This window comes from Ichthyophthirius multifiliis, assembly GCF_000220395.1.
Source record: "Ichthyophthirius multifiliis unplaced genomic scaffold scaff_1120509251432, whole genome shotgun sequence".
Lineage (NCBI taxonomy): Eukaryota > Ciliophora > Oligohymenophorea > Hymenostomatida > Ichthyophthirius > Ichthyophthirius multifiliis.
Genome location: NW_004085879.1, coordinates 1 through 69151, shown reverse-complemented (window position 1 = coordinate 69151; position 69151 = coordinate 1). Strand labels below are relative to the sequence as shown.

The 69151-nt window shown below is 17.2% G+C and overlaps 13 protein-coding genes across 13 annotated transcripts, besides 83 other annotated features; 5 read left to right on the top strand and 8 right to left on the bottom strand. All coding sequences in view use genetic code 6, as the record gives it.

Moving 5' to 3' along the window:
* Positions 1-86: 86 nt before the first annotated feature.
* Positions 87-128: a microsatellite.
* A 94-nt stretch (positions 129-222) lies between these two features.
* Positions 223-269: a microsatellite.
* Positions 270-1118: 849 nt separating this feature from the next.
* Positions 1119-1164: a microsatellite.
* Positions 1120-1164: a microsatellite.
* Positions 1165-1170: 6 nt separating this feature from the next.
* Positions 1171-1207: a microsatellite.
* A 184-nt stretch (positions 1208-1391) lies between these two features.
* Positions 1392-1440: a microsatellite.
* A 109-nt stretch (positions 1441-1549) lies between these two features.
* Positions 1550-1589: a microsatellite.
* Positions 1550-1594: a microsatellite.
* Positions 1595-1819: 225 nt separating this feature from the next.
* Positions 1820-1895: a microsatellite.
* Positions 1830-1921: a microsatellite.
* Positions 1835-1921: a microsatellite.
* Positions 1867-1913: a microsatellite.
* Positions 1922-3082: 1161 nt separating the features above from the next.
* IMG5_203430 (leucine carboxyl methyltransferase family protein, putative) lies at positions 3083-4389 on the top strand (the record flags this gene model as incomplete). Its single annotated transcript, XM_004023838.1, has 6 exons — positions 3083-3144; positions 3204-3489; positions 3578-3638; positions 3702-3807; positions 3878-4046; positions 4084-4389. 6 exons carry the CDS (start codon positions 3083-3085, stop codon positions 4387-4389), a joined length of 990 nt encoding a protein of 329 aa, XP_004023887.1.
* Positions 4390-5364: 975 nt separating this feature from the next.
* Positions 5365-5418: a microsatellite.
* Positions 5366-5404: a microsatellite.
* Positions 5419-6678: 1260 nt separating the features above from the next.
* Positions 6679-6752: a microsatellite.
* Positions 6753-8349: 1597 nt separating this feature from the next.
* Positions 8350-8411: a microsatellite.
* A 419-nt stretch (positions 8412-8830) lies between these two features.
* Positions 8831-8885: a microsatellite.
* A 62-nt stretch (positions 8886-8947) lies between these two features.
* Positions 8948-9101: a microsatellite.
* Positions 8951-9118: a microsatellite.
* Positions 9069-9116: a microsatellite.
* Positions 9119-9308: 190 nt separating the features above from the next.
* Positions 9309-9364: a microsatellite.
* Positions 9365-11789: 2425 nt separating this feature from the next.
* Positions 11790-11828: a microsatellite.
* A 562-nt stretch (positions 11829-12390) lies between these two features.
* Positions 12391-12434: a microsatellite.
* Positions 12435-13185: 751 nt separating this feature from the next.
* Positions 13186-13237: a microsatellite.
* A 525-nt stretch (positions 13238-13762) lies between these two features.
* Positions 13763-13800: a microsatellite.
* A 144-nt stretch (positions 13801-13944) lies between these two features.
* Positions 13945-14013: a microsatellite.
* Positions 13968-14020: a microsatellite.
* A 710-nt stretch (positions 14021-14730) lies between these two features.
* Positions 14731-14780: a microsatellite.
* A 52-nt stretch (positions 14781-14832) lies between these two features.
* Positions 14833-14864: a microsatellite.
* A 629-nt stretch (positions 14865-15493) lies between these two features.
* Positions 15494-15542: a microsatellite.
* Positions 15543-15682: 140 nt separating this feature from the next.
* Positions 15683-15756: a microsatellite.
* Positions 15727-15774: a microsatellite.
* Positions 15729-15787: a microsatellite.
* Positions 15736-15782: a microsatellite.
* Positions 15788-15882: 95 nt separating the features above from the next.
* Positions 15883-15929: a microsatellite.
* Positions 15930-17546: 1617 nt separating this feature from the next.
* Positions 17547-17629: a microsatellite.
* A 156-nt stretch (positions 17630-17785) lies between these two features.
* Positions 17786-19260, bottom strand: IMG5_203420 (hypothetical protein; the record flags this gene model as incomplete). Its single annotated transcript, XM_004023837.1, has 2 exons — positions 17786-18689; positions 18737-19260. 2 exons carry the CDS (start codon positions 19258-19260, stop codon positions 17786-17788), a joined length of 1428 nt encoding a protein of 475 aa, XP_004023886.1.
* Positions 18201-18252: a microsatellite.
* Positions 19261-20271: 1011 nt separating the features above from the next.
* IMG5_203410 (maintenance of killer 16 protein, putative) lies at positions 20272-21392 on the bottom strand (the record flags this gene model as incomplete). Its single annotated transcript, XM_004023836.1, has 3 exons — positions 20272-20832; positions 20887-21261; positions 21331-21392. The coding sequence occupies 3 exons, from the start codon at positions 21390-21392 to the stop codon at positions 20343-20345; spliced, it is 927 nt and encodes a 308-aa protein (XP_004023885.1). The 3' UTR covers positions 20272-20342.
* Positions 20720-20749: a microsatellite.
* A 133-nt stretch (positions 21393-21525) lies between the features above and the next one.
* Positions 21526-21553: a microsatellite.
* Positions 21554-23105: 1552 nt separating this feature from the next.
* Positions 23106-23136: a microsatellite.
* A 669-nt stretch (positions 23137-23805) lies between these two features.
* Positions 23806-24786, bottom strand: IMG5_203400 (hypothetical protein; the record flags this gene model as incomplete). Its single annotated transcript, XM_004023835.1, has 1 exon — positions 23806-24786. The coding sequence occupies one exon, from the start codon at positions 24784-24786 to the stop codon at positions 23806-23808; it is 981 nt and encodes a 326-aa protein (XP_004023884.1).
* A 1432-nt stretch (positions 24787-26218) lies between these two features.
* Positions 26219-28464, top strand: IMG5_203390 (vacuolar sorting protein, putative; the record flags this gene model as incomplete). Its single annotated transcript, XM_004023834.1, has 5 exons — positions 26219-26370; positions 26421-26679; positions 26724-27770; positions 27824-28120; positions 28165-28464. The coding sequence occupies 5 exons, from the start codon at positions 26219-26221 to the stop codon at positions 28462-28464; spliced, it is 2055 nt and encodes a 684-aa protein (XP_004023883.1).
* Positions 28083-28163: a microsatellite.
* A 63-nt stretch (positions 28465-28527) lies between the features above and the next one.
* Positions 28528-28605: a microsatellite.
* Positions 28536-28605: a microsatellite.
* Positions 28606-29481: 876 nt separating this feature from the next.
* Positions 29482-29560: a microsatellite.
* Positions 29483-29561: a microsatellite.
* A 771-nt stretch (positions 29562-30332) lies between these two features.
* IMG5_203380 (hypothetical protein) lies at positions 30333-30857 on the top strand (the record flags this gene model as incomplete). Its single annotated transcript, XM_004023833.1, has 1 exon — positions 30333-30857. One exon carries the CDS (start codon positions 30333-30335, stop codon positions 30855-30857), a length of 525 nt encoding a protein of 174 aa, XP_004023882.1.
* Positions 30858-33332: 2475 nt separating this feature from the next.
* Positions 33333-33386: a microsatellite.
* A 4793-nt stretch (positions 33387-38179) lies between these two features.
* Positions 38180-38210: a microsatellite.
* A 687-nt stretch (positions 38211-38897) lies between these two features.
* On the top strand, positions 38898-43329 carry IMG5_203370 (hypothetical protein; the record flags this gene model as incomplete). Its single annotated transcript, XM_004023832.1, has 9 exons — positions 38898-39188; positions 40867-41067; positions 41141-41228; positions 41279-41396; positions 41455-41616; positions 41672-41810; positions 41855-41962; positions 42019-42131; positions 42175-43329. The coding sequence occupies 9 exons, from the start codon at positions 38898-38900 to the stop codon at positions 42938-42940; spliced, it is 1986 nt and encodes a 661-aa protein (XP_004023881.1). The 3' UTR covers positions 42941-43329.
* Positions 40741-40767: a microsatellite.
* Positions 41016-41075: a microsatellite.
* Positions 41091-41137: a microsatellite.
* Positions 41093-41127: a microsatellite.
* Positions 43330-48300: 4971 nt separating the features above from the next.
* Positions 48301-49949, top strand: IMG5_203360 (hypothetical protein; the record flags this gene model as incomplete). The annotated part of the gene is made up of 5 exons (XM_004023831.1): positions 48301-48372; positions 48419-48432; positions 48886-49430; positions 49487-49560; positions 49624-49949. 5 exons carry the CDS (start codon positions 48301-48303, stop codon positions 49801-49803), a joined length of 885 nt encoding a protein of 294 aa, XP_004023880.1. The 3' UTR covers positions 49804-49949.
* Positions 48582-48624: a microsatellite.
* A 190-nt stretch (positions 49950-50139) lies between the features above and the next one.
* Positions 50140-50197: a microsatellite.
* Positions 50153-50196: a microsatellite.
* Positions 50154-50200: a microsatellite.
* Positions 50157-50207: a microsatellite.
* Positions 50208-52539: 2332 nt separating this feature from the next.
* Positions 52540-52614: a microsatellite.
* Positions 52544-52598: a microsatellite.
* Positions 52615-52657: 43 nt separating the features above from the next.
* Positions 52658-53190, bottom strand: IMG5_203350 (hypothetical protein; the record flags this gene model as incomplete). The annotated part of the gene is made up of 2 exons (XM_004023830.1): positions 52658-52940; positions 53138-53190. 2 exons carry the CDS (start codon positions 53188-53190, stop codon positions 52658-52660), a joined length of 336 nt encoding a protein of 111 aa, XP_004023879.1.
* Positions 53191-53400: 210 nt separating this feature from the next.
* On the bottom strand, positions 53401-56637 carry IMG5_203340 (hypothetical protein; the record flags this gene model as incomplete). Its single annotated transcript, XM_004023829.1, has 1 exon — positions 53401-56637. The coding sequence occupies one exon, from the start codon at positions 56635-56637 to the stop codon at positions 53401-53403; it is 3237 nt and encodes a 1078-aa protein (XP_004023878.1).
* A 92-nt stretch (positions 56638-56729) lies between these two features.
* On the bottom strand, positions 56730-57395 carry IMG5_203330 (hypothetical protein; the record flags this gene model as incomplete). The annotated part of the gene is made up of 1 exon (XM_004023828.1): positions 56730-57395. The coding sequence occupies one exon, from the start codon at positions 57393-57395 to the stop codon at positions 56730-56732; it is 666 nt and encodes a 221-aa protein (XP_004023877.1).
* Positions 57112-57165: a microsatellite.
* Positions 57389-57446: a microsatellite.
* Positions 57394-57448: a microsatellite.
* Positions 57431-57481: a microsatellite.
* A 785-nt stretch (positions 57482-58266) lies between these two features.
* Positions 58267-58305: a microsatellite.
* A 1074-nt stretch (positions 58306-59379) lies between these two features.
* Positions 59380-59418: a microsatellite.
* Positions 59406-59464: a microsatellite.
* An 810-nt stretch (positions 59465-60274) lies between these two features.
* Positions 60275-60309: a microsatellite.
* Positions 60275-60315: a microsatellite.
* Positions 60290-60331: a microsatellite.
* Positions 60309-60378: a microsatellite.
* Positions 60379-60424: a microsatellite.
* Positions 60425-60428: 4 nt separating this feature from the next.
* On the bottom strand, positions 60429-60872 carry IMG5_203320 (hypothetical protein; the record flags this gene model as incomplete). Its single annotated transcript, XM_004023827.1, has 1 exon — positions 60429-60872. One exon carries the CDS (start codon positions 60870-60872, stop codon positions 60429-60431), a length of 444 nt encoding a protein of 147 aa, XP_004023876.1.
* A 1377-nt stretch (positions 60873-62249) lies between these two features.
* On the bottom strand, positions 62250-64364 carry IMG5_203310 (hypothetical protein; the record flags this gene model as incomplete). Its single annotated transcript, XM_004023826.1, has 2 exons — positions 62250-63147; positions 63206-64364. The coding sequence occupies 2 exons, from the start codon at positions 64362-64364 to the stop codon at positions 62276-62278; spliced, it is 2031 nt and encodes a 676-aa protein (XP_004023875.1). The 3' UTR covers positions 62250-62275.
* A 196-nt stretch (positions 64365-64560) lies between these two features.
* Positions 64561-64607: a microsatellite.
* Positions 64608-64776: 169 nt separating this feature from the next.
* Positions 64777-64838: a microsatellite.
* Positions 64839-65459: 621 nt separating this feature from the next.
* Positions 65460-65491: a microsatellite.
* A 1242-nt stretch (positions 65492-66733) lies between these two features.
* Positions 66734-66771: a microsatellite.
* Positions 66759-66814: a microsatellite.
* Positions 66815-67055: 241 nt separating this feature from the next.
* Positions 67056-67094: a microsatellite.
* Positions 67057-67090: a microsatellite.
* Positions 67094-67132: a microsatellite.
* A 196-nt stretch (positions 67133-67328) lies between these two features.
* Positions 67329-67391: a microsatellite.
* Positions 67392-67764: 373 nt separating this feature from the next.
* Positions 67765-67818: a microsatellite.
* Positions 67767-67814: a microsatellite.
* A 410-nt stretch (positions 67819-68228) lies between the features above and the next one.
* Positions 68229-68291: a microsatellite.
* A 613-nt stretch (positions 68292-68904) lies between these two features.
* Positions 68905-68951: a microsatellite.
* Between the last annotated feature and the right edge of the window lie 200 nt (positions 68952-69151).

The following is a 69151-nucleotide window of genomic DNA, read 5'->3' as shown; positions in this document are numbered from 1 at the left end:
AATAAAGATTATAGTATATTTATTTTTTTATTCTGTTTAAGAATATATAAAAAATAACTAGATAAATAAAATAAAATAAATATATTTTTAATTTAATTTAATTAATTAATTAATTAATTTAATTTAATATATATATATATATATATATATTTTATATAATTTTAATATTTAATTTTTCATTTAAAATTTAATTTAATTTATTAATATATATTGATATAAATTTAAATTATTTTTAAAATATATAAATTTATTAATATATAAATATTTTTTTATTAAAAAAAGTTTTCATTTATCAAGTTTAAAAAATAAATTTAAACTAATTAAAAATAGCAATGATTACAAATATTTATTATAATTTATTATTAAATTTGATAAATAAATAAATTTAATTAAAAAAAACATCATCAAAATATAAAAAATGTATAATTGTTATTTTACTTTTAAAAATAAAAGCATTATTTATTAAAATAAATATAAATAATACTATTAACAAAAAAAATAAATAAATTAAAAAGAAATTATAAAAAAAATTAATATTATTTACTAATTAAATAAAATTTTATATATATAAATATTACTTGTATTGTTTTGTTTAAAAGTATAAAAATATTTAGAATACTTATATTTAGGCAATAAATACATTTATTAATAAGTTATCTAATTTAATTATAAAACTATAAAAATATAATATAATACTAAATTTATTGATAAATAATTAAATAAATATATAAAAAAAAATCATTTATAATTTACTGAAATTGTATATTAAAAAATTTAAAGGAATAATTAATTATATTAAATTTTTAATCCTTATAAATTATAAAATTTATACTTAAAAAAAAATTATCTTAAATTCTTAATTAACTTTATATATTATTAAGTTTTGAATTTTAAAAAATGATTAATAGCACCCTTAATATGATAAAAGTTAAATTATATTAATTAAAACCTTAATTAGTATATAAATATTTAAATTTTATAAAATTATATAAAAAACAATATAGTTTTTTTTCAAAAATATAATTAATGAGGGACTTTTTTATAATAGTTATCAACACTTATAAAAATCTTAAAAAAAATATAATGAATTTTTTTTTAATAATTAAAATAATTAATTTTAAAAAACTAAATATTTTAATAAAAAAAAAAAAATTTATAATAAAAGGAATTTATAAAAATATAGATATATATAAATATATATATATATTATATAAATTTTTTAAAAATATTATTTTAAAGTTAGAATAAAATATAATAATAAAATTAATGTATAATTAAATAAAGATTAGATAGTGAATATTATTAAAGAATAAAAAAAAGGAATGTATTCTAATTAAAACATGTTTTTATTAATATTAATTTTTAAAGTAATAAATATATTTTACAAAATGAATAATAAAATAAATAAAAAAATTAATAACATAAAATTAGAAAATAATATATGACTTGATATTGCAATGAAATTATAACAAAAAATTTTTTTAAAGTTAATGTTACAAAAAAAAAAATAGCTATTAAGAATTAAATATATTCAAAGGTATAAAGGTTTAATATATAATTATATAAATATATAAATATATAAATATATATTATAATATTTTAAATTAATTTATTATATAATTAAAAGTTATTTTTATTTAATATCTAATATACAATAATTTTTTAAATTAAAAATTAATTGTATTATAATTCATATTATTATTTTATTATTTTAAACTTATTTTTAATATAAAAAATATATTTAAATTTTTTTTAATAGATTTACATTTTTATAATAATAATAATATATGAATTATTCTTATATTTTTAATATAATTAAAATTGAAAATTATTCTTTAAGAATAATAATTAAAATAATTTTTAAGAATATTTATTTAAATATTTTAAGAAAAATATTTATTTAAATATATTTAAAATATTTTAATTTTTTAGTTTAAAAATATATATATTTAAGAATAATTTATTAAGTTAATTATTTTTAATCATTTTTTTGTTTATTTAATTAAAAATATTTAAATATATTATTTAAGTTAATTTTTATTATATATTAGTTTAATAATAGAAAATTATTTAATTCTTACTTTTTATTTATTCATTAAAAAAAAAAATTATTTCACTTTAAAATTTGTTTCCTAATTTTTATTAAATAAAATAATATTTATAAAAAAAATCTCAAATTTCATTATAAAAACCATATTAAAAGATTAAAAATATATAATTTAATTAAATAAAATGTCTGAAAATAATAATATTGTATTTACACGAATATTATATGAAAATATGCAAGAATATATAAATAGACCAGTGACAATTTTAGGAAAAGTTTAAAAAATATAATAATATTTTACATAAATAAATACATCTACTAATGAATAATGTAATTAAAAATAAAAAAAGTTAATTAAATATAATATTTAAAGAAAACATAATTATAGAAAACTTAAGATAAGACATGATTTCGCCAAGCTGTTAATTTATTGAAGTAAGAGGAATAGTAAAAAATTTAAAAACTATTACATTTGACTCCTATATAGAAATTACAAGTGAAAAAGAAATTGGTATACATATTTATTTTATAAATAAATAATATTTGAAAAAAACTATATTTTTAGATTTTGAAATTTATGAGAAAATGGTAAAACATACATTATAAAATTTTAAATACTTATTTTAAAATTAATGAGAATTTATTAATTGTCTTTTTTAATTATTATTAATAAATGAAAGCAAATTATTAATGTATTGATTTTTTTTGTAAATTTATATATATTATTTACATACATATAAATAAAATTTGCTATTATTATTAATAAATTAAATTATTATATTTATTTATATCTAATAAAATAACTATTTTTTTTATTTTATATTTAGAAATTGTTTTTTATGCTTTTCTTACTTATTTATTTTTATTATTATCATTATTTATATTAATTATAATAATATTTTTCAACTATTTTTCTTTAAAGTATATATGATGATATTATTTCTTTATTTATATATATTCAATATAAAAAAATCTTTTATATAATTTTAATTAAATTAATAAAAATTAAAAACTTTTAAATTTTAAATAAAAAAAATGGATAAATAAGAAATTTATACAGTTGAAGATACAAATGCGGACGCTATGGCTTCAAAGCTGTTAAAAAAAATTATTTAAATTAAAAAATAATATTTTATTTTTATTAAATTTAAAATAGATCAGCTGTTAATAAAGGGTATTTGGAAGACGATTTTGCTAAAGAGTTTGTTTAAGAATAAGAAAGGAAAGATATTATTATACATAGAGGGTATTGGGGTAGAGTTAACATTTTTTAATTACTTTTAGAAAGATTTTTATTAAATTCGTCTAATATTAAAAAACAAATAATATCTTTAGGATGTGGATATGATACAAATTATTATATGTTAAAAAAAAATCCATAATTTTAAAATTTAGATTTCCTTTATGTAGAGTTGGATTTAGAAAATGTAGTCAAAAATAAGGTAATTTAATTTAACTTTTTTGTTTTTGTTTTAAAAAATATTTAAAACTGGTTATAATATAATTTTTATTTGATTATTTAAATAATAGATTAAAAAAATTGAAAAATCAACCATAATATAATAAGTTATTGGTGAACATAAATTAAATGGTATATATTAAATACTAAATATTAATTTTTTAATTTCAATAATTATTTTATTATAAATAAAAGAGAAAAAAACAGAGCTTAATTCAAAAAATTATTGTTTATATCCATAAAATTTAATATAATAAGATAATTTTATTCAAAATTTAAAAAATGCAGGTGTTGATTTATCGTAAGAAAATATATATTTAATTTTTTTTTATGTTTTAGACTTTAAAAAAAAAAAAAACTAACAAATTAAGAATACCAACGTTTTTTTTTGCAGAATGTGTATTTACATATATAGAAACAAAACATGTAGATTCTTTAATAAAATTAATATAAGATTCATTTGAGGTAGTTTATTTAGCAAGTTATGAAATGATGAACCCTCATGATTAATTTGGTAAAATGATGGTCAAAAATTTTGAAGTACAAATATACATTTAAATTTTTATATTTTTTTAAGAGAAAAGGATGTCCTTTAGTAGGAATATTTGATTACCCTGATATTAAAAGTTAATAATAAAGGCTTTATAATTTAGGATTTTAAAATGTAGAAGTTTATTCAATGCTTGATGTTTATAATCATTATACTGACTAAAAAGAGAAAAAAAGAATTGAGAAAATAGAAATGATGGATGAGTTTGAAGAATGGAACATTATGCAAAAGCATTATTTTGTTAGTTTAACTTCTAAATATTCTTAAAGTGCTCAAAACAATAATGAATTTTAATAACTTTTTCATAATTTAAAAATTAATTAAAATTAATGATTAAATATTTTTAATATATATATATATATTATTTTTTTTTAATATATCTTTTATAAAATTTTAATTTTCATTATTTATTTAAAACTTATAAATATATATTTATTATTTTATCTTAATTAATATGTATTTTATTGTAATATTAAATTAATTTTGTTTTTAAATTGTGAAATATTATAGAAAAAAAAAAAAAATATATAAATATGTAATAATATATTCAGAAAGTTAAATCTTAATTAACGCCTCCTGGCTTATTAGAGCATAAAACAGTTTAAGTTTTATTTTCATCTTTATATACATTTTCATTTTCTAAATTATCTTAATCAGGTGGAGTAAGATATAACTTATCTATTTCAATTCTTTTTTTAGATGACGCTTTAATTCCCCAAACCAGACTTTCTATTTTGAAATTCAAAAAGCTATTAACCTTTAATATTTACAAATAAAAAATGATTTTACTAATAAAAAAATTACTTATGGAAATTTAATAATATGAAGAACTCCATTGAAATCAGAAAATTGATTGCTTTCAAATAAAGGCTATAATTTTATAACTAAATCAAAATTCATATAAAAAAGAGACTTATAAATATCAGAAAAGTTAGAAGGAATAGTTAAAACACATAAAATATGAGATGCTCTAACAATAGTCTTTAATGCATATAAAAATTTAACTAATTCTTATTTAGTATATTTTATTTTGCAAAAATTTCCAAATAAATTAGTAATGCAAAGTTTTTTCAATTAAGTATCTTTTTCCGAACATAAACTATTTTATATATTCTAAACTATATCTTCTAATAGTTATTTAAGACTGTGAAATTCATTAAGGTTCACACTTTATACATATTAATTTATTTTGTCCTTTTCTTATACGTTTCTACTTAAATCAAGCTTTGGTATATCGTTATTTAAACTTTCTTATTTTAATTTTATCACTTATGTATCATATCTCCATGCTATTTTCGAATTTTCAGATTATTATCTTTTTTTATTTTATATTATTTTTATTTTTTATTTTTGTTTACTTTTCTAATTTTTCTTAATCTCTTTTTTCTTCTCTTGTGCTTTTTACAGGTATCATATCCTGCCATCTTTAGTAAAAAACATCATATATAAATGATTTTTATTCCATGTGAAATGCAGAACCTATAAAATATCTGTTGAGCGAAGTATGCATAGATGTAGGAAAATCTTCCTCAATTAATATGGTTGTTCCTTTTTTTAAAGAATTTTAAAATATTGCATCAAATTCAGAATGACCAAAAAAACATTTATTTATGTCTTCTTTTTATTTAGTTTTATCGTTTTTTTTAAATGAGCTTTTCATTTGTATATTTTTTAAGAATTATTATATAATAATTAGGATTTTTTTGATAAATTTATTTATTAATATTTTTAATATATATTAAAAAAAAAATATATATTATATTTTAATTATTGCACATTTTTTATATTATTAATATTCAAAAACAATCTATATATTTTAATCAAACTTTATTACATATATAAATATTTTGATTTATCTGGACTATTAATTATACTTAACTATCAGTTTTTTTTTTAACAGATTGATTATTTATAATAAATGTTTTATTTTAATAAATATTATACTTTTTTAATAATTTAAAAATGGAAATATTAATTTAAAAATTAAATGATTTAAAAACAAGTGATTAATTAAATTAGGAAATTAATAATTTATTAGATTTATTAGATAAATTTGAATAAAATTTGATATAAAGAGAATAAAACTTAAAAAAAGTATAAATGAAGTAAACATATGATATTGATTAAAATAACTTAAGTAAAACAATTAAATAGATTATTAAAAATATAATGAAATGTTATTAAAAAAATAAATTATATAGGAAATCAAAGATTTGTAAATATAAAATTAAAACAAATAATAAAAAATTGAAGAATTGAATTTTAATATTTGTAGTTAATAACACGCTTTAGAAAAAAAGTTTGAATCCTTAACAGTAATGAGGTCCTAATAATCATATAAAAAATAATTAGATGAAATGTAAAATATATTAAGTTAAAAAGAAAATAAACTAAGATAATTAGAATTAAAATTAAATAAATAAAATAAAGATTTTTGATAACTAAAAATATAATAATTTTTATTATTTGTTTATTCATAATATTTTAATTATAAGTTTAACTTTCAAGTATTAGTTTTTAAAAAAAAAAAAATTATGTATTTTTAATTTTATATAATGTAAGTATTAAAATTACTTATGAATCGTTTAAAAGATTATATTAATTATTTTATAAATAAAAATAATATATATATATACATATACATATATATATATATATATATATATATATATATATAGATATATGTATATATATATTAATAAAATATATATTTATTTATAATTTTAACAAAGCTATTTAAAATAAAATTTTAAATATGTATTAGTATATCAATATAGATTGCATAATAATAATAATTAATTAAAATTAAAATTTTTATACTTAAAAATATTATTAAAGCGAAATATTATTATCAATATTTTATATTTCAATAAAAATATTAGAAATTTTTTTTATTTTTTTATAATCAATTAAAACTAAAATTATAATATTTTTTTAATGATTGTATCTTTCTGTTGTATCAAAATTTGATAAAATTAGCTTTTTTATAACCTTAAAATTTATAATTACACTAATATAATTATAATTAGTATATAAAGTTTAATGTGAGAAATATTTTATTACATATTCGAAAAATGGAAGAGTATACGAATTAAATATTAAAAATTATATAATTTAATTTAATTTTATATTACAAATTAAATAATTTAAAAAAAAATACAAATATAAGTATACGTTTGTATTCTATATTTTTTACTATAAATATTAAAAAATTAAAATTTAATTTTTTTTTTTAATTAAATCAAAATATAAAAAAAATGAATAATTTTGACGAATAAAGTTAAGACAACAGCCTAATCTTAAAAAATGAATTTTTGGAAAATTTAGATGAATATTCTTAAAGTAATAGAGAAGGTTTTAATGCTCTTTTTAATCTATAGTCTAAAATATTAAATATTAATTATATGAGTAATTATATTAGTTAAAAGTAAAGTTTCTGTATAAGTAATTTTAATTAATAATAATATAGAAGTTATAAATGTAAAAGTTCACAAAGCTAATAAAATTTAACTTAAAAAGGATACAATAATCCATCTACCATTTAGAAATAATTCAAATTTGAAAGTTAATACGACTAATTTTAAACTTCTTAATTCTAAGTTGAAAGTATAAATGAATATAGATAAAAAGATTTAGAAAAAAAGAAAGTATAGAGGGTATAACATTGGAATAGTTAAGAAAAATATCGTTATGAAATATTCTGTATGGAAAATTTTGAATAGTTATACAAATAAAAGGATCCTTATGTTAAAAAGAAAGTATACAATAGTAAAATATATATTAAAATGAACGAATTTGTATAAACAAAATCATCTACATAATGTAAAAGCCACCATTAAAACAATTTTTAAAAATGCTTAAAAAAGAACAATTTTAAGATTTGATAGAAAAATATTATTAAAAATAATCAGACGTTTAGACTTTAAAAATAATTTAAGATTATAAAACTGATAGTGAAGATAATATGGTTTTAATTTAAGTTTAGAATAAAAGTAATTAATAATTTAAAAATTTAAAAAATAAAATGGAATTAGAAGAAGTTAAAGAAACTATAAATAAAGATTATAGTTAAATATATTAAAGTTTTAATATTTAAGATTAATTTAAAGTTTTTTTATAATGCAATTAATATTTATAAAGTTGTCATTTTAAAATTTAAAATTAGGAATAAATTAATTTATATATGAAGATAGTTTCAAACTCTTTTGAGTTTTTAAATAGCTAAATAAAATATATTAATAAACTTTAATATTTATTATAAGATTAAAATAAAAATTGAAAAAAAAAAAAAAGATAAATAATAATATAGATTTTATTTGTTTAAAAATATATAATTAATTTTGTTTTTTATAAATTTAATTACAAATTATATATTACACGTTATATGTATATTTTACAATCATATATATTAAATTTAAGGTGAAAATTTTACGTGTTTATCATTTTTTTTTTTATGATTGTTTTAATTACAAAATCTATTAGAAACGCTTGCATTTTTAACTGTATTTTCAAATGTTAATTACAATAAATTATTTTCTTCAAGAGTTAAATTTCTCAATATATCATAGTTTGTATTTATAAAGATTTAGTATAGTCTTTATCGAATATCTCCTTAAATTTTTTACTTAATTGGCCTATTTTTTTTAAACAAATATAATGTTAGATATATTAATAAAATAGGCGTAAGAATAAATTTTAAGAATTGGAATACAATAAAATAAAAGTATTCAGTATTTTATAAATTAATTAAATTAATCCATTTTTACAAATTCATTTATTATATTATACACTTAATTTAATTATTAAATTATAATTAATTGTTATTATTAAAAATTATTCCTTAAATTTTTAATTAAAATTATAAATAAAAATTAAAGATTTTTAGAAAAAAAAATATATATAAAATATGAAATATATATTTATATAAAAATAAAAATAAAATACATAATATTAAACGTAAAATTTATATAAATTTAATATATAAAAAAAACATATAAATTAATAATATAAAAATATAAATATATATAATTATATATATATATATATATATTATCTATATAAATTTAAAAAAAATCAATATAAAATATTAATTATATTATATTAATAATTATATTTAATATCTTTTTATTTTTTCATTAATTTTTTATATTTACTCTAATATATAAATAATATTAAAATATGAATTTTTGTTTTAACTTTTATTATCTCATTTTATAATTTTAGGTAATCTTTTTTTTAGATTCTATATTTCTTTATAATAAATTTTTTTAAATTATAATTAGAAATTCTTTTAAATATATATAAATTTGATTTTAAAAAATAATACTATAGAATTATTTTTTATTTGTTATATTATATTATTCTAAATTTTTTTTCTATTAAAGAAAGAATATTATTTATAATAATTATAGTAATTGCCTATAAATTATTAACTTTTAATTTAAAATTATAAAACTTATTTAATTGTTTATAAATAATTTAATTAAAATTGTAAAGTTAGTCTTTTTTAAATTTAAATCATTTTAAATAAATATTTCATTTTAATGTATATTAATAGTATTATTTGCCTTTTATAAACTTTTAAATTATAAATTCATCATTAAAGATTTGTTAAATTTATTTTTTTTCTAACAAAAACTTAATCGAATTTTTATATTTATTTAATCTTTCAAATTGATTTTTTTTTCATTTTTAAAATAAAACATATTGTATTAATAATTTAATTTTCTTTAATTATTTATGTTAATAAATATTCAATTTCCAAAAAATTATTTAATTTTCTATTGTATGTTAATTGTATTTGCTAAATTGCTTGCATTATCATCATATTTTTTAATAAAAAGCCTTATTAAGTATCATTTAATTAGTTATTTGAGATATTATAAATTTAATTATATAAAAAAAAGTTATTACGTCCAATTATTTTACAGAATGAATAATTTTTAGTGTTTTTGGTGGTTACTGAAACTTTAGTGGGTGAATAATGATATTGATTATCAGGTTTTTACTAATCTTCGTCTCTTTTTATTTTTAGAAACAAATAAAAGATTGTTAATTGATTATGTATTTTATTATTTTGTAATATATTTATGTTAATACATTACAATACATAATTAGGATAAATAAATTAAAAAAATATAAGGAATATAAATATATAAATAAAATGAATGTCCTTCAAAAAATCAAGATTAAATAAATAATATAAATAAAATAAAAAAGAAAATTTAAGATTAGGTTGAGTTTAAAATAAATTATAAAGATATTTAAAATAGCTCTATTTATAATTTTAAAAAACATTTCAAGTTCAATAATGATAATAGAAACAATAATTAAATTCTAAAAAACTGCCAAATTTAAAATAGTTTTTTAAATTAAAGTTATTAAAGTTTAAATTTTTATGAAAGAATTAATTATTCTACACTTAATAAAAGTATTAAATATTTATACATAAAAAATTAAATAAAATATTTAAAAATTAAATTATTAAAGATATTATAAAGAAAAAATAATTGAAATAAAAAATATTCATAATAAAAATTATATTGATAGAATTAGAGTATAAATAATAAAAATAAATAAATTAAAAATTATAAAAAATGATAAATAAATAAGTATAAATATTTTTTTATAAATCATATTTTAAGGACTTTTATCCATTTTTTTTGAAATATCCAGAGTATCTAAATTATTATTTCATCAAATATCGCTTCCTCCTTTTTTTATGATTATTTTTTATTTATTCATTTTTATGATTATAATTATAAAATGCTAAACTCTATATTTTTTATTTATAAGTTGTTTTTAATATTATTATTATTATTTAGTTTATTAACTTTTACTATTAGATTTTTGTGATAAAATATTTTACTTTTGTGTTTTTTTTATTCATTATTATTATTTTAAAATTAGTCTTTTTTCTAAATTATATTTTAAATATATTATGATTATATACATCGACTCATCCAATTCTTTAATTTTTTATAAAAATTTTAGATTAAATCTTTTATTTCTTCATAAACACATTCATTTATTTTTCTATATTTTTTATTACAATTTATTTTCTCAAACATATTATTTATCAAATCAATTATTTAACTACTAGGGCCAAGGAGTTCTACTGTAAATTAGTTCATATAAATTTATGCCCCAAACATCACATTTATGTATATTTTTATCTTTACAAAATTTAAAGTGAAATATATAATAAAGTCAATAAAAAATAAAATTTTATATTATCCTTACAAATTCAAAATAAATAATTTTAAATATGATTTTTTCATGTAAATGGACCTGGTTATTAATAATAATGCTTCCATTTTTTTTATTTTTATTTTATTTTAAATTATTTTAAATTAAATATATTTGTGGTTTTTAAGTTGCAGTATATGATTGCAAATTTAGATAATTCACGTATTCCGTTTAACATATTAAGTATGAATTAGATTTTTAATTTTTAATTGACTTAATTATATTTCATGAAACTGGCTAAATCTCCTCAATTGTAAATTTTTTATATTATATATAACCTGTTTTAAATTTTATATACGTCTATTAGACTAGACGTAATATGGTTTCACAATTTAACCTTTACATTACAGGCATATTTATCGGATATTTTTTTTTATGGCTACTTATTCTTTGTTTTTTTATCGTTTTCACCAAAGTATACTATCCATTAATATTTTATGCCTAATATATTTTAACAATTTAAAATGTGTTATCTATTTTTTAAATTTTATATATATTCCTTTTTATAGATTTCTTTTTATATAATTAATATTGATTGTTATTTTGATTTTTAATTAAATTTATTTAAATTAATATAAATTAATGTATTAAATTAAAATTATTCATTAATTAAATTTATATATAACTTTTGCAGAAATAATACCTCTAAAAATATATTAATTTTAAATTTTAATATATAATTTTTGTTAAATATTATTTCTATTATTAAAAAGATATTAAATAAAAATATTTAATTAATTATAATATATTAAGAATATTAGAAATTTTATTTTTTATAAAATATTATAATAACTCACTGTTATAATTTACCAAAATCTAATTAAATATATTTTTTTTAAATTATTTATTTTAGTTTTTTAAAAAAATTAAATATTTTTATATTTAATTTGAAAAAACTTTATTAAGATATATTAAAAATTGGTAAAATTAATAATGAATTATTTGAATTTAATAAAAATTTAATTAATCGTTTGAAAAACATACAATCATTTTATTATTATTATATTTAATATTTAAAATAACTTAAAAATAAAGAATCTAAATTAAAAATAAAATTTACATTTATCAAAATAATAAAAGTCAAAAATATATATATATATATATATAAATATATATTTAAATAAATATATTAACATAGTTTATTTATTTATTAATATTTTTTAATTGTTTTACTTTACTTTCATTTATTAAGAGCTAACTAGTTTTTATTTTGAGGAGTTTAGATTTCTTTTACACTACAGCAAAGAAAAACCTTTTCAAAAACAGATTTATTCTTGTTTAGATTTTAATATGATTTAAAGTTAGAATTATTTTGAGTTTTTTTAATATGAACAATATTTTATTAACACCAAGATGAAGCATTAAAATTTAAATTTATTTAATCTTTATAGTCTAAATTATGTATCATGCAAACAGTATCTAAATATCTTAAAGCTGAGCATTCTACAAGTTCTTCAAATGTTTCTTCTATATCCTTTAAATATTGTATTATTATTTATGATGTATACTGTTTTGTGTTAGGATACATAATATCATTTTGAAATTGCATTTAGAATATTTTTATTTGAATTAATTATAAAATATTTAACAATTCTTTCCATAATACTGAAAACTCTTATATCTATTATTCCTTATATTTTATGCTTTTTAGCCCCCCTAAAACTTCAACTAATCTGGTATCTTGTATTTTCTAAATTAAATTCAATAAAGAATTTTTGTAGTTTTCAATTACTTCAAAATTATCTACTTATATGCTTTTTGTAGATATAGATGTCATTTAGTTACCATTTTAAAAAATATTGTTAGATGTATTTGTCTCTATCTATAATCCGTCTTTTTTAGTATATTTTTTTATTAATTCATTCCTTTATTAAGGTTGAATTTATTTTTAATGCATTTTTTTTATTCTTTAAATCTATTTTTTTTATATTTTTTTATGCTTTTTTATTTTTTTTAGTTATTTATTATTATAAAAACAAAAATTAAAAGAAATAAATGTTTATCTTTTTTTAATTAATTATCTATTTATATATAATTATTTTAAATTTATATAAATTATATTTTTAATTTTCATTTTTTCAATAATTACTTTTTCTATAGGAACTTTTTTATCAATTAATTTAAGATAGTTATTATTTAAGTTAATTCAGTTTATCTTAGTAGTTAACTTATAAAAATGATAAAATACCAAAACTAGTAAACAACAATAGTGAATTAATAATTTTAATTTCAAGTAAATTTAGGCGAGTCTCGGTCACTAACGGATTTATAACCAAGCATTAATATATCTTAAATTATATTAACAATATTTATTTATTATATATAATTTTACATAATTATATTGCAGAATAAACAACAAATGGATAAAAACTAGGTGCTTATTAAATATAAACTAAAATAACCCATATTAATTTAAGCTACGAAAACAGGTAAACATTCTAAAAATTTAAAATATATGTATATAAATAAAATTATATAATTAAATTTAATAAATAATACGATATAAAAATGAGTATCCATAATAAGATTTTGTTAAAACATTAAAATCGTTTATTTTGCATTACAAAGTTTCAAATCCCCAATGAACTCCACACTTTTTTTATAAGGTAAATAATAAAAAAATTAGTTTATTTTTTTAAAATATATATATATAAATATATATAATTTATATATATATATTTATATATATATTTATATATATATTTATATTTTTATTACTTATAAAGACTAATGCATAGCTATATATTTTACTAATAAATTTTAATATAAAATATATTCTTACGGAATTAACGATGTATACATAAAATAATATAATTAACCAGAACCTAAAAGAATAGGTAATGTTAATACTCCTGTATAAATAAAAGCTTGTAAAGATATTTTATTTATAGCTAACATTTCTCTGTTTACTTCTATTTTTTTTAATTTAGCTGATTATAGTAATTCTTTTGTTATTTAATGGGTTTATTTTTCTTCTTATATTTATTACTACAATTTTTCATATTATTCCATTAAATTTTTTTTATCTTATAATCTTTTTTATTTATTTGTTATATTTTAGATGAATTAATAACTGATTTTTTATGGAAATCTTTTAAGTGATTTAATTATCATTTTTTTTTTTAATTGTTTATAATATCTTTTTCTAAATATTTTATTATTTTAAATTAATTTTTAATTTAATAAGAATTAATATAACAATTTTAATTTTATTATTAAGGAAAATTTAATTGGAAATAATTTTTTTTATTCATAATAATAAAATAAAGTTATAGTATATAATAAAATCATTTGATAGTTAACTTTTTAAATATAAATAGTTTTATTAACAAAATACATCATTAAAGTTTTTCAGATATTTTTATTAAAATTTGATAAAATTAAATATTCTAACTAATTATTTAATTCAATTATATTTATTGTTTAAAAAATAAAATAATTTATTTAAAAATACATAATTTTATAATTAAAAATAATTTTTCATATAATATACAAATACATAAAAAATAATTAAAACTTATTAACTTAATATAATATATATATATATATATATATATATACAATTTTATGGCTTAAATTTTGATAGAAACATATTAATTTACCTTCTTATTCAGAATTAGATGAAAATTTAGACTAAGCAATTTTTTCATACATTTGATAAATAGAAATAAAAAATAATATACAGCCTCATCCTCATCTACCTATATTATATTGCATGCTTAAGTTTTTGGTGCAGTATATTCTTCGGTTGCAGCATATTTTCGTCCGCTTTTTGTTGAACTCGATCCTATTCTTCAGCTTTAATATCGTATACCATCTATTATTATATTTAAAATAAGCATTAATCTTTCCAAATCGTATATCAGAAATTATTTTTTAGTTTATAAATTAACTTTAAATAAAAATAGTTTCAATATGTATGTATTATTATATTAGTACTTAATTATTTTTATTGTTGTATATAAATGAATTATTATTGTATAATTTTAATTTAAGATTTAAATTGTTAATTAATATATGAAAAGTATTTTAAATTAATATAGTTAAAATATAATAGAAACAAAAATAATAATTATTATAAAAATAAAATATATAAATTTTTTACATAATAAAAAAAAAATGAATATATTATAAAAATATAATAAAGATTACAATTTTATAAACCATAATATATTAGTTTAAAGTATTTATTATATTTATTTTTATTATTAATGAATTATATATATTAATATTTTAATACATATAAAATAATTATTTCATACTAATTTTATATTATATTTAATTTAATATTTATAAAATAATTTTCTATAGAATTATTTACTATATTTATGTATTTAATATAATTTAAAATAAAAGAAAATATTAAAAAGATTTAAAAATAAATATAATTAGAAAATAAATAATATAATATAAATTTAAAAATAAAATAAAAAAAATAATAATTAAATATAAAAAAATAATTAATTAAAAATATAAAATAAATTTTTTTAATATAATACAAAATTATAAAAATATATATCTAAAATAATAATATGTCTAATTTATTAAAAATATAGTTAATATATTAATTTCTATTTTTTTTAATTTTATTCTCTATATAAAATTTTAATTTATTATTATATAAATATATATATATATTAATTTTATATAATTTATAAAACTTTATATATATATATTTATTTATATAAAAAAAAAATTATTATATATTTTTTGTATAAATAAATATTCACTTTTAAAAATTTAATTCATTTAATTCTTAAATAATTTAATAATAATCATTTATATTTATGTTAAATTATTCAATTAATTTTATTAAAATTTTATAAATAATATTTATTTAATTGAATTAAAATTAATTTTTAATTTTCATTATGCAAATTTTATAAAGCTAAAAGTTTTTTATTTTCTTTGAAAAAAAAAAAATATTTAAAAATTATTGATTATTATTTAACGTATATTATTAATAAAAATTTAATAAAATTAATTAATAATATAAAAATTTAAAGTTTTCAAAAAATAATTAGAATAAATATTATTTTTATTTATGATTAATTTAATAATAAAATAAATAATTAAAGAAAGAAAGAAAACGAATTTACTAATAATATACATATATATATATAAATAATTTAAAAATCAAAAAAAATGGATATTAAAAAATAATCTATTATGCAGAGAAACCAATGCAAAATAGCTCCAATATAAAACAAAGATATAGGAAATCAAATAAAAAGCTTAACAAAAGAATAAAAAAAGAGCAATAATTTACTTAGGCAAATATATAATTAAAGTTTAAAAAATTAAATTTAGAATAACAATTAATTGAATAAATTATTAAAGTTTTTAAACGAATATAAAAATGAGAAATAACAATTTATAAAAATTAAGCCTGTTAAAAAGAAAAAAAGGAAACATTAATATTCGAATTCATATTAAAACTAAAATATATGCGAAAGTTAGTTAATTACTCCGACTTACTAATAAACAAATTTTTTTAAAACACATGAATAAATAAATGGGTAAATTAAAAAATTATTTATAAATGATAAAGTAAAAATAAATAAAGAAATTATAAAAAAATACTTTGGAACAATATAAATATAAGATCACTATATATAAAAAAGAAACAAAAAAAAATTTAAGAAATTAAAAGTGTGTAAAAAAACATTTTTTAGCATAAAAAAATAACACTAAATCATAAATTTTACATTTATTGAAATCATAATCTACAAAATAAACTAGCCATTGTATTAAATAAACATTAGATGATAAAGGTGATCTCTTTAAATCTAATAATAATAATAATAACTTAAATATATATTTAGGGGACGATTAGTTTTTTTTCTCGCCTAAACATACGAAATCTTAGCCTTTAAGTTGCAATAAATAATAAAATAATAATTATATCTAAAAATATATTTAAGAAAAAAATTTTAGCAAACAAAATGAAATAAAGTATTGTTCCACTAGAGATTGTTCTTAATTTTGGTCTAAAGTTAATAGGGGTGATTTATTTTAAATAATTAAAAGAAGTAGAAAAATTCTAAGTGCTTATTCATAATAAAAAAGTTAATGGATTTAAGAAAAATAAATGCTTTAAAAAGAAGCTAATTTATTAAAGTAAAAAATTGAATATTACGAGCATAATTAATGAAATAATAAAAATTAATTTAATTTTCTATTAATATAATTGATTATATTCTTTATATTTTATTATTTTTATTTTTTAATAAAAAATAAAATAAATTGAATTTTTTATTTTTTTAATTTAAAATTAAATATTTTTATTTATTTAATCTTTAATTAAATAATTTATATATTTTTATTTTAATCCAATTATTTATCTTAACAATATAATTTTTTATTAAAATTAAATTTATCAATTTATAACAAAAAATATCATTTATTAAAACAAATAATTTATTATTTAGATTACTTTATAATTAAATAACAAATATTTAATACAAACAAACAAAAATACTCATTAAGCTTATAAAATTTTAGCCTTTTTTTTTTCCATTCCTTCCATAACAATTTCCTTTAATTTATTATGAGATAGTAATTCTTTATTAATATCAATATTAATAAATTCATCTAAATTAAGTTCATTATTTAGATCTTTTTTTTTATTATTTTTTGAATCCTTAATACTCATTTACTCAATATGTAAACTTTTATTAATATCTCCGTTTTCCATTCCTTTATAAGAAATAAGAATATTAATGTAATTTTCAATATCAGCAAGAAAATATTCTAAATTATTTTCAGTTAAATCGAATCCGATCTCATAATCGAATTTTTTATTCTGATTTTCATTTAAACCACTTTTAGATAAATCAATTAAAATTTCCTAAACACTAGGTTTAATTTCCTTTATCATATTATTTACTTATTCGATATTTTATTATTTTTCTTATATTATATTTTTTAGTTTTTTATATTATTTTTCTTCCAGAGGTGTTTATAATTGAGCTCTTTCTTTAGCAGCATTTTCTTTAATTTAGTCTTGGCATTTTTTATGTAACTCTTAGTTAAAAGACTCTAAATTATCTATATCTTAACTTAATATATCAACATAATTATATAAAGAATAATTCTATTCCTCACTTTTTATGAATGTATTTGATATTTCATCTATATCATTTATTCCTGTATTTTCTTATATTTAGGAAAAGGCCTCTTCTATTACTTTTAGATTTTTGGAATATTATTCGATTACTTTTACTTTTTCTTTATTACAAGCTATTAAATGTTTTAGTCTTTTTTTTAATAATTCTTATGTTAATACTATGTCTTAGTCGTAATTTTCTTTTTTGTTTCCGGATTTTAATATTTCGTATTTTGGTCTTTCCTCTTCACTTTTTTTTTTAGCTTCTTCGTATTTACTAATTAAATATAATATATATATATATTGATTTTTAAAATATTGTACTTTAATGTTAGTTTTTTATCTTCTTCGTTTAATTAGCGTAATTTCAATATTTGTTCTTTATTTTTTTCTGTTTTCTCTTTATTATGTTCTATACTAGCTAATATATTAAGGGTTTGCCTTTAAGCTTTTTGCATATTCTCTTCTAATTTATCACTAACTTATAAATGAAGTACTCTTTCTTTCCTCAAAGAGTTTATTTCTTGCTTTAATTTATCGTTTTCAGTTTCGTTTTCATTATATTTGCTTATTGCTTAATCTATTTACGATTTTTGGCTTTTTATTTGAGTTTCTAAAAGTTTAATTTATATATCTTGTTGTTACTATTTTAATTCTTTTATTTTTTATTTCTTCTACAAATTCTCTTTATGAGCCATGTTATAGGTTTCTTCTAAAGCATATAAACGGCGCTTTTCTTATTCTAATTTTCTAGTATAATTGTCTACTTCTCTTTGGAGAGAAATTGATATTGGCTCGGATAATATCGATGATTTAGTAGGTGTTTTTTTATAAAAATTAGTAAACATTTTAATTTTTTAAGATAAATTTTATTTGCTTGATTTTAGTTTTTTATTTTTATTTAATAAAAAAATATTGATTTTAAGTTTTTATTTTAAATAGATGTATTTGTTATTTGCATATTAAAGTTTTATTATTATTATATAATTATTTATTTATTTATTTTTTTAAAAAAAATAACTTATGTAATATATAAAAAAGAATTAAATATTAATAATAAAGCAAATAATTAAAAATAAAAAAAAGTAAAAAAATAATGGAAAAAAAATATAAATTACTATAAGAAATAGAAGAAAAATAATTAATTTTGTAAGAAGAATATTACTTTAATGTTCGCCAATCCGAACAATATTGGGTAAGAGATAATTAAAAAGCACTTCGAATATAATCAATATATAAAATGTATCGTTGTTTTAAGCTTTTTATGAGATAAAAAGCTGCTTGTTTAAAAATATAAAGACGTTTTAGAGGATTTTTAGCCCGAATGAGATTTTAAAAAAGGAAAGAAGAAGAAGCTAATAGAAAAAATATAAAATATTTTTCTGAATAAGCAATTACTATTCAAAAAATATTCCGAGGATATTATTAGAGAAAATTTACGCACGATTTTTATGCAAGATAAAAATTCTTGAAAGAATTAAGCGATTAGAATAATAGATTTTAATAAGAAATTAATTAAGTAGCCTAAGAAGAAGAATTAGAAGAAAGAAAAAAATTAGAAGCATAAGCTAGGGAAGAATTTACATAATTAGCTTAAAATTTACATCATTTATCTAGTACTCGTTAAATTCCAGGCGTTTATAATCCGCCTTATGCTATGGCTAAACCTACGGCTTTTAATGTGGATGTCGAAACGCATCTTAAAGCTACTTTTAAAGTCAATTATATGTGGAAACCTCCTACCAGAAAGGATATTAATAAATTTACTATAAAACCTGTTAAAAAAGTTATTTGATTGGTTGTTTTTTTTTATATCTTTATTTGTTTTTTTTAAAAAGTATATTTTTTTATTTTTTTTTCAAAAAAAAAAAATAATAAATTTTTCATTCCTTTTAAAGAAAAATAAACATTAAATTATATTTTAATTTTATCAAAAATCATGAGTAATTTACTCCTTTTTTTATTATTAAAATTCTTCTTCTTATTCATATTCTATTCTGACTTTTCTGGAATTTTTTTTCTATTTATTATTACTTTTTTTATTAATTTTCTTCTTTTATTCTTCTTCTATACTTTATTATGATTATTCTTGTTCATTATCTTCACTTTATTAGTCTAAATTATCATCATCACTATATTATTAATTAGGATCATAAACAAATTCAGCATCACTAATGTTTTCTTCAGAAGCTTCGTCTTTTTCTTCCCCTTCTTCTTCTTATTCGTATATTTCTTAATCGTCCATGACTTTTTTGAAGGCGTTTTTATTAAAGTTATAAATATCTTCATATACACCATCTTTAAGTCTTTCAATTAATTCTTTTTCAATTTATTCTTCTAAATTTGCGGCTATTAAGGCTTTTTATTCCCTTATTTTATCTCTTCTTTCTGCTTTCTTTTTTATCGGAACAAGTTCTTTACTTTATTTTATATAATTTTTTTATTTTAAAATTATAATATATATTTTGTTATACAATCCATTTATTTTCATTTTTCTTATTCTTATAAGCATTTATCTTAATTTTGTTAATCTTTATTTACATTTATGTATAATAAAATTAGACCAGTAAGGTAAATGCTCATCTATTTCTAATAATGCCTTTTTATACATTATTTATTATTTTATATATATTTTAAAAATTTTTACTTTATCATAATTTTTAGACAATTATATTTTCTCCCATTAATTTGCAGGAGTATGAGCTCTTTCTGCCGTCTTTATATATAAATAACAGATGCCTTTTTCATGTTTAATTGTTGCGTATTGCGAATTTGCTAAAGGACAGGCTTGACGATTACATAAACCTGTTAAATTATATTCGTTTCTGCAAAAGTTTCTTGTATCAGTTCTTTTTTTATAAAAAAAAAAATATATAGAAGTTATTTTAAAGCATTTTGTATTTATTTTTTATGTTTACTTAACTTTAAAAGAACATTATTATCGATTTATTATTTACCAAACAACTTCGTCAATATTCATTTATTTTTATTTATTTAATTTTTTATAATATTAGTTTTAATTTTTTATATTTTTATATTATTTAGACTTATTTTTAATTTAATATATATCGATTTAATTTTTTCGTAAATAAAAATTATATATATAAATAAATAAACTAACAAAACTAACAAAACTAACAACTAAAGTTTTAATTAAACATCAATTTTCATTTATTATTATTTTTTTAATTAAAATCAAATTATACCCTTTTATAATGAATAATATTATGGTAATTTTTTTTTTTATATTTTATTATTTATTTTTTTAATAAAATACATAATTATTATTTCTTTAGATATGATTTTTCTATTCGATCTTAGATATTAATTATAACATAATAAATTTTATTAGATTAAAGTTATAAATGATATATCATTTAACCGCTTACTTCTTTAACTTATTAATATTAAAAATAACTAACTTTAAATTGATTTAAATTACCTATTTTTAATAATATTTATAGTAAGGAAATAAACTTTTTATATAAAATAATAATTTAAGTTTTATTAAAAAATATATTATTCCTCAAATATATATTAATTGTAAAGTATAGAAATACCTTATAAGTAATATTATTCTTAAAAACAATAATATATTAAGCTAAAATACAATATTAAATGTACTCCCTTCTTTTTATAATTATTTTAAATATATTATAAGGAGACCATTTTTTTATTCATTTAATGTTTATGAGCCTAAATATTTATGGATTTAATTTGCTCCAGTGAGAAGTCTACATAGCTTTATATTTTTTTATTCCAGTTTACTAATAAATTTATTAAATTTGTTTTTTTCGGTTAAAAAAATATCTATTTTTTTAAAGTTTTCAATATTGTTTTTTAATTAAAGCTTTGGACTGGCTATTTGAAATTTCGAATATTTTTTCTGAAGAAAAAATCTTTTAATTTTTTATTGCATATTTTAACGAATTGATGCATTTTTAGTTGATAATTTCTAAATATTATTTCCCTTTTCAATCCTTTACAAAACTGGATTTTTTTTTGAAAAAGCCATTTTCCCTATAAGTATTTAATCTTCTTATAATATCTATAAGTCTAAAAACAGATTCTTATCATAAATGAATTAGTTATATCTAAAAAGTATTTTTAATTAATCTTATAAACCTTTTTTTATAATTTCTTCTTTGTAATTATTTTCCATTAAAAATATAAATTCTCTTTTTTTTTTCTTTTTTAGAAAAATCAAATACATATTCCTATAAAACTTCTTTATGAAAATAAAAATTCGTATATTTTATTCCTTCAATACCATTTGAATTATTCCCCAATTTTTCTGACAATATTTATTCTTCTTATTCCCTAACAACATCAAATTTACTACATCAAACTCATTTCGACAATTCCCATATTTTTTTATATAATAGAAGTGTTTTTTGTGAATTTTATGGTGTATAATTATTTACCTAGAATTATTCTATGTTTCGCTTAAAATCCTTTTTGTTCCCAAAATAAAGAAACATTTCCCATTATGGATAAGTAACTTATTATTAAGTTTTTATATTCAACTAAGAATTTGTTTATGCAATAATTGACAACGATTCCATTTAAATTTATACCTCTATGTAAGTATATTCTACTATAATGCTTAAAAGAGCTTTAATTTATAATTATTATAAATATATAAATATGTATAATAAATATATTATAGAAATTGTTTATTATTAATCTATTTTTATTTTATTATTTTATTTTTTATTATTTTAGATAATAATTAAAATAGTATTAATAAAATATTATAGTAAAATGAATAATAGAAGCAAAATTATAAAAAATAAATACTCAATTTATACAGCTGATGGAAACGGAAGAGATAGTTATATATATTAAAGCACTAAACTAAAATATTGGCCTTTAAGTGATTCTTTTGTTAAAATGTTTAAAAAACCTATAAATTAAGAAGAACAGTAAAGATCAACAATTAGACTTTTTTCTTCAGGATAAAAAAAGAGAATAAATTATGATTTAAAAGTGTGTGAAGTCAATTCAAGATATTCATACTATTCTAAAAAAGCATGAAAACTAAATTAATTTTCTTAAATATAAATAAATAATAAAATGAACATAAAAATATTATGTGTATATTTATATTTATGAAATAATTTTTTTAATTAAAGATTTTATAAGCAACACTAGATAAAAAATATATACATAATAAACACATAAATTATTTAATTTTAATTGGTTTATTTAAATTAACTATTAATTGCCTTAAAACTTTTATTCTTTTATAAGTTACTAAATATAAATTTAATAAAACAATAAAATCATAAAATATAATTTATATATATAAATTATTTTTTATTAATTATTTTTTTTATGTTAAAATAAAAATAATTAATTATTTCAAAATATCAAATAAAAATTTACCTATTTCATTAAATTTGTAATTTAGCAAAATATTAGCCTGTAATAATTCCAAATAATCCCGAAATAATAAATAAAAACGCTATACAACTTATTCCTCTAGGGATAATTTAAACATCTAACAATTATAAAACGAGAGCACTAACAATAGGTTCGAACAATTAAAATGTTTACAAAAGTGGTTATTCGAACATTTTAGAAGTTAATTGACTAGTAATAAACCCACCCATTCCAATAACAATACTCATAAATAAAAAACCGCTAAATTATTCACTTGAAAATAACCCAAGAAGCCCCCACATAGAACTACCAGAAAGAATATCACTTCCAGAGAAGAAGTAACTACTCATAGAGATATTAAGGCAATTAAAAATGCAAATAAAAAATGTAGCTTAATATGGTTAATAAACTTTTAAAGCCAAAGAAGCATTTGGTTGCATTTTAAAAGTCACAAAACTTGCAAATAAAGAAATAAAATTTCCAAAAAGCAATCTTTACCAAGGCTCTCTGTAAAAAAGTTTATTCATTTTATAATTAAGGGAGGAAGGGTATATATCTTCAAATTAAAGTGAATATGAATCATATAAAATCATTAATATTCCGAGCAAAATTAATCCAATTGAACTTATATCAGAAGGATTTGTTACACCTACTGCTAAATTTCTATTTATACAATTGTAGAAATTCGATAAATTGCCTAAAATAGCGGCATGTGCTACAAAATTCCATTCAAAAGTAAAAAGAATAAGGGTAAACCAAATCGAAGTTGGAATAGAACTTAAATATGCTTATTTTAAATTATACCAATTAAACATATGACTGAATTTATATTGCTATTTAGCAGTTTCGTTGCCTGTTCTTTTCTCGTAAAGCATAAATGGAATCATCATAAAACTTTGCAAAAAAAAACGCCAGACTATACGTAGATATTTTTCAGCAGGCTTATGTTAAATCCATGAAGGAATAAATCCTCCTTATAATAATTACATAAAAAGTAAAAACCAAGCTATTTTTGGATCTATTTTTTGATATAAAGGCTTATATAAACCTTTTTATATTTTATATTTTCGAATTTTATATATATTGTTTATTAATTAATTATTTAATGTTATTTTTCGAAACCCATGTATATTTTTTACTATTAATTTGTCGTTGTGTACATCTTATATTTCCTCTGTATGAAAATTGAAACCTTCTATATTTATTAAAGTTTATTTAGGTTATATCTCGAATGAACTTTAGGCTTCTGAATTTTCTTAGTCAAATTAACAATATTCATCTTCATCTTATTATTTTATTTCTTATTTTTCTTCATTGATGGTATCTTATAGTAAATCATAGATATCGGATGTTCTTTACATTTTTATTTAAAAAAATATTTTTTTATACTTTATGCTGTTTAATTAAAAAAGATTCTTATTTTTTTAAAAAAAAATTATTAAATAAATTTTAATTAAAAGACTAAAATGTAATTATTATTTATATCTTTAAAAAAATTAATCATTTTTTAATTATTAAATGAATATTAATTATTTATAATTAGATTCTTTTTTATTAAAAAAAATTACATAATAAAAAAAATAAAATAGAAATAATTAATAAATATAAAATTAATTAATCAACAAAAAAAATATGAGTAAAGAAAAATAAAAAATCAAATCAGAATAATACAAGAAATTTTAGTTTTTTACAACAACTGACATAGAAGATAAATAAACAGGTCATACAGACCATTCTCTTTTAGATATAGACATTAGTATAGCTGAATATATAGATCCTCGTTTATATTTAGCATCAAAAAAAGAAAATTGCATATTTATATACGAATAGGATTCCATAATAGGAAAGTTTGCTCCTTTTTCCCACCAATTATACTCCATATATAAAACATAAGAATATTTAATTACATATGGATCTGAAAGTTAGGATTAGTAATATTCTTTTAGTAAAATATATAGTGCAACAGAATTTGTTTAAGGGTTGCCTTAATTAAAAAAAACAATTCAAGTTGGAAAAAACAGACCTTAAAAAAACTGTATGGCATTTTCTGTTTCTGAAGATTTATCAGCTATAGCTTTTGGATTTAAAGATGGAAATATTATTTTATATAAAGCTAAAGATATTATTAATTATCCTTTAAAAGAATTTGCATTTAAGGCTAGTGATTAGCCTATCAAATAAGTGTTTTTGTAAAAATAAAATATTAATAATAACGATGATAATATAGTTAATTTGTTTGTTTGTACTGATGATAGTATCGAATGTTGGATTGATTGCTCCAAAAAAAACTTCTTTATTAACCTGGAGGACATCTTTTTGGTTTGACGGGATAAGGAACTCTTATTGGATGTTGTAATAATGATAGTTCGAATGTTTTGGAATTCGATATTAATAAAAAAATCAATTAATTTGTTTTTGATGATGAAAATACTGAAAAATGTGTATTTTTTTTTTATTTATATATATAATAATACAAAATATTAGTAATTGAAAACTTTTAAAGATAATTTTTTAATTTTATTATCTTTTAGTAATTAAGATTTCTTTTTAACTATATTTGATATTTTAAACGGGTTTTTTTTTTTATTATATACTTTTTATATTTTTTTTTAAATAAATATAGATTTATTGCATATAAATAAAATTTTAAATCAGTATAATCTATAATTCCTTCTTAAAATTGTATTCACATAATGCATATGACATCTAAAGGTGAAAAAAAAATAACTAAATTAACTGAAATTGAAAACACATATAAAATATAATATTTCTTCAACAGATTTCTCTATGATATTGCTTATAAATTCGTAAAAAATTAAAGCCAAGATTAAAATTTATTAGCTGAAATATGTCGTTTGCATGCCGATAATATATACTAAAAAGTAAAAAAATAAATAAATAAAATATATATAAAAATAAAAAAAAGGGTGATTACTAATTAGCTATATAAAAATATATTGAAACAATTGGATTTATAGAACCATCATATGTAGTTCGTAAATTTTTAGATGTTTCCTAAATTGAATATTTGATAAAATATTTAGAAGCCTTACATTAAAAAAAGAAAAATGATAAACATTATACTGCCTTACTTTTAAATTGTTACGTAAAATAGAAATTAATAGATAAACTTGACACTTTTTTGAAACAAAACTAATATGATAGTGAACTTTTTGATATTGATTTGGCAATAAAAGTATGTAGGGAATCAAAAAATAATGACTTAGCTTTAACTTTGGCTGACCAAAATAATTTAAGTGAATAATATTTGGATATTTTAATGGAGTCCTTGAATGAAAATAATACACTTAAGGCTATTGATTATATAAGAAGTAAAGTTGATTTATAGGAAAAGACTAAATTTTTGTTAACTTTTGGATAGAAAATGATGAAATTATGTCCCGAGAAGACTTTAGAATTAATTTAAAATATGGTATTACTTTCTGCCATTGGGTCATAGTAATATTTACTATAGGAAGATCTATAAAATAATATTCCATTAAATGATTTAAGTGTTTTGGAATATTTTGGGTTAGAAGAAAAATCTTATTAGGAAATTCCTTTAGTAACTTTTAGATAAGCAGATGAGTTCTTTCATGTTTTTTTAGGGACAAAAGATTAATATTTGGAGAATTATTTGGAGTTTTTAACTTCTAAAGTAGAGAAATTATAAAATGAGAAGGTTATTTTTCATAAGTTGTTTGAGTTTTATTTAGAAAAAAATAACTAGAGTGAAGAATATGTAAATAAAATTTTAATGATTTTAAAAAATAATAAAAATGATAAAAAATATGATTAAAATTATTTATTGGTTTTGTTTAAAATGAAAAAATTTGCTCCTGGAATCATTTTTTTATATTAAATTATGGGACTTAAGGAAGACTTACTAAATTTCTATATTAATAATAATGAAGGAGACAAAATTATTGAAATGTGTAAAAAAGAAATTAATGAACCTAATTTATGGATTTAAGTATAAATATATATTTTAAGTTTATTTTGTAATATATAACATTTATTTAAAAGGCTTTAAAATATTTTACATAAGATGAAATATTTAAAAACAAATAAGATGAAGTCGAAATTAAATTAAAAGAAATTCTTGAAAATATTGCTAATTAATCAAGTTTATCTCCTCTTTTAGTTTTAAGTATCCTTTAAGATAGTAAGAATGTTTAATTTGGTACAATAAAGAGTTATTTTAAAAAAAAGTTAGAAGAAGATTATAAAATAATATAAAAAGATTAAGAAATAATAAATAAAAATATAAAAGAAGTCCAAAAACAAAAATAAGAATATGAACAAATAAAAACATAAGCAAGGGTATTAAAATATAAAAAAATAAGAATATTTAAAAATAAAAAAAGATTGTTACTAATAAAAAATGTTCTGAATGTGATACAGAATTAAATAATCCTAAAATTCATTTTATGTGTGGACATTCTTTTCATTTAGGATGCTTACGTTCTGATACTTAACAAAAGGGATGTGATAAATGTAGTTTAGAATTTAAAAATGTTATAGAAAGAAAAGAATAGTTTAATTAGTAAAGTAAAGATCATAAGGCTTTTTATGAAAATCTTACTTAATAAAATAATAAATTTGAGGTAATTGCAGGGTTTTTAGGAAAAGGATTATTCGCTTAATATAATGGTGGAAATAATTGATATTAATTTTATTAAAATAAAATTATCTCTTTATTTTATATTTATTATATTAAAATTATTTTAATAAATAAATATATATATAAATATATATATATATATATTTTAATATAATCATTAATATATATATATATATATATATATTTTGTATTAATAAAAAATATAAAATGGATAAAAATTAAAATTTTTTAAGTAATTTTTTAAAAGATCTATGTATTTAATTAATTTATTTTAATTATTATAATTAAAGAAAATATATTATAGCCTGTTGATAATTTAAATTCACCTGTTTTATCAGAAAAAGAAGTTTTTAAATATAATCTAAAATTGCAATAAATCATTATGTATTTTAATAAATAACAAACAATTATATATTTTAAAAAATCTTAATTATGAATTTTCTAATTTTATTTATAATTTTATGTTAATTAATTTGATAAAAATTAAAAGAAAATGTGACTTAAGAATGCGATAACTATGAGTTACAAAGGAAAGAATTTGAAAAAAAATATACCATGAATAATAGGAAATAAAAGTTCTTGAATTAGATTATGACAATTTCGAAATAGACTCAATTCATGCTGAAAAATTATATTAAATGCTAAAGGCTAATTAGGATGAATTAGATTAAATTATTTAGATATATTCAAAATAAAATATAGTAGAATAATAAGAAAAGGATAGTGATAATAAATTTAAAAATTTAATTTAAGTAAATATAAAAAGCATAAATAATTTTAAAAATTAGATATTTTTTTAATTCATCTTTTAAATTAAAAAAAAAGAATATATAAAATAGTAAAGAAAATGAAGAAAATAAAAAAATGATAATTGAATTAATAATATTAACATATAAAAAAATTCAAACAAATTCAAACTATGAAATGAAAATCAATAAAATACAAGAAATTTCAAATAAATATAATCAAAATTTAAATAAAATTAAATATATTAAATAACTTTCTACTTTTTGTACGAATTGTAAAGAAGAATTTATACCTGAAAATAATCATTCTGTAAAATATATTTATAATATATATATAATATATTTATAATATATTTATAATATTATATATATTATATATATTATATATATATATTAATATTTAGTTTATATTTTCTTTTATAGACAGCCTGTTCATATCATCCAGGTAAATTGAAATATTTCAGTTGTAGAGGATGTGGAGCAGATGATTATTATACTTGCTGTTTAAAATGTAATAGATGTTAAAATGGATGTGTAAAGTCTTCTCATATAAAATGAAATTTAAATTAATAATATATAATAATTTTTTAAAAATATATACAATTTTTATTTTTGATTTATATTTTCTTTCTGCTTTTTTTTATAAGTGCTATTATTAATTTTTTATATTTTTTTTAAATTATAAATAATTTATCTAAAATTATTACTAGCTTAAATTTAAAATTATAGATATATTATTGTTATGTATATTTTTTTATGTTTTTAACTTAAATTTATAAAATCTAAAATGATGAATTTATGTATAGTTATTTTCTTTAATTTTTTTTTTTTTATAAAGCATAAATTTCTTTTTTATTTAGATTCAAAATATAATAAAAATAAAATAAAATAATTATGTTTTATTTCTCAATCTGTTAATAAAAAAATAATTAAAAAAGTAAAAATATATTAATTGTATTCCAATTTTAATAAAATATAATTTCTCAAAAATAATAAATTAAAAAGCAATATTTTTTTTAATTAAACAAAAAGTATGCTTTACCTTTTTATTATTTAGTTAATTATAATTATATAATAATTTTTTATTTTTCTTTTTCTAAAAAATAATAAACAAAAATATATAAAAAACAAAAAACTGAAAATTAAGAAAAATAAAATAAAAAAAATGGATAAGAAACTTGCAAATTATCGTATAAATAATTCTTTAGGATGTAAAGCAATGTATATAACAACTAATAATGATTATGGGTAACACAACATATTAAATAGTGATAATATACCCACTTATAATGAAATAGTAGATAGTTTATCAGATTTTAAAAGAACTGAAAAATAATTAAAGAACAAGACTGTTGCAACTAAATTTAGTGAAAAAAGGTCAGATGAAAATGAAGACGAATTAATGAAAGAAAAAAAAAAATTCGACAGAAATATAACTATTCCAAAAAAGTTCCCTTTAAATCCTGATTAATATAAGAAACCTGAATAAGGATTGAACATTGGTAACCCACTTTATATGACTGCTAACAAAGATTATGGTATGCTAAAACCTTCTGCCTATGAAATTCCAAATAGGTATTATCCTACTGATACTAGTTACACTAAAGCATTTCCTTATAATTATAAATTTGATGGTTTAAATACGAATGTTACTTTTTCTAAAGTACACAAAGCTTTGAATGAATATTGAAGAATTCAATTCATATATAAATTTATATATATTTTATTTTCTTTTTTTATTTAAAAAATATTTATATAAATTAATATAAGTTGCAAAAATAATTATAGTATTAATTATATATAAACTAAAAAAAAGCAATAAAGTTATTTAAATAATTTTAAAACTAAATCAATAAAAAAAAATGTAAAAAATAATAAATAGCATAGTAAAATAGGAAGCGGGAAGTTCTCCTACATCTTCTATAGCAAGTAAAACACTTTAAGCAAACTAGAGATTTGATTTACATAAATATAGTTAAAAAATAATCGAAGATTTATATGAAAATGACTCTTTTGGTAAAAGCTAAAGAGAGTCTATAAAATAAAATATAGAATTATATAAAGATAACATATAATATGCAAATAATTATTTTCCAACAGATTAAGAATTAAAAAAATTAATAAATAAATAAAAGTAGTCATTTTTTAACCATAAATATAGTGCATAAGAAATATTAAGATCCTAAACACTTTATAAGCTTTTATATGAAACAAAATATGCTGCAAATAAAAATACAAAAAATTTTTTTGATATAAATGAAAAGTAAAATAAAAGTTTAATCCCAGAAAATGAAAATGAGGAAAGAATAAAAGCTAAATTCACAAATTATTTCCAGAATTAATTAAATGAAGCAAATTTTAAAAATGATGAGGAAATGATTACTTAATTAGAAGAAATTTTATTTAATTTAAAAAGCTAAAAACCACAGAAAAATTATAAATCAGTTGATAAGAAATAATAGAATTAATAATAAGAAAATAACTTAAGGAATCCATTAATAGAAAAGACTATTTAAAAATCAATGAAGAATATGCCGTATATTAATCAGTTTTATATAAAGAAATATTTTAATGATTATAATAACAAAATAATATAAAATAATTAATTGAAAAAACTACGAATAGTCAATAATTATCTTCCTTTAAAAATAATGTTTAAGAATTATACTCAAGGAAAACATGATAATGAAAATGAAGTATAAGTTAAAATAAAAAGTTCAAATACTAATGTATAAATATAGGGAGATATAATATATGAACTGCACAAAAAATATGGAATAAAAAGAAGCTATACAATACCAAATGATAGGTTTTCAGTAGAAAAAAGCGTAAGTGATTTATGTGTTTTAATGGACATTAAAGAAAATGTTAAATAAGATAAAGGATGTTTAACGTTATTTGCTATTGATAAAAAATTTAAGATTTTAGCAAAAGAATAAAGTAGAAAACTTATTGAATATTATCCTTATGATGATATTCATAATTTAAATGAAAACGAAAAAAATAATAATAATGATAACATTAATCAAAATAATTTTGAAAATATTATAAAAGTAAAGTCTTGTAAAACTTGGGTAGAGTAGTTGAAAATAGGAATTAATTAAGAAGAAGATTTGGAATAATAAAAAATATTTTAAATATATTAAGATAGTCTTATTGATGGATGGATTAGTTATTTATTATATATTAACTAGAATTTCATTGATCTTAAGCTTTAAAAAGATATCTAGGTGGTTTAAGATAGAGTTTTGGAACTTTTAAATAAGGAAATCGAAGAATCTTATTTTTAGTTTTATTAGAGATATTTGAAATTGTATTTTTTAAAAGGAAGATAAAATATTTTAAAAATATTATCTTATTGCAACTATTTGCAGTATATATAAAAAAAACTCAATTTTGAGTATTTGAATCTAATTATTAATAATAATAATGAAAAAGAGGATGATAATTTTACTTTTTAAGGAAAAAATAATTAAAATAATAATTAAAAAAATGTTGGTGATAACAAATTCTTTTTAACTAATCCTGATATATTTGGAAATATAGATAATATTAATAAATTATAAGAAGATTCTAAAGAAGATTATTATAAAATTAACGGAAAAATGCAAGCTTAAAAACTTGATAATTAATAAAAAAGCTAATTTGATAAAATAAATTTCGACTAAGATGATTTGATTATTATAACTAATGAATATAATGAAAAAATCATATATGATTAAACTAAGGAAGATTTGAAAGATGTTCTTAAAGAAATTGCTTAAGTTAGCTCTTTTTATTTTCATTTTAAAACTAAACATGATAAACCTTATACTTATAAAGATTAAAATCATATTTTTTAAGATAGTTTTGATAGAGAAGCAATGATTGATTCTATAATTTCTTTATAATAATAGTAAAGTTAAAATTAAATATTATAAAAATTATTTAAAAAAAAAAAGATTTTATATGCATAAAGTAAAGGTATTAATGAATATGAATAAAATATTAGAATTATGTATAGAAAAAAATATAAAAAATAATTTAATAAAATTAATGATTAAAATTAAGAATAGAAAAGTTCGTATAAATTTATTTGATAATAATGTTTTTTTATATTACCATTATGAAATCTAAAATATGATTTGTTTAAATGAAATTTTAAATAAAGTTTTAAATATTCCTAAATAATAATAATAATAATAATAATAATAATAATAATAATAATAATAATAATAATTTTACAATTTTTATTATATCAAAAGTTTGGTGAAATTTTTAAATGAAATAGAATAAAATAGATTAAATTTTTAAAATATAGAAAAGTATGTTTTTTATGAATAACCTAAATTAAGATAAAGCTAAATTTTCAAAGCACAAAATAATTTTTTTTAAGAATTAAAATAAAATACTTTTTAAATTTTTGATAATGACAATTCTTTCTTATAAGATTATCATATCGAGTTTAAATATTTAGAGAAAGATGATTTTTTAGATTAAATTGATAATTATAATAATATAGAAAGTAAACTAATTTTATAAATAGAAGAAAAATATTCTAAAAGTGAATAAGATAAATTTACTTTTGATATCATTTCAATATATAATTTTTTATAATTAAGAAAGCGTTTTCGTTACACCCTTTTTAGCTTATGTTATTTACTAGATATATATTAAGATTAAATAAATTTTTTGGGTAATGATTTTAAAAACAAATTTGAAATGTAAATTGATCCTTTTTTTGTTTCCTAACCTGAAAATAAGAAAAGTTATTTAAAAATCCTATTAGATGTAGATGTTCTTAAATTTTCTAAAAGAAATAAATTAATTAGAATAGTGGTTTTAAGTTATTGCTAAATGGGGTAATTTGGAAACTTTAAATAGTGTTTTAGATGTCGTTTTTTAATTATCTTAATTAACCTATAATAGTGTTTTTTTAAATAATTTGTTCTTTTAAGGATTTCTTTAGTAATTCCCAAAAGCAAAGATTGTTTTAAAAATAAAATAAAATATGGATATTTTTAGAAACATATTTGATATAAAAAAACAATTTGCAAATGAAAGTATAACTCTTACAAGAAATAAATATATTGGAAAAAGTCCTATTAATTTACCTCAATAATAAGATTAGGTAATTAATGCCTTAGTTTTAACTCCTAGATAGAGTGCTCTAAGGCCTAAATTAAATTCAGTTACTACTAAAAAGGAACTTGATGAAAAGACATTTAGTTTTACCAGTTTTGTTAAAAAACTTTAAAGAGAAAATTAATGGGATTCTATGAAAATTTTAACTATTTTATAAAGAAATTATATTGAAATATTTTATAATAAATTACCCTTTTAAGAACATTTATTATATTTTGCACCTTTTTAGCCTATTTTTGATGTTGGTTTTTAGGATAATCTCAATAATCTTAATACTCCTTAAGATAGTTAGATTTAAGTTTAAAGTTAAACTGTTAATAATGAAGAGTAAAGCGAATAAATGTTCTTTGATTCTAAAGGAAATATATAAAAAATTTGGAATATTCCTTCCATTGATTATATTCTTTTAATGAAACATTAAAATTTCGATTAAATAATTAATTAGGTTTTTTTTATATAAAAAATTAAAAGAAATATATTAAATAAATAAAAAAAAGAAAAATGAAGAAAACGGCTTAAATATAGATAATAATAATAATGAAGAAGATGAAGAAAAAAACTGGAAAAAATAATAATTTTCAGGTGGAAAAGATTGGCTTAAATTCTAGGAATTAAAATTGGAAAAAGATACATGTTTAATGACATCAAATAAGCAAAAAAAATCAATATAATTAAACAATAATGTATCAAAAGTCTTAAAAAAAATAGATTATTTTGAATGTAAGTCTTTATTATATTTGCGCTAAACACATCTTTTTGTAATGTATAGAACCTTCGAAAGCATAATTTAAATATTGGCTTTGGTTACATTTGATAATTCTCTTTAATCAGAACAAATAGATTTATTATATTTTTAGTAAGGATAATTAGGTTCTGAAAAAATTTAATAGACAGAAGAATATAGTAATGAAAAATTAATAAAAGGAGAAAATTTTGTTTTTCGAAGAAATGAACTTCGGTTAAGGAAAAGTATGGAAAATTTAAAACTTTGGATAAATACGATATAATAAAATGTCCAAAAAATACGTAAAAGTGTATAGAAAGGAGAAAATGCAATAAATAATATAGAAGTAGATAATTTAGAAACTAACGAGACAATATTATTATATTTAGAAAAATTACTTAATAGATATTTTATATAAAATCTATGTTCTTTTTTAATTTAAATTAATAAATCGAGAGAAAAAAATGATTAAAAATTTGTAAAAATATTAAAGGAAATTCTCATTGACTTCAACTTTAATGAAATTCAATTTTTAGCAAAATATTCAGATTAAAAAATTTTACTTGATAAAAGTATTCTTTTTGAAGATAAATCTGCTAATTTTCTCCATTAATAGACTGGAGGAAATATTTAGCATAGCTCCAATTCTGATTTTATGAATTTAATACGAGTTGTTTTTTGGGATTTAAAAAGTCAAATTATTAATAATAATGGACTAAGTATAAATAATAATGTTACTTCATATTTTAATAAAGAAAAATAGATGAGATTAATATGTCCTTAATAGTTTTTTTGCAAAACAATAATGCGGTTTAACTCTATATTGGACAATAAATTAATAAAATGTGAATAGTATTAACTTTAGGAACTTTTTGAAACCAAAAAATAATTAAATGTTGATATTGAAGGGTTTATTAATAGAAATTATCCGAATATTTAAGAAGAGTAAAATTTAATTTCTTATGAAAGATATTGTGCGAAATTTATACATTTAAAAACTAGATAGTTGATTTGTAAGGAAATTTTTTTAGTAAGAAAATTAAATATTATGCCTTTTGAAATTTCAAGTCAATTATAAGAAAATGGATGTGAAGATCCTTTGGTTGAAATTTCAAGAATTTAAAACGAATATTTGGCTGAAATTGAATAGAAATTATTATAATAATAATAGTAATAGTAATAATAAAGAAATAATGATAAATATAGATAATAAAAATTAGGCTAATTTAAAAAGGAAAGTATGAATTATATTACCGAAAAAGCGCCTGAATGTATTATTGTTTAAGATATGATTATTTGTCTTTTTTAAATTTAATGTTCTATGTATGCTGAGGCTAATGATTTTTATTATGAATAAAATTGCATTATTTCCAAACTTATTAATGAATAAAGAAACAAATAAACGACAAATAATAATAGTCCAAAAAATAAAGGAAATTTTATCCTTCCTACATTTTTTTAAACTGGAGATGATAATTTATATGTTTTGGATATTAATTCTATTCTTTAGAATTTCATGTAGAAAGTTTATTTTGATTCAGCAGAAATTAAATGTTTGAACAAAAATGAATCCCTTGTAATTTTAAAAAAGAACCTTAAACAACATTTATATATAGTGAATACTCATTTGATTTAATTAATAGAAAATAAATATACTTAAATAATAAAAAATGCCAAATAAAAAAATTAAATTTTAAGCAAAGATGTCGAATTTGAAGTAAATAAAAGTCTAGAATTAAATAAAAAAATAAACTTTTTAGAAAATAATATTTAAAATATTGCTGAATCTTTAATAGCTGAAAAAAGCGACGATTTATTATATGAGGTTTAACATTTTGTAAAAAACTCTACTTATACAATAGAATAGAGATAATAGGAAAGAGAAAAATTAAGGTAGGAAATATTCAAAAAATATAGTAATTAATTTAGAGATAATTAGATTTCTAATGATAATTTGATAAGTAGATATTATGATTTTAAGAAAGGATAGAAATTGGAAGTTTTTAATATGATTGAATGTATAAAAGATTATGATTATAAATGTTTGAAAGAAACAGTATAAAAAACATTGAATGAAGATTTAGAAAGCTTATTTTAGAAAATGGATGATATATGGCAAGATAATAGTGAATAAAAAAAAGAAGAACTAAATAATAAAGAAGTGAAGAGTTTAATCCTTAATTTTTAAAAAATGAGAATTTTTAAAATTTTAAGAATGGAATGTATCAAATCTAAATATAATAGAAAAATATAATAAATTTATGATAATAATTCAACTAATGAATAACTTTATAGAGAAAAAAAGAAATGTAAAGCTAATATGAAAATATGAAAGAGTAACTCCTTTAGTTAAAAAAAACTATTGCCATAATGGAATATTAAAATGAATTGTTAAGACAAGATGTATAAAAATCAAGAAAGGAAAGACTCTTTTTTATGAAATAATAAAAAATAAAGGATGATTAAATTAGAAGTTTAGAAGAAAACTTAGATCTTAAAAATAAATAGTCATTTTAAAAAAATACTCAGAAATTCTATACTACTCATAAAAATATTGCTTCTTCTCATTTTATTACTAAAACTAATATTTAGTAATCTTAAAATTTCTAGTTAGCTTAAATTAATTCTTAATTAAATTTAAATAAATAAATTTCTCCTTAAGACGTTAATAATGCATAATCTTAAACTTAAATTAATAATACTTCAGTATAATAATAATAAACTTTATAGAAAACTATATAGATTAATTAAGATAAAATAAATACTAAGTAAAAAAAATAAACTAAATATAACTCTACTAATAATGTTATTAGACCTTAATCAAGTATACCTACGAACAATAAAGTTCTAAGAATGACTTATAAAATTGTTTAAAATTGATATATAGGATATTTAAAAGCTTGAATTATAAAAATAATATTTGTTTTATAAAAAGCATTAATTTAAAAAAAAATATATATTATATTATTTTAATAATTTTATAAACAAAATTTTACGAAAATAATAATTTTTATTAAATAAAAATAATTTTGGTTTTAAAAATATATAACTAATTATGACGGCATATTATAAAATTTATAGTTATTAGAATATTTTTAAGATAATAAAATAATTTATTAAATCATTTTAATAAAAATTAAAATGTTTTCTATATTTTTTTTCAAAATAATTTATTTATATAATAATATATTTATAAAGGCATTTTTATTAAGAAATTTTATTTTTCCCTAAATTTTTATATAATATTATAAGAATCATTTTTTAAAATATTTAATTTTAAGATATTAAATATAAATTCTTATATTTTTAAATTAAATATTAAATATAAAAAGAAAATTATAAAAAATGATATTGTTAAAATATATAATAATTTAATTAATATCTATACAAAGTTTTTAACATTAAATATAAGATTAAAAAGAATTAAACGAAAAAAATAAACTATAAATAAGTACTGAAAAAAAAGATAATGAACAAAAGGTTGATATATTACTTATGGAATTATAAGAATTAGAAAATTTAATAGATTTAAATTAAACAAAATTGCATTTACTTTAAAATTTAAGGCAAAGCATGGTAAATAATAATGTGACATTTTAAGATTTTAACATAACTGAATTTTAATAAAACACAAAAAGCTCTCAATAAGTAGATTAAGATGATATTTTTTAATAATAATAAATAAGCAATTAAAATCAAATAAATAATTATTATAATATATAAACAAATATTTAATAAAAATAGTCAACGAAATAATAGCAAAAATAATTAATGAATCATTCTATAAAAAAATTTTCGATTATAGATAATATATAAACTGAGGAAACATAATTCATTAATACCTTTCAATATACTACATATAAATAAATAGTCGCTAATCATATGATTGTTAGTTCTACGAAAGATTTTAATATAATAGTTCATGATTTAAGTGGAGTAAAAATTACTGATGTATATACTCCCGGACATTAAATTGTCAAATTTACTGTATCGTAAAACTAGGATGATGTTTTTGTAGCCACTGTTGGTGATGATTATAAAATTAGAATTGCTAAACTAGAAAATACTAAAGTTAAATAATCAACTTAGGAAAGCTTTAACTAATTCAAATATAAATTAAAACCAGAAAGTATTATTGGTTTATAATCTTTTAATTAAGATATTCCTTTGAATGTATTAATTTTTTTATCTGTTTTAATAGTTTTTTTAATTTTTTTAAAAAAATAATAGGAACAAGTTATATCTTTTATTTTTATTAATTTCAAAGGATAATTTAAGTATTTTTTAGTTGGGGATAATTACGGATTTATTCAGTATTTTTATTAATAAAATTAATTTATTTTATATCAATAAAAAAATAAAATAGTACATATAATAAAAATGGTACATATGTAAATAAACAATAAATGAGTAAAAAAGGACATCCTATAAAGTTTTTATTTAAATCTTTTCCTAATTTGATTTATGCGAGTAAATATTTAAAAAATAATTTTATTTATTTTAAAAAATTAAAATAAAGCTAAAGAAGAAATTGGATTTTTTAATTTAAATACTTTTAAAAAAACTAATTATGAATGCGATATAGTATTAACAAAATATTTTTTTTATTTTAAATAAATAATAAAGTAAAATAATGTTTTTTTAGATGTAAAGATTGATTAAAACTAAAATGGACTTATTTATGCTTTAAATGATAAATAAGAAATTATTTTATTTGAATATAAAAATACGGATGAATATTGTAATATAAAAGAGAAAATTTAGATTGTCTAAGATATAGATGACTTCGAAATTAATATTCAAAAATTAGAATATGATGGCTTTATTGTTATAAAAAAATATATTTTACTTTACAATGAAATTCAAAATAAAGTTCGGATTTTAAATACAACTGATTTATATAAAGGGAATGAATAAAAAGGATTTTAAATATAATTATTCGAAGATAATAATTTCTTAAATTATAAAAGGCATATAATTTCATAAAAATATCAATAAATGAATTTTATTCTTTTTACAGAGACATCTAAAGATTAAAGTTTAACTTCTTACCAATTGTTTGAAATTGTTTTTCCAGTTATAAAAGATAATGATTTTTTTTCATAAATTAGAGTCCCTATGTATTAAAATATATATTTAAGTTTAGTTTTTTAAAAAATGTTTATAAAATAAATAGGATATTAAGTTTTATAGCTCTCGTAGTTGGTTATTAAATATGGAAAAATCTTAAGCAAAAAAGAAAATATAAATAAAATAATTAAATTTAAGAAAAAGATATAAATTAAAATGATAGTTATAATAATAAATTAAGTTAAATTGAAAAAAACACAAGAGCTTTAAATAAAACTATGGATAGTTTAATTACTAAAACTAAAGGATAAAAAAAAGAAATTTAAAAGAATTATTCAGATGATGAATATGATGATGATAATTTAGTCAATAGAAGAAACATTGATAAAGAAATTAGTTTTAATGATTGATTAAGATAAATAAAAAAATTGATATATATGTTAAAATTAAAAAATATTTAAAATTTATTAGACTATAATTTTAAAGAATATAAAAAATAAATATTAAATGCATGAAAACTAATTATTTATATTTAAATATTGAAATAAAAAACTAATTAAATAAGTTCTATAATAATTATTATTATTTTATGATTTACATCATTTTATTACAATCAATTTTTTAAATACTATGCTTTAAATATCTTTATTTATCTTATAATTAAAATATAATTAAAATATAAAAAATCATTTACAAAATATGAATAAAAAACATGTATTTAAATTTATAAATGAATTCATTATTTGAATTATGCTTTTTTAAAAAATAAAAATAAAAAAAGACATTAGGTGAAGATTTTGCATAGGAGAAATATTTTAATTAAGATGATGATGAAGATGATAATTAAATTTAAAACAAATAAAACAATGATAATGAAGATGAAGATGATGAATTAGACGCATTTATGAAAGAAATAGACGAATAAGCAGGAAAAGATAAATAAGTTATAAATTCAAAAGATAAAAATATAAATTCAAAGAGAGTAAATAAAAGAAATTATTGACAAATTTTATTTTTTTTTAATTTTTTTTATTTTTATTTTTTTAATTTTTTAGAAAATAGGAGAAAGATTAGATGAAGACAATGATCCGTTAGATTTATATATGGATAGCTTAAAGAAAAAATTGATTAATTAAGCAAATAGTGAATATATATATAATATTTTTTTTATTTAAAATAAATATATATATTAGAAAATAATAATGTAAAGACTAAAAAGAAAAAAAATAATAATGAAGAAAGCGATTCTGAAAACGAAGAAGATGATGAAAATGTTGAAAATAATTAATATGAATTTTTAGATAGCGATGGGTTTACTTTTATATAAAAGAATTATAAATTTATTTATATTTATTTTTAAAATTTAAAGTGAAATTGATTTCGCAAAATTAAAAGAAAATAAAAAAAAGAATTTTAAATTATTAGATAAATTTGATCATTCGAAAGTAAAATATCAATAATTTACTAAAAATTTTTACATTGAGCATCCTGATATTTAAAGTTTATAATAAACTTAAATTGAAAAAATAAAGTATTTTAAATAAAATAAATATTTTTTTATTTATATACATATATTATTTTTTCAGAAAAGATTTTGAAATAAAAGTTAAAGGATATTGTATACCTGCTCCTTTAGTAAGTTTTGGATATTTAGGATTTGATGAATAATTAATTAATTAAATTTCAAAATAAGGTTTTTAAAAACCTACACCAATTTAATCTTAAGTATAAATAAAATATATTTTAAAATAAGCTTTTAATATTTATAGGCCTTACCATGTGCTTTAAGTGGTAGAGATGTTGTAGGAGTTGCTAAAACAGGATCAGGAAAAACAGTTTCTTATGTTTGGCCTTTATTAATTCATATTCTTGATTAGGTAATTTTTTTTTTTTTTAAGTAATACTATTTTTATTTTTTAATTATTATCTATAGTAAGAATTAGAAAAAAACTAAGGACCAATAGGATTAATATTAGCACCAACAAGAGAGCTATGTTAATAAATTTACCTTGAATGCAAAAAATATGCTAAAATATATAATATATCGTAACAAAAAAAATATTTTATATAACATTAATATATTTAAAAGTGTCGGAGCATTGTTAGGAGGTGAAAATAAACATGAATAATGGCGAATGCTTAAAACAGGAGTCGAAATATTAGTAGCAACTCCTGGAAGACTCATAGAAATGATTTAAAAGAAAGCGACAAACATGATAAGATGTACATATTTAGTAATTGATGAAGCTGATAAAATGTTTAGTATGGGTTTTGAGAAATAAATAAGATCTATAGTATAATAAATAAGACCAGATAGATAGACATTACTATTTACGGCAACTTTAAAGAAAAACATATTAAATTTGGTTATGGACATATTAGATAATCCAATTACTATAAATGTTGGAAACGATAATTAGGCCAATGAAGATATTAGGTAAGAGCCTGTAATTTTTAAAGAAGCTTTTTAAAAAGATAATTGGTTAGTTATAAATTTACCTCTGTTTTTATAAAAAGGAAAAGTCCTAATTTTTGTTAATCATATTGCTAATTGTAGCAAATTATAAGATCTTTTGTTATTAAAGCTAAATATATAAGCTTTGAGTTTACATGGTGATAAATCACAAAACGATAGAACTTAGATTATTACTTTATATAAAGCTTAATACCCTTTATTAATTGCTACAGATGTTGCTTCTAGAGGGCTAAATATTCCGGAAATTAAAACTGTTATTAATTATGATTTTCCTTAAGATACTGATACTTATATACATAGAATTGGACGTACAGGAAGAGCAGGAGCTACGTAAAAAAAAAATTCTTTTAAAAAATTAAAAAAAAATTATAAAAAGTGATGGCATTGCTTATAGCTTACTTCTATATGATGAATCTAAATATGCTGTTAATATGGTAAAAGCTATGGAATTAAGCGGATAGCCTGTAAATTAAAGCTTAGAATAAATTGCAATGAATGATGATAAGTTTAAATCTTAAAGATTAGCTAATAAATTAGGTGTGAGCTTTGCAAAAGGAAAAGACGCAAGCAAACTATTAAAATAGGCTTTAAGTAAATAAAGAAATGCTGGATAAAAACATGGTTTAGGATATTAAGAAGAAAAAGAAACATCTTTAAAGGATTAAATTAAATAAGATGTAGAAAAATAAATGTAAAAATAAACTTAATAAACATAAGAAAAAATTTTAACGAATGAGTAATAAAGGATTTAATAATAGATAATCCTTGAAGAAAAAAACAAATAAGAAGAAGAAAGGTAAAAGCTGGTCAAACAATAACAATTAATTAAAGAATACTAAGAATAATTACTTAAATCATAAAAAATTTCAGAAGAATAATATTTATAGTAATAAAATTACTAATAATAACAATTAAATCAATAAATGATATATTAACAATAGTAATTATAATAATAGTAATATTATTTGTAATAATTTAATGCACATTAATAATAGTTTTAATAAGTATAATAAAAACCTGAAATTAATTAATAATAGGTAGAAAAATAAAATACTTAATAGCCTTAAGCTAGAGAATCAATAATGGATACATATAAAGTATAAATGAAAAAAGAAATGTAATAATAATTTAGAAGTGGATTTGTATCAGGAGGAACTTTGTAAAAAGGAAATAAATGTATTTAAAATATATATAAAATTATTTTTTAATTTTAAATTTTAATATAGAATGAATATTTTAGAAAGGTATAAAATTATATATATTTATTAATTATTTATTTATAAAATTCGTATTTATTTATATGAATAAAATTAAATGTATTAATTAATTATTAATAAAATATTTTTTATATTTATATAAAAATTGAATTATTTATTACTTATTTATTTAAAATGCAAAAATAAAAATATATATTTTATGATCAAAAGTTGACTTTTTTAATAAAAATATTTTATTTAATATTTTGTGAAAAAATATGTTAGTATAATTTATATTATAATTTTATTTTTCTTTGTTATATAAACTAAAAAAATATGAATCAGTTATGTTAAAATATAGTAAATATGTTTGATGATTGTTGTGTTAATTATTGTGGGTGTACTTATCATAGATAATTTGAAAATATATAGTTAAAAAATATAAATAATTAAATAAATATTTTAAGAATCGAAGATAGTAAAAAAGAATTAAAATTGTTTAATGAAAATTATGATAATATTTATAAAAATAATTAAAAATAAATTTAGTTATGCTAAAAAATCATAAGTACATAAGAAAATCTTTAAAGATAAAATATTTTAAAATTGTTTAAGTAAATTAAATCGCATAGCTTAGGGGATGAACTTGAAAATTAATCCTTATTAACATATAATTATTATTAGTAATTTAGAATTTTTAGGAAATATACAAAGCTAAATAAATAAAATATATTAGTAACAATTTCAATTATTTATAAATATTATGATGATTATGAATATAATGAATGTGTAATTATTAATTTTATATTATTTATGATATTTTTTTTTTTAAAGAAATTAATCTTATAAGATTTATTAAATATATGTGCAAATTATATTCATACACCAACTAATAAAATAATTAATTATTGTTTGTCTTAAATATCGGAAGGTATAAATTTTTGTTTTATAATTTCTAAATTTAAAATTTATAGATTTAAATTAAATTGAATAGTAAATATATTATTAATATGTAAGTTAGTATGAAGATTTTGATATTTTATAATTAATAAAGAATACAAAGAATCATAAATAATTGAAGTAATTAGTTTTTTAATTATTTATTTAATATATTTTTAAAATATTAAAGATGCTTGATTTTTGTTATGAACACTATAAGATATTCATTTAACTAATTACAAAGCTTTTATAATTAGCAAAACATTGTTATATAAAGTAATTTTTATTATTAAAATCTTAAAAATTAATTTAACTTTTTTTAAAAAATGCAAATAAATAAAAAGATAGAAAAGACTTAAATTTAAATAAACTTATAAATCAAGATAAGAAAAAAAATGAAATTGAATAATAAAAATTCAATTAAATGGTAAAGTTAAGAAATAAATTAAAATAACATCAAGAATACAATTTCTTTTTATTTAAATTTGATTGTCTATTGTTTTAAAGTTATATCGATTCAGATATTTTAAATATGGAATAAAAAAATATAAAAAAGCATTAAAAAAAGTTATTAATTTAATGGATTTAGGATTATACTAACAAAAAATTATAACAAATAAACTAAGAAAGTTAATAATAAATGACATGCAGAATATGTGATTAAAAGTTCAATATTAAGCATATGACATAACATACAGAAAATTGCGAAAAAATGGCATAGTTTAGAAAATAACTAATAGAATTAGATATTAAATTAAAAGAAATAAGTGAGTTTGCATATAAAGAATAATAAAAACTTTAAACATAAATTAATTTATAAAGGTTAATAATTTTATTAAATAAAAAAAAAATATTTAATTTTTATTTTTATTAAAGATTTTCAAGAAAAAATTCAAATATTTCGAAATTAAGAAGATAATAATCTAATTTTAATATAGAAACTAATGAATATATTAGTTCAATGGACTCTTTTTCTTCATAAACAGAACCTTTTAAAAAGTGTCACAAATTATGTTCTTTGGGTAGTTTGCTCAATTTTAATTTTGTCTCTAAGTATTCATAAGAGTATTTTTCAAATGCAACTATTGATTCTAAAATAAACACGATATCAGAAATAGGAAAAAATTATACTAATTGTTTTAAATAAGATTCATTGTAAGATTTACAATCATATAAAGATGGATTAGAAAACAAAACAAAAAATTAATAAATACAATAAGAATAAAATTTATATCATTTAAATTTAGATGTTTCAGGGAAATAATCGAATTAAATAACTTAAATTAATTTATCTTTATAAAAAGTAACTGAAGAATCATCACCAAATCCATAAAATATACAATAGCTTTCTAATATTAATATAGAAAGTAATGATTTTTATAAAACACCTACCCATAGTTAAGATGAAAAAAGTGAATAAAGAGTTAGTCTACATGTCATAGATGAATGTTTGGAAAAAGATTCGAATAATAATAATACTCTTACTAATTTTGAATTTAATACAAGTACTAATATTTAAAATTAATAAATATAAAGTTAAATTTAATATGTTTAAGATAATTATTCTGATGAAAAAAAGTAATTTTAACAGTCAAATTTAAATGATAAATATTAGTTCATTTATAATAAATTTCTTAGTTAAAATAATTCTCCTTTAAAACAATAAAATAGTTTTTTTATCCTTTTAAAAACAGCAATAATACATCTTAAGATACAGATTATAATATAAAATACTCATGCTCTTATTTATCTTAGAAATAAGCTGAAAATAATGGATAATAATAAGAAACTTTAATAAATTTGAGTGAAGATGATAATCTTAGTGTTTAAAGTAGAGATACAAATGATATTATTGAAAAAACAGAATTTTATGAAAAATAAATTTTAGAAGATTTTAAAATTATTGAAAGCTTATATTAAGTTGCTTAGGAATTAGAATAAAATTTTCTAAATGATAGAAATTAAAATATATATAGTCAATAGAGTAAAAATTTTAATTAAATTAAATAAAATAAGATTGATTTTCAAAACAAAAATCATTTATAACAAAAATTTGTTATTAAAAGATCCTAAACAGTCAAATTAGTACAAGATTTATAGTCTTAAACTTACCTAAAAAATTAAAATGATAATTAGAATAAACGCTAAAATAATAATAATAATAATGGGCAAACTAAACTTATAAAAGCTGTTATTCAAATTTACGCTTATATTATTTAATATGGAGAAAAAATTACAAAAAGAATTGATTTAGTAGATTTAAATAGTTAATAATTATTTAATTCTATAAATATATTTTTTTTATTAATTTATATTAATATAAAGATGACATTAAAACATAAACTAATTTAAAATTTGGTTTACCTGATATTATTTAAGAACCTATTGCATTTCAAAAAATTAAATAGTCAATAGAATTCTTAAATGTAAAGCATTTTTATATAATTAATAAATAAATAAATTTAGGAAAGAATTTAAATTTAGAGAAAAATAAATAAATTAAAATAATAAGAAACAAAATTAATTTAATAAGACAAATAAGAAAATGAAAAGGATAATAAAGATTTTATGAAAAACATAAACAACATTTTTTAATAAAATCTAGATTAAAATTAAAGCTAATCTAATTAATAAATTTAAATTGAATAAGATTAATATTAATATGATAGAAAAAAAAAAATTAATAAAAAAAGAAGAAAATTCCAACAAGAGAAAGTTTTCATTTTAACTCTTTAGATAGAAATACAATAAATTAATACCATTAAAAGTATATGAACAGTATATAAATATGTAAATTGGATGATTATACTATTTAATATTCTCCAGAAAGTAATAAAGGAAATTAAAATAAATAAAGTAATTTTTATAAAAGATAATTTTAGAAAAATGAAAATGAATAAAAATAAAATAAAAAATAATAATATGAGGATAATCATACATTCAGTAGTTTTTGTGCCTTGTCTGATATCGATAATTCTTTTTAATCAATTTAATAAAATTAATAAATATAAAATCCAAGCATATTTTTATAATCTTTAAATAGAAATAATAAAAGAGTAAACGAATTATAATATATGAAATAAAAAAACTCTGTTTATTTAAATCTAATAAATGAATTTGCTTATTAAATTTAATTATAATTAAATTATAATTCTAAAAGTAAAGATGATTCTTAAAATTTAAAAATATAATAAAAACATAAAGGTAATTTTTTTTCTTACTTAAACTAATTTATATGATTATTTTTTTTAAGGTAAAAAATAAAAAGTAATATTGTATTTTAATATAATTATATTTAAATGGAGAACAAACATTTCATCGAAGGCAAATTTTAAAAAAAGGAGAAAATTCTTCAAAAAATCAAAATAAAAATTACAACATAATGCAAGAAACATAAGGAATAGATTAATATGATATATTAGATAAAAAAATTAGAGAACATTATTTAAAATTAAAAATAAAAAAAAAAGAATAATAAAGAAATAGTAATGAAAAGTATTTCTTTGTTGATGAAGAAGATGATTTGGATATAAATAAAGGTTATTATTCTGATTCTGATATGAAGAAATTTTTCGAAGATGATATTAATTTTTAATAATCTATAATGAATTTAGGTTTATAAGATTTTGAATTTAAAAGAGTTTTAGGTGTAGGAGCATTTGGTGCAGTTTGGCTTGTAAATAAAAAAAGTACAAATGATGAATATGCATTAAAAATAATAGATTGCTCATAATAGGTATTAAAAAATAATATATATATTATTTTAAGAATAGCTTTATTAACTTTTTCTAATATATTTTATTAAAAACTCATTCAAAAATAAAAATAGAAATAAATTTATTTCTATTCCATTATTTATAAATTGTTTATAAACATAAACAAAAAATAAATTTTAAAAAAGAATAAATTTTGATAAAAATTATAAATTATAATATTTATATTTTATTTAAAAGTTAATCAAATAAAATAAAAAATATTAAATAAACTTAAAATATTTTGTCAAAAGTTATTTCAATAAAATGTTAAAGAAAAATAAAAAAATAAATATTAAAATATTTATAAATTTATATATATATATATTTATTTATTTTTAATTATATATTTATTTTTTATATGAACAAAATTAACAATATATATTTATTTATATATATATATTAATTTTATCAATAAAATAATATTTAATTTTTAGATGGATAGGAATTAAAAAGAGAATTTAAAAGCTGAAAGTAATGTTTTCGAAATTTTAACAGGTGATTATGTTGTCAAAGCTTTATATTCATTTTAATTTGATAACCATTTATTTTTTGTTTTAGATTATATAAATGGAGGTGATTTTAGGTAATTATTAAATCGAGAATGTAGATTAGACGAAAAAACAAGTTAATTTTATATTGCAGAAATTATTTTGGCAATCGAATATTTACATTCATAAAATATTATTCACAGAGATTTAAAGCCTGAAAATGTACTTTTGGATAAAAATAGGCACATCAAATTAGCAGATTTTGGTTTATCTGAAGTTGGACTAACTAATAAATTATGTTTAAACAGTAATGATAATTAAGAATAAAATAGTTATATACCAAATTAAGAAAATTCTAAGAAAAAATATAGAGTTATAGGAACTCCAGATTATATTCCTCCTGAAGTTATAAATGGATTATCAACCAATAACTCTTCTATTGATTGGTGGAGTTTAGGCGTTATGTTATATGAATTTGTTATTGGGTGTAGGTACTAATTTTTTGTTTCGTTATTTTTAATGACTTTTTTGTTAAAAACATAATTAGACCATTTAGCGGACTTAGTGTAGAAGAATTATTTTAAAATATTAAAAAAGGTAAAATCGAATGGCCTTAAGTAGGTAATATTATTATTATATATGAATGATATTAAAAAAAATTATTATTATTTTGAATGAAAATAGGATATTCAGATGATGATATATCTCCAGAAGTTCAAGATCTAATAATTTAATTATTAAATCCTAATTATAAAAAAAGATTAGGAGCTAAAAATGTTAATGATATTAAAAATCATAAATTTTTTAAAGGTATAAATTAATGAATATATAAAATAATAATAAAGGAAAAAAAATAGGAATTGATTGGAAAAATATATTTAATCAAAAAGCTCCTTTAGAGAATTACGATTAAAATGAAAATTAAGAAGAATATATAAATGAATAATAAATTGTAAAAATATAAAAAGAAAAAGACAAACTGGAAAAGTTACTTAAAAGATATAGTAAAGATAAAAGAAAAAGAACAGTAAAAATAGATGGAATTAAAAATTTATGGCGAGTAGATTTATTAGCAAGTATAAATAAACAATAAGCTGAGGCAATAAAAAAATAAAAATAATAGTAAGATAAAAAAAATTAAGAAAAAATGAATAAATTATTACACGCAGCAATGATATTAGAAGAAAGCTAAACAACTTGAAAAAAAATAAAAAATAATAATAATAATAATAAATAATATAATAATAATAATAATAAATATGTTAATAGATATTAACTTTAATAATATTTTTTCATAATCATATATAAATTACAATTTTTTTTTTATTTAATTAATTATTATTTATTTACTTAAATTCTTTTTTCATATTAGATTTAATCATATTTTTTAAATATTAATATATATTTAATATTTTTTTTAAATATTTTTAATAAATAATCTATATAATGATTGATATTTAATATATTTTATATAAAATTTATTTTTAAAAATGTTTATAAAAATTTTTATTATTATATTTTTTTATTAAATTACTTATTAATAATGACAATAAATCTTGTATTTTTTATTTATTATTATTTAAAATATTTTTATTTTGCTTCATTTTTAATAATTTCTTTTTTATGTCTTTACATTAAAAAAATATTTTTTACTTTTATTTGTCTATTTATTTATATTTACTTATTAATCATATTATTATAAATAGTTTTTACTTTATTAAATTTTATAATATATTATATGCAATTAACATTCTTATTTTTGAATCATTAAAATTTTTTGCTTAAAATTCCCCTTTTTCTAAATTTTAAGATTTTATTAGTTAAGTCATTAATTTTATTATTTTAAATTATTCATGCCTAAATATTAATATTTTTAAAAAAATTAATAAGCTTTATTAAAATAAATTTTAGTTTTTATTATAAACATATTTTAAAATATTTATATTATATATTACTAGCGCTTATTTACTCGTTTCTTCTATTTTTTTTATACTTTTGATTTTTTAGTAAAGATATTCTATTTTCAAGAAATTAAATATAGAATTCTATTTTTTTCCTTTCTCTTTTAATATAATAATATTTAATAATGTTGTAATTCTAGTTTAATTTTAATGTTAATACACAATATTTCATATTTAAATTAATTAATTTTTTCTCATAATTTGTATAATTTTAAATATTAAGTTTATTTTATGAAATGTCTTTATTAAATTTTACTATTATCTATATTTTACTTTGATCTTAAATTAATCTATATTCTAATTTAAATACGATAAATATTGATATTTTTAATTTATAATTGTATTTATTTAGTCTTCTTAAGTGTATTATTATATTTGATTTATTTAAGATAGTTATAAAACTTAAACTTAAACTTGATTTTATATTTAAGTTTACGTAATTATTTTTTTATTTCAAAAAATATAGTATAAAAATTATACAATAAAATTAAATTTTATATTATATTATTGAATTTTTATTTAATTAAATATACAATTAAATTGTTTTTATAAAAGTTTATTAAAAATATAATAGTTTTAAGAAATAAAAAATTTAAGTCAAAATTCTTATAAATTATTTTTAAATAATACATAATTTATTTATGATTTTTTTTTTTATAAATAATAAATATATAACAGTGTTAAAATATAAAATACAGATAAATTTAAAAAATTATATTTTAATATTTAATAAAAATTACTATATTTTTACATAAAATAAAAGTTATTAGAATAAAAATATTAATATATTTTAAAAAATTAAGTATATATTATTAGGCGTTCACTAAACATTTGATTTTTTAAAAAAATATATATTTAATGTCTTATGATATTTACGATTACGAAAATGAAGAAGTGTATTTAATTAATAAAATTAAAATAAAAATATTAATTAATTAAATTTAAAATTAAAGTGGTACATGTATGATGATAATGTATGATTTTGAGCCAAGAATTTTAACAACATAAAAAGCAGAAAATAAGCAATAAAGTATATTAAAATAAGAAAATGAATTATCTTTTAAATCAAAGAATAATGAAGTTAAAATAAATTTCAAGAAACAATTTTTTTAATATTTATTTTTTTAAAAAATATAGGATTTGCTAATAAATAAAAATAATTTTTTTTCATACTAATCTGATTGTAAAAAATTTAATGATAACATAAGAAAAAGTGATTAATATTTTCGAATTTAATATCCTAAGGGAAGTGAAAGTGCCAAAGTATTGACAAAAGATTAATATTTTTCGAGCAATGGGAATAGTTTTAAAATTTAATAAAATAATTTTATTAAAACTGGATAAGCAAATTAATAATAATAGAATGATATTTTTTCAAATTTAAATATTTAATATTAATAGTTGTAAAGTTAAAAAATATAATAATCTGAATAAGAAAATTATTAATATTAAAATTTTGTTAAGATGATGAAAAGTATTGATTCAGAATAATAAAGAGCATACTTTAATTAATACTAAAGAGACTAATAATAATAATAAAATAAATATGATAACTGAAGCAAAATGAAAAAGAAAAAAATTATATAAAAGAAATGTTATATATTTATTTTTTTATTATTTTTATAATTAAAAAAAAAGATAAATAATAAAAACTTATTAATAAATTAAATAAAAAATTATTATTTAATTTATAAAAAAATACTTAATAATAAATATATATTTATTATTAAAAAAAATTCTCAAACAAATTTATTTATTCACTCTTGTTCTTCAGCTACTAATTTAGCTTATTTAGATTATCTTAAATTTAAACAATTTTTACATTTTCTTTTACCAGTAGTGGTTTCTTTTTAGATTAAAGCAATAGATTGTTTTTCAACAATAATACTTTTATTAAAAGAAACAGAATCAGCACTCAATCCTTATTCACGATAACATCCAGTACCTCCACACAAAGATAAATTGCTAATTCTACCCGGGAAGTTTTTATAACCGAAACTTTATCCAACCCATAAGTGATAAACTTTAGATGTTTAATGTCTGACATTTTTATAATGTAAAGTTTAAGCATTTTTTCCTTAGAATTAGGTGAAAGCATAAGATTTTTGTAAGGTGTCAGAATAAGCAGAATATACTAAAGCCCATACTCCTTCAGCATCTAAATTAACGTTTTAATAATAGTTGATATTGTTAGAATTTAAGTCATAAGTAGAATAATGCAATGTATTGTTAATTACAAAAAGAGTAAGAGTCCTATCACCATGTTTAGAACAATCTGTAGGAGAAGCATTTGAGTTAAAGTGATAACCAGTTGACCAAGTTTGTCTGTTAGAACCAGCTTAAATTCTAATCCAAGCCTAGATAGAAAATTCTTAGATTCCTTCAAATTTATCTTCATATTTAACATATACTGGTGAAGCTGTACCATCTGTGCTAAATTCTTTGTCATCTAATACTTTATTGACAACTTAAGGATATGTAGGAGGTAAAGGTTTGTTATTCAATTCATTTTCAAACCTTATTCTCTATAACATCCTGAACCACCACATAATCTCAAGTTGTTAATTCTACCAGGGAAGTTTTTATAAGCAAAACTTTATCCGACCCATAAATGATATATTTTAGAAACTTAATGAACAACATTAGGGAAATTCAAAATTGAAGGTTTGCTATTATTAAATTGGTTAAAGACGAAAGCCTTATTGCCGTTATTAGTATAAGCATGATATACTAAAGCCCAAACTCCAACTTATGCATCAGTAAAGTCGATATTTTAATAGAGATTTATATTATTAGTTGCTAAGTCATAAGTAGGGAAGTGAAGCATATTATTTATGATGAAGAAAGATAATGTTCTATCTCCAAGCTTTTCCATATCAGCAGGTTATTCATTAGAGTTGAAATGATAACCTGAAGTCCATAATGTTCTAGCTACATTGGGTGCAATCTTAATCCAACATGTGATTGAGAATTCTTAAACTCCGTTAAATTTATTTTCGAATTTTTAATAAACTGGAGTAGCAGGTCCATTGAAATCAAAATCTTTATCATCTAATATTGAAAATTCTTATTTAGGAATAACTGGAGGAACAGGAGATTTAGCCCAATCACTTTCAAAACCTTACTCTCTATAACATCCAGAACCACCACATAATCTCAAGTTGTTAATTCTACCAGGGAAGTTTTTATAAGCAAAACTTTATCCGACCCATAAATGATATATTTTAGAATCTTAATGAATTACATTAGGGAAATTCAAAATAGAAGGTTTGTTATTTTAGAATTAATTATATACGAAAGCCTTATTTCCGTTATTAGTATAAGCATGATATACTAAAGCCCAAACTCCAACTTATAGATCAGTAAAGTCAATATTTTTATAAAGATTTATATTATTAGTTGCTAAATCATAAGTCGGGAAGTGAAGCATATTATTTATGATGAAGAAAGATAAAGTTCTATCTCCATGCTTTTCCACATCAGCAGGTTATTCATTAGAGTTGAAATGATAACCTGAAGTCCATACATGTTCTAGCTACATTAGGTGCAATCTTAATCCAACATGTGATTGAAAATTCTTAAACTCCGTTAAATTTATTTTCGAATTTTTAATAAACTGGAGTAGCAGGTCCATTGAAATCGAAAATTTTATCATCTAAATATTTAAATTTCTTATTTAGGTATACTGGAGGAACAGGAGATTTATCCAATCATTTTCGAACCCTAACTCTCTATAACATCCAATACCACCACATAATCTCAAGTTGTTAATTCTACCGGGGAAGTTTTTATAAGCGAAACTTTATCCAACCCATAAATGATAGATATTAGAATCTCTATGAATGACATTAGGGAAATTCAAAGTAGAAGGTTTGCTATTGTAGAATTAGTTAAAAACGAAAGCTTTATTTCCGTTATTAGTATAAGCATGATATACTAAAGCCCAAACTCCAACTTATGCATTTGTAAAGTCAATATTTTTATATAGATTAATATTATTAGTTGCTAAGTCATAAGTAGGGAAGTGAAGAGTATTATTGATGACAAAGAAAGATAAAGTTCTATCTCCATGTTTTTCCAAATCGGCAGGTTATTAATTAGAGTTGAAATGATAACCTGAAGTCCATACTGTTCTAGCTACATTAGGTGCAATCTTAATCCAACATGTGATTGAGAATTCTTAAACTCCGTTAAATTTATTTTCGAATTTTTAATAAACTGGAGTAGCAGGTCCATTGAAATCGAAATCTTTATCATCTAATATTGAAAATTCTTACTTAGGTAATAATGGAGGAACAGGTGATTTAGCCCAATCATTTTCGAAACCTTACTCTCTATAACATCCAGAACCACCACATAATCTCAAGTTGTTAATTCTACCAGGGAAGTTTTTATAAGCGAAACTTTATCCAACCCATAAATGATAAAAGAAAGCATCTTTATGATAAATATTATTAAATCTTAAAACATCAGGTTCTCTGTTTTGGAATTGAGTATAAACGAAAGCTTTGCTTCCTTTATCTGTATATCCATGATAGATTAAAGCCCATGATCCTACATTAAATTCTTAAATATTAATATTTTAGTTAACATTAGGATTATTAGTTTTGACATCATAAGTAGGGAAATGAAGTATATTATTAATAATAAAGAAAGCTAAAGTTCTATCCCCTAGTTTAGCGAAATCAGTAGGAACAACATTAGAGTTGAAATGATAACCTGTAGCCCATGTGGGTCTAGCTAGGTTAGGAGTAATTTTAATCCATGTTGTAATAGCGAATTCTTAATTTCCTGGGAACTTATTTTCGAATTTCTAATAGACGGGAGAAGCAGCACCATTATAATCGTAATCTTTTTCAGTAACAATCTATACTTCTTGTCTCTGTATAACAATATCAGCAGGAGCATTTTCCCAGGCTTTTTCTAATCCAAGTTCTCTGTAACATCCATTTCCTCCACATAAGTTCAAACCGACGATTCTTCCTGGGAAATTTCTATAATTGAAACTTTAACCAACCCATAAGTGGAAAAGAGTAGAAGTTCTATGAGTAATAGAGTCGAAATTCAAAACTTTAGGTTATTATCCAGCAAATTGTGTATGGACATAAGCTTTATAAAGCATATCACTGTAACTATGTTAAATATAAAGCCATTATCCTTCATTATCATTATTGAAATCAATATTTTTGTTAATATTGTTATTTTTAGAAGTTAAATCATAAGTACAGAAATGCAAAATATTATTAATTATGAAGAAAGCGAGAGTTCTGTCACCAGGTTAAGCAAAATCTTAAGGAGTGGTGTTATCATTGAAGTGATAACCAGTAGACCATGCAGCTCTATTGGAACCTCTATTAATTCTAAACCAACCAGAAATTGAGAATTCTTAAACTCCATTGTATTCATTTTCGAATCTTTTATAAACAGGGACTTTTTTATCATCATCAACATTGAATTCTTAACTTTCGACAACTAAAAAGTTCTTTTAGGGAATGACAATTTCTTTAGCAGGATTTAAACTTATGATTTTCTAAATTTTTTCAACATTTTCTTAATAACAGTTATTTCCACCACATAATGAAAGATTTTGTATTCTTCCTGGGAAATTCTTATAATTGAAACTTTGACCGACATACAATCTATAAATAAATGAGACTTAATGAGTTACATTTTCAATAGTAAATACCCCAGGTTTTTAATTGTTCATAAATTAGGTATATAAGTATACTTTTTGCATAGCAGGAGAATAACTATGATATACAAAACACCATTGTCCTTCATTATTAGCTGTGAATTCAATTTCTTTATATAAATTGTTATTTTTAGTAGTCAAGTCATAAGTAGGGAAGTGTAATCTATTATTAATTATGAAGAAAGCTAAGTTTCTATCACCGGGTTTAGCATAATCTTCAGGTTTTTCATTTTAATTGAAATGATAACCTGTCGACCAGTTAGATCTGTTTGCTTTAGGTGTTAATTTAATCCATCCTTAGATTGAGAATTCTAAAATTCCATTGAATTAATTTTAATAGGTTTTTAATTCTTATTAGCTCTTGGTTTCGTCTACATTGAATTTTTTATCTTCGACAACTACTTAATTAATGAATACATTGTTATATTCAAATTTTAGGTAGTGTTTACTTATGTTCCTTCATCATCTTCATCCCATTCGCTAATCTCTGACACAACGTTTAATTAGCCTCCTCCACTTGTTGTACCTGTTGTAGTAGTAGTTGTGCCTGTTGTAGTAGTAGTTGTTACTGTTTATCCATTTTAGTTTGTGGTTGTAGTAGTGCTGGTATTAGATCCTGGTTGGAAATCAGTTGGGGGAAGGTCATCATCTTATATAATATCATTATCTCCTCTGTAGTTTACTCTATAAACATAGACTTTTTCTTCAGATTAAGTAATTTATCCAGTATGCAAACTAGCAGGGTCATTTTTAATTGCATTTAGTAAAAATAATATGGTTAATAATACCAATATTCTTTTCATTTTTTTTTTTTCTTGTTTTTTTGTTTTTTTTTATTATTTTATTTTTATTTTATGAGGTTTTTATTTTTAGATTTTATAGATTTTATAGCAAATTATAATGCTTTTTGCGTTTTTAATTTAGAAAAAAAAAGAGCGTTTTTAAAATATATATAATTTTGTATTTTTTTTTAATAACTATATTGATACACAACATTTTTTTAATTTTACATTGATTATAAAAAAGTTTACTAAAAAAATAAAATTGGGTTATTTATTTAATTTATTTATGTTATTAGTAAGCTTTCTTATTTTCTAAATAATTTAAATACAGTTTGTATTTACAAATTAATATAAATCATTAATATATATTTGTTTTATTTAATTATAAATTTTATAAAAATTAAAAATAAATCTTATTTACTTTTTTTAAATTTTAAGAATTACTTTTATTTTTTATATTTTGATTTATGAAGTAAATTAAAAAATTATAAAAACGTAAACTAACTAAGAATTTATTTTTAAAAAACGCAAAAATACTGAGTAAATAAATATATTTATAAACTAAACCATAATGAAAATTTATCTTTAATAAAATATTACGAATAATATAAAAAGCATGATTTATTTTTTTAATTATAATTTACAATAAAAATATTTCTTTAATTAATTTATAATATTTTAAAAATATAATATCTTTTATAATTGTATATGTTTACTATAAAACATAAATAATATTAAAAAATTCAAAACATCAAATATTTTAAAATTTTTTAATTTAATTTAATTATTTATATTTATATTTGTATTTTAATTTTTAATTAAAAATTATATAAGATATAAAAATATTATATAATTTTAAAGAAATTAATACACTTAAAATAATTTTCAATCTTTTTTTCTTTATTCTTTATTCTTTTTTCTTTTTTTTTTTCTTAAGAAAATAATATTTGGAAACATATTAATAATTTATATATTTTCGATTCTTAATCTAATATAAATTATATTAAGTTAATGCTTTAAAAATTTTATTCTTTTTTTTATATTAAATTAAAAAAAATGAAAAATATAATATAATTATCTTAATAATTATCAAATGAATATATTTAACTTACAAAAACAAATTAAAATATATTGAAGTTAAAAGAATTAAAACTATTTTCTTTACTTCATTATAATTTAAATAATTTAGATATATTAAAAACATTTAAATTTACACAAAAACATTTTTAATATCAAAATATTGGGTACTCCAAAATACACGAAGAATAAGGTTTCAATATTTGTTTGTTTTACATTCCGAAATTCGCATATATGCCTTTACATGATCATCCAAACATGTTTGTTTTTTGCAAACCTATATTAGGAAAAGCAAAAAAAACAATTTTTCGACTAAATAATGAAAATGACAGACAAAAATAATTACAATATTAAAAAAAATTATGGAAAAATAATTTCTAGGACATATAAGAAGAATAGACAGTTGAAGCATAAATATGCGTTTAAAAATTAGTTTAATAAAATGATGAATGTGATATTATTGAACCTATTTAAAATAACTTACATGAAATTGTTTCTATTGAAAACTTTTGCTTTTTAGATATTTTAATACCTAATTATAATGAAGTCGAAGGAAGATTTTGTAATTTTTATCATCCAAAATAGGTCTTAGATGAATAAAATAAAATCATTAAATTTAAAATATATCCTGTTCCGATGAATGAATATAATGTTATTGAAGTAGAATCACCTTTAATATGAGATCTGTTTGAAAAAGAAAAAAAAATATATAATATAAAAAATGTTTTATTATTTAAATTGTTTATTATCTGTGAATAATATTAATTTTTAATATTTTTTTAAGAAAAATTAATCTTGAAATATTTAAATAAGAAAAACATTTCAATAATATTAAAATAAATATTAATTTCGTTTAAAATAATTTTGAAAAAAATTTTTAGACAATAAATTGGCTTAAAATTATTAATATTGAATAAAAATAAACTGTTTCTTTAAATTTTATAGAATTCTTAAAATATTATAAATTTTTGTTAGCCTTTTAATATAATTTTTTTAGTTTTAATATTATAATTATATGTTTTTAGATTTTAAATAAGTTTATTAAAATATTATTATTTTACTTTATATACATTTAATATTTTTATTTTTAATTTGATAGTTCAATTTATATTTGTTTATTATAGAAATTTTTTTTACCTATTTTTTTTTTTTATTAATAAATAAATAATTGATTTATAAATATTAATACTAATATTCATTTAATTAATCTCTAAATGCCAATAAGTATTTACAGAAAATAATATTCTTTTAATTAAAATTACCTATAGCTGCTGCTGCAATTAATTTTTTAGGTTCAAAAGGACCTAAAAATATAAATCCTCTATTAAATCCATCTTTCATTTATATCATATTTTCTTCAAATTTAGTTACATAAACTATTAAATATTAATTTGTATTATATATAAAAACAAAAAATATTTTACAAGCATCTTGTAGATGACAAAAATACTCCTTTTTAAATTTTGTTTCTTTATTTTGTAATTTTTCATATATATCTAACAATGTGTTAGTGGATATTTGATTTGATTAGAAAACATCATCATGCAAAATAACAAAAGGAGGTCTATAAGTAAATTTTATTTCTTTCTATAAATTCTATAATTTAAAAGTAAATAAAAAATTTTAAAATATTTTTTTTAAGAACTTTTGGTAACAATTTTAAAAAATCAGTTTTTAATGGAGGATAGAATTTCAAAAACTCTTCGTAAGTAAGTTCTAATTCCATTTTATTTTTTTAAATAAATTAAATAATTAGAATAATTAAAATTAAGAAAAGATATATTTTTTTAATAAAAAAAAGTAATAATTAATATTTTTTTTATTAAAAAAAAAAATTAAAATAAAAAATAAAAATAAATATAAATATAAATATATATATATTATTATATATATATATATATATATGTATATATATATCTATATATATTTATTTAGATTAAATAAAAATAAATTATATAATTTAAAAAAATAAAAAACTCACCATAATTTTCCTTTGATGCCCATAATATATGCAGTTATAAATCCAGCAGAATTAGGAAATTTTTTATTAATAGCTTTTTTTATAGTATAATAATCATTAACCGTGATTTTCCCATCTCTGTCTGTATCAGCTACTATTTTAATATCTTCCATATCTAATTTTCCATCTTAATTTTAATCAAGTAAAATAACAGCATCATTAGTCGTAAGTTTACCATCACCATCTTGATCTAATTTTTCTACAATATCTTTTTCAATCTTTGACCAATTTACTGAAATATAGCCTTTATGAGATAAATATTAAAGAAAGCAAAATGCACCTCCTGTTATTAATATTGCATACTTTCTAACTTCTCTACTTGCATAACCTGCTAGATAACCGAAAATTAATCCTGCAGTTACTTCTTTTCCTATTTATATTTATTATTAAGCTTATTTCATTTTATTATTTTTATGTGTTTTTATTGCAACCTTCTAATTTTTTTCAATATTTCTATTTTCCATTTTTTTTTTATTCATTTAATAAATAATATTTATTAAGTTTATTTTATTTCATGTAAATAATAATTTATATTTATCTTCTTTTTATATTATTAAAAAATAATAAATTAGTTTAAATTAAAGAATTTGTAATAATTATGAAAATCAAGTGTATTTCAATAAAAATAATAAAGCATAAAAAATACAAAAAAAAGCATAAAAATAAATTTATTCTTAAATATACAACCTCTCGATTGAATTAGTTTGCAATTGTATCTCTTAACCAATAAACTGTATCCTAAGTTTTATAAAATCTATATATACATTATCAATAGCAATATATTCATTAATATGCATATATAGCCTATATAAATAATATATAATATTTCAACTGCTTTTCATTTATAATAATTCCATTATTGACAGCATTTTTATAAAATTTTATAATATATAATTAATTTATTTATATATAACATTTACTTACTTTTTATTAATCTATATATACAAGTAATAAAATTTAGTTTTATTTATTTATCGTTTTCTTTATTATGTTTTAAAACCTCCTCTAATTAATAAAAGAAGAATTTATTTCTAATAAAACAAGTTAAAATATTATTGTTTCTTCTATATTTATGAGTCTAATATTAATTCTAATGATTGTATTCGTATTAAATTTATTAGAATAAGATTGCAACGAAAATGGTTTTTGTTTTTATTTAAAAAATAAAAATATTATTTGGTAGTATAAAATAATTTTAATAAATAAGGAAATAAATTAACACTATAATCATTTATATATGATATTTAATCAAATAAGAAAACCATGTTTTTCATTACCAAACTAAATAAGCGCTTTGCTTTTACAATTGTTTAAGTTATTCCCTTGCTTATTTTTTTTTTTATATTATTATTAACCTTTATTTTTACAAAAAATAATAGAGTATAGTATATTAAAATTTTAGACCTGAATTCTAAAAGAAAATATAAATTCGAAAAAATGTTAATAAGCAGAAAGTTTTAAGTCCGAATAAAATTAAAAAATTAAAATAAGAAGATAAACAAGTTAATTAAATAATTTAACATTATCAAACAAAATAAACTTAAAAATTAAAAACTCCATATAGATGATTTGTTTATACTTTTAGTAGGATATACAAACGAAACTTATTAATTAAAAAACTATTAATTTATTGATATAATTAATATTATAATCTAATGTATATAATTATTTTAATAAAATATTTAACTTTTTGTTTTATATTAATTTTAATCATAAAATAAAATATAATTTCCTTATAAAAAAAAATATAAAGATAATTAATAATCTTATTTTTAGAATAAATGAAATTGAAACAATAGCGAAATCATTATTAAGATTATTAAGGCTATTATTATTAGTTATACATTTAATCAATAACATTTTAGAAATATTTTTTGCATTCGTTTCTTTTAATTTTTAATGTATTAGTCATACATTCGATTTTCTGGAAAGACTCATGATTTAAATGAATACTTTTAGCCTATTCAAACGAATGAAGCCCTTCTTTTTTTCCCAAATTAATCATATTCTTAAAAATAGCCTAACAAATCTCCTAATTAGCGCACATTTCTTTAATATTGAATTCGATATTTCTCTTCTTTCCTTCCCTCTTTAAATAATCTATATTAGGCACAACAATAGCTACTAATGTAGATTACAATGAATCTCCATAAACGAAAACTTCTTCTACTCCATCAGCTCTTAAATAGATATTTTCTATTTTATCCGGTGCAATATATTCACCTTGACTTAATTTGAAGATGTTTTTTTTCCTATCAATTATACTGATACATCCTTTTTCTATATTTAAACAACCTACGTCTCCACTCTTAATCCACCCTTCCTAATCTAATATTTCGTCTGTCTTTTCCTTTTCTTTATAATAACCAGAAAATACTCCGTTACCCCTAATAAATATTTCTCCTCTGGGTGCAAGATTCCCTTATTTGTCCAAATCACTTGATTTATATCCCATTTCTGGTATGTCTACTAGTTTAAATTCCATATGGGATCTAGTACCTCCTACATGTCCTATATCTCCATCTTCTAAGTGTGTACTAAATGATGCTCCTGTAGTTTCTGTTTACCCGTATCCTTCTAATATTGGAATACTAAATACGGCTTTTAAATATACTAAAACATCTGTACTTATAGGAGCTCCTCCTACTATTGCAAATTTAACGTTTCCTCCTAAAGCTATATATTTGTTTTAATAAAAATATATTTTAATTATATTTTTTTTTAAAAAAAATACCTTTTTTAACTTTATTAAAAATTAAGAAGTCCCATAAGAAATGTGTATATTTTCCTCTTTTAGCATTATAGATTTTCCATTTTAATGCAAAATTTAAAATATAAGACAAAAACCCTTTTTTTATTTCAAACTCCGATCTAATAATATCATAAAATTTATTATATACCCTAGGAACGCCAGAAAATACAGTAGGTTTAATTAATTCTAAATCATTTTTAATTTTTCTAATATCTCCAGAATAAAAGGCAATTTAAGCACCAAAATAAATCATAGTAGATACTGAAATTCTTTCTAAAATATGCGGCAAAGGTAAATAGGACATAAACACATCTCCGTTTTAAAAATTCTCCTCTGTTGCAATCGCAATAACAGAAACAAAATTTTAATGATTAATTAAAGCTCCTTTAGGGGTTCCTGTAGTACCAGAAGTGTAAGAAAAAGTCACTATATCATTAGTTTTAACTTATTTATATTCTAAATGATCTACAGGGGTTAGTAAATCTGAAAATCTAATAATAACAAGGCCTAATTCTTATAATTATTAAATTTTTTCTTAAGAAATATCATCAATAATAACTACTTAATTCAAATTATGTGTATTTAGAGTCTTAAGAAGCACATCTACACCTTCTTCTGAGCAAAAAATGGTCTCAAGTCCAGTTTATTCTAGAATATAAGATGTTGATTATGGTCCTAAAGTATCATAAAAAGGAACCATAGTTTTATTATAAAGGAAATTCGAATACTCTAAAAGGAGCCATTCTTCCCTGTTTTTGGAAAAAATTCCCACTAATTCCATTTTTATACCCTCATGCTCTTCTGAAACTGTAAATAAACTTTTTTATTCTATATGAGTACCTATAATTTCCGCGAGTTTTTTACATTCTTGATAAGAACGCCATTATACTTTATCTTATTCTATTCTCCCCAATAAAGGACAGTTCTTATATTTTTTCACGGCTTCTAAAAATATATCTTACATAGTAAAACATATTCCGTCAGGTGAGTTTTTTAAAGATTCAAATGATGATTAGGTTCTAAAAACTGCAGTTTCACCATCTTTTGGGTTTGTGGTGGGTTTAGTGTATATGTAATGCTTTTCTTTATTTGGGGCCCCTGTTAATATATGTTGGACGGCTAGTATTGGAAAGGTTATCATTTTTTTTTTAATTATTATTGTTTTTTTTCTTTAAAATATATGTATATATATATATATAATATTTTTTATTTATTTGTAATATTATTTTGTTTCATATCTTTTAAATTATTAATAAAAATACATAATATTTAGTTCTGTAAAAAATTTAATACGTAATTAAATATTTGTTTTTAAATTAATATAAATAATGAAATACTAAAAAATATAAATATATTAATAAAATATTAAATACATTAAAAAATAATATTTTTTTGTAAATAAAACTTTAAAAATATAAGAAATGCCATTTTAAACGATTTTTACTATTAAGTATTAAGTTTTTTTCTAACTTTAAAATTAATATATATAAAAACAATATTATTAAGAAATTAACATTTTTATAAAAAAATCAAAATTTCTTATTTATATATAAATTTTATTTAATATAATTTAAATTATAATTTATTTTTTTAAAATATTTAAATTATATTTATTCAAATAAAAATGCATCCAAATTCAAATATGATAAGTGTTATAAAATCTGAACTTAATTCAAATAGAAGACCTTTAATTTTATTATAAATAATAAGAGGTTAAATACTTTTAAGTTTTTTAAAAAACTTTTTCATATTTTAATTTTTATATTCTATATATTCTCAATTTACTTAATACATTTAAACTTTGTTCAATTAACTATGTAATTAAATATAAACCATATTTTAATTTTGCCCTTTCTAAATAAGATCAATAATAGGTTAAAACAAAAAAAATCACAAATACATTTTTTTTAATTTTATAAAATCTTTTTCTTTTTATTTTATAATATAGGTACTCCTATTTTAGTTTTACTAACTATCTATTTTTTATTTAGATAATCTTTCTTTTTAAATGAAAATTATTAGCAATTTCATATTATTTTATATATATTTACAATGGTTATGTTCACATTGACTTATTTAATAGTTCCTGGTTATTTTGATTCTTAGGAAGATAAGTAATAAATATAATTAGATTTAGCTAAAAAACTAGAGTTATAAGATAATCATAAAATTTTATGTTAGTAATGTCAATTACCTAAATTAATAAGGTCTAAACACTGTTAAAGTTGTTAAAAGTAAATTATATAAAATTATATATAATTATATAAATATAAAATATCCAGATGTATAGCTAAATTTGAATTTCATTCATAAGTAATAGGAAAATGTATAGGAGCTGGAAATTTGCCTTATTATTTTTTTTTTTGTATAAGCTTAAATATTCTTTTAATATTTTAGTAACTTTTTAATATTTATTATTTAACTACAATATTTATTATTAGATTATATTTGATGATAAATGTTTAACTCTATAATAATTATATTATTTAAATATTTTTTTAGATAAGAATTATAATACATTTATCTTTATAAATATGTGAAAATACAATTTTAGTAAATGAACTTAATTTATTATTAATAAAATAACATTTTAATTCTATATATAAAACAAAAAAAAATTAGATATCACACAATCTTACATTTTTCGAATCAGAAAATTATAGAAAACTAACTTATTTATGGAGAAGTTAACTAAAAGATTATTATAACCCTTTCGATAAAGGATATTTAGTGAACATTTTTGAGTTTATGATTGTGATTTCATTAAGAAGAAAAAAATAAATATAAAATAATGAACATAAAGCAATACCTTAAGAGGAAACTTAAAATTTAGAATAAAGCTAAACTAATTTAAAAATAGAAAATGATATAAAACAAAATATATTTTTAGATGATAATTAATTACAAAATGAAAAATATATAAATTGGTTAAATCAAAAATATTATACTATAATAGATATTCCAAACTGTCCTGTAAGAAAATTTGCATAAATACAAATATAATAATAATTAAAAGCTAAAAATAATCATTTATTTACACCTTAAGAAGAATAGTAATTAAAATTAAAATAAGAATAATTATAAAATGAAATGAAAGAATAAATTAATACAAGATAATAAGATGCGATTAATTAATAGAAAGAATATCTAAAGAAAAATCCTGAAATTGCAAAGAAAATGCAATAATAAATGAAAGAAGATATTATTTAATACAGAAAATCTTAAGCTACAGATGTAAATCCGTTCGAGTTTTAAAAAAGAATAGAATAAAATTATATTTTAATGTTTGGATAAGAAGAATATAATAAAGTAATGTAATAATGCTTATAACTTTAGGAAAAAAATTTGAAATAGAAATAAAAAAATAAATAGATATTCCTTAAAATGAAACTAAAAAATAAGAAAATAAAATTTAATAATAATATTAACCTTAAAAAAACCAAAATATAAATATGATTCATTAATAAAATTAATAATATGTATGATTTTTTATAAAATATTATATAAATGATATTTAAATGAAAAAAATATTAAAATATAAAAAATATATATATAATAAATTAATATATATAGATATAAATACATATATATTATTTAATTATTTTTATTTTTTGACTTGAAAATTTATATTATATTTTTTTTAATACATATTAATTTAAATATTTATACAATATATAATTAAAATTATTATTTAAGTTGATAAAAGTTAAAAGTTTTAAATATAAAAATATATATAATTATTAAAAAATATATATATTAAAATTATGTCTTAAAGTTTTAGAATTAATTTATTTTTTTATTATTATTAAATATATATATTATTTTTACAATATTTTTATTTATTTTTTTATTTTATTTAATTTTTTTTTTAAAATATTATAATATTAATAAAAATCTTAAAATATTAATTTAATTTTTTTTATTTTAATATAAATATACATTATATAACACAAAAATTTTTATTTATCGTCATATTAATAAGTAAAAATATTAAACAAAATAATTTATAATTTATATATCATATTATTATATTTAAATTAAAAAAAAAATTATTAAATATTTAAATTTTTGTTATAAAAGATAAAAATAAATAAAAAATTATAAATTTTTATAATAATTAATTTTTTTTATTTCTTATTTAAATTTTTTTTTTTATTAATATAAATTTGTAAAATAATTTATGTTATATATAAAAAATATAAAATTTTATTAATATGAAATCAAATAATTAATAACAATAATATTATATTACTGAAAATATTATTTTTTAAGATGAAAATAATAACAATGAATTAAATTAAATAAAATAAAATTAATCTATATTATTGATAAGTAAATTTTAAAATCATTTATTTTTTTATAGATTTTTTATAATAAAAAGAAATAGAACAAAGCTAAAATGATTAATTAATGAATAATATAAATTAGACAAATAATAAAGATAATTTAAAATGGAGTATATTTGAGTAAAAACTAAAAGATCAAAATAAATAATATAATTAAGGACTATTAAATAAAAGTATAAATGTAAACTAAAAACATATATATATATATTAATATATATTTATATATTTATATTTATATTTATATTATTTTTTTTTTTTTTATTATTTTTAAAAGGAAATTGAATTTTATTAATAATAAATATAACAGGTATCTACATAATAATAATATTTTATTTCATAATTAGAAAAACACAAAAATAAAGAAGATTATTATGAAATATAATTCTAAAATTTAAACCCAAACTATGATTCATTACAATTATCTAATACTAATTTTTTATAAAAGAGTGAATGTGATATTGATATAATTTAAGATTGTAATAATAAATAATAGCAAAGTTATTATAATTAGATTTTGGAAGAATAAAGTTAATATTTTTAAAAGTAAATATCTTAATTGCATTAATTTTATAAATAATAAAATGATTATAATTTAAATTAGTATACTAATTGTTTATTAGAATAAAATAATAAATTAATTTTTCAAAATAAGATACTTTAAAATAAAATTTAAAACTTAAAAGAAAAAATTAAAATTATTAAATTACAAATTAAAAATTAAAGAATGATATTTTGAATTATACTACCTAAATAAATGACATTAAAAATGCTTATTTCATATAAGATGAATAAAAAGATTTAAAAATAAAATAATTAGAAGAAAATAATGCTAATTATATAAAAGAAAACTAATAATAAAGTTGTTTAATTCACTATTTATAATAATAAATAATATAATATTAAGGATAAATATAATTATAGGAAGAAAATATAACTAAACTATAACTTTAAGATATAAAAATTATTTAATAAGGTTAATTAATAAATTAACTAAATTAAGAAATTAAAATTTTAGAATTAAAGTTGAATGAAAAGAAAAGTATAAAAAAATAAAAAAAAAATGATTAAAACGAAATTAATATTTTAAATAATGACAATTTTTTAGAAAATTTTTAAGCTTAAAATTTAAATTAATTGGAAGCTTAGGGTAAATAAAAAGATTAACTTATTTAAAATTTATAAATAGAAAATTAAGGTTTTATTCAATAAATTTAAGAATATTAGGTTTAAATAAACGAATTTAAAGAAAATAAATTTGCATAAATATAAGATTCTGATAATTATTTTAGTAAATAAATTTCTTATTATTAATTATAAATTTAAGAGCAAAATGATATTATTAAATAATTAAATTAATAAATTAATTAAAATAAGAAATAATTGATAATTAAGATTATAAAATTTATATAATTATAAAATAAATATGATGAGAATAATTAAAAATTAAAAGTTTAATAGAATTAATTAAAAAACGATTAATATTAAAATTAGAAAGAAAAATAATAAAATTAATTATAGGAAGAAAAAATAGATCAAATTTTATATATAATAAATTAAAAATTTGGAATTTAAAATTAAAATT